The sequence below is a fragment of the Petromyzon marinus genome, chromosome 14, assembly GCF_048934315.1.
Source record: "Petromyzon marinus isolate PM22_M1 ecotype Great Lakes invasive population chromosome 14, UKy_Petmar_22M1.pri1.0, whole genome shotgun sequence".
NCBI lineage: Eukaryota > Metazoa > Chordata > Hyperoartia > Petromyzontiformes > Petromyzontidae > Petromyzon > Petromyzon marinus.
Window position 1 is genome coordinate 4,133,484 of NC_133680.1, and position 51,897 is coordinate 4,185,380.

Sequence of the window (51,897 nt, forward strand, 5' to 3'; positions counted from 1 at the left end):
CACGTTCAGCTGCCACGCGATGGCACGGGTGACAACGGGACCGCCTTTGTTTCACTCGGAGCACCGAGTCTGCCTCGAACATAACAGTCGGACAAATTGTGCAGTTTTTGGTGTCGTTTCGTCTCAATATGAAGAGCGCCGTTGTTCGCCAGCCTTGACGTTGTAGGAAGGCTAGAGAGGAGACGTGGTTCACACCACCGTGGTGATGATCGCTAACGCGCTGCGTCAACGTTGAACTTCTTTCGCGGACTGAACGTAGCGCGGCTGTGCCAATCGGAGGTGCGGGCGAAGGACACCGAACTGCAGTGCATACAATACCGGATAAAAAAAAAAACGCCGTGTGCACCTGCGATAGTTGGTGTACTGTGTGTGTCTTCAGGTGATGGAGTGCCCCCTGTATATGAATAGGGTGTTACTCTTTCTGGACGTAAAACAGGTGGTGCCGAGATGTTCAAACACCAAATTGATATACCCTTTGCAGGGAATCGAGTCCGCATTAACCACACACGGTGCTTGTGGTGGACATGCAAACTTGCTCTGATATATGCACCGATTGGCCTACACCAGCGACAGCCGTCTTGTGTACATCCTCTATGTGTATACATTTATTAACGGAACTCCATTATTTCCAAATGTGAACATTTATAGGATCTAATGTTACATACTGTGCATACGTGAATATATACACGTCGTGTGGTCGGGTCTTCAGCAGGATCCCAAAACGCTTACGGATCGATCGCGTCCAACGTTCAGTCGCGGTTCAGCATCGACGGAGCGAGCGAGCGGTGAGAGCCGGAAGAGTCCACGCACACACCTGGGCAGGGAGGGCATCTCGGTGTCAAAAGCCTTTTTTATTTGTCACGTTCCAGCGATAACAAAACAAACAAAAATAAAAACGATGGGGGGGGGGGGGAACCATGAAACATTTGAGATAAACAACAAATCGATACAAACAAAAAAGAACGTCGTGGCAACGAGAAAACGACTGACGTGGCGAGCGAGCGAGATAATTGGCATCTCGCGGAGCGGCACGCCAGCTGCCGCCGCCTCCTCCTCCTCCTCTCGGGATTTGTTTTGGCAGCTCCGACGTCGCAGTAACGGGCGGCGAACGTAAGAGGGGGGGGGGGGGGGGGAAAGACTCAAGCGCGCAGCTTCCGTGATGTAAACAGCACATCGCAAAAGGTTATCGTTTTAGCACAGCAGTTTATCCACGAAGTTTTATGACGGACAGGACACGTTCGGGGAAGGCAGTCGGGAGCCCTTTGTGCCGTGTTCTGCAGATTATATCGGACGCACCTTTTTTTCACCCCTCCAGTATTTTAAAGAAACACGTGGGTGGGTATGACGATGAGAACTCTCCGTCAAGTGAGGAGGTGTGGCCGGTGAGGTCAGCAGCTCACCGGCATCGATTCCAGCAAGCCTGACCCCTCTGCCGAAGAGACACCGCGTGCCGAAACCGCTCCGGATTTTGGCTCGTCTTTAAAACAATGCTGATGAAAATACGCACACAGAATGTGGCGGCGGCCGCTTATGGGTTGTGAGAGGAATAAATTAGTTTTTTTTAATGTAGAGAGACGGAATAATGTGAAGAGGACGCATCCTCTGCTTATTTGTTTTGTTATACGTGCATGATTGTGCGACGAGATTTTGTATAACTTTGACACTGCGGGGACAGGTTTTGGGTTGCGTCTTACTTTCCAGAGCACCTTATAATCCAGAGAATACGGCAACACAGGGAGAAGGAAAGAGGTCTCAGAAAGGCGTACATGCAAAAAGTTTAAAACGGCATGAGAGGCATTAACGACAGTTTTGCATTTACAGCTTTTAATCGTTTATGTTGAGATGGTCCCCTCATATTTCACTCTAGACATTTACAATCATAAAAAAAACTGCAATAACACTAACCGGTATTAAAGATAATTTAAATTAAATAGACCGTGTGTGCCAGCTGATTGCATGTCATGCTTTCAGGGGGAGGGGGTTGTGATTCAAAGACGAACAACAGTTGTATCGAGTAGTAGGATCGTAGCGATTAAGCGATTCATCAATACAAAGAAATTCTTACGCTCAAAATATCTGAAATATTTGAGATACCCGAACCATTCCTGGGCCCTCTCTTCACCAACCCATATTGACGGGCATGGTGTAGCACGGCCCTCACAACCCCCCCACGAACACCGCCGCATCAAGGGAGGCTTTCATCTAGCAGTGGATTTACAAAGGGGGTTGTGCATTACTATTTTTTTACGCACGCATGTTGCACGCGTGGAGGAATTTCGTGTTACCTCTGATTTGGTTCAAGGAAACAATGCATCTCACATCGTCTCTACGTCCACCGCAGCGGCAGAACAAGAGTGTCGTCATATTCTTGGTTCTTTCGGTAAAGTCACGTTGAAGGGAAACAATAATATAATAAAATATATATGAAACAATAAAATTATCACGACGTTTCGACTGCAACACAAGCAGTCGAAACGTCGTGAGAATTGTATTGTTTTAAATATATATTTTATTATTTTGTTTCCCTTCAACGTGACTTTACCGAAAGAACCAAGAATATTAATCACTGCTTTAAATCAAAAGAGTGTCGTCATCGTATGGAGGCGTTAATGCTTCCGTGAGCCCATCGTTATCACAATTATTGTGGACGCCATTGGATCATTACTTCCGGTAGTTATAAGAATGTTTATTTTAACAAATATATGCGCTAAAGATGGTTAGCCCAAACACCGAACGGAAGGCGCTTCACTCGCGCTGTCAGGAGCAGAGAACCCATGGGCCATACCTCCAGAGACCCTAGCGGTCGATCCGACACTGCTCCCGCTCGACTCTGATAACCGGTCCAGACACAGCCCTGCTACCACATGCCTGGCAATCCTCTGCGCGGTGATCCCGGTCATCCGCCGGCATATACCCGTCCGGGTGGAAAGAGAGGTAATCTCAACCGGCATGGTCGCAGGAACGACGGTTGAGGGTCCGCTTAGATGGATCCCGGGGAGGTATGGTCCCAGCCATACCCACTAGGCACCAGTTGACGTGGAACACCGGCTTGGACTGTGCCATGCTGCGATCAACATCCTGGCCGCCGTGCCCAGGGGCTCAAGACTCAAGTAAGCGGCCACGGTGGAGGCGGCCGCTCCACCGTCCCCGTTGGCGGCCGTGAGAGCCGGAAGTTCCCCGTTCCCACGGCGGGGTTCCCGAATTGTAGAGAGGGGACGTCGTCAGCTGCTCGTTTATTATTAGTTGTTGTTTATCGTTGATTGCCGTCGGTGATCACAGTTTTCATGTTTGAGGTTTCACGTCCCTTCAATAGCATGGCAGTGACACGGGGTGTCTGCGACACGTGTGTGTGTGTGTGCATTGTGTTTGTTAAAAGCGATGCACAAAAAACTTGTAGACAGGAACACGCGACAAGTTGTCCCGTTTTTGTTTAACATTCCCACAAGCACTCAGAGTCTATGGGTCTCTGTGTGTTTGTTGCGAATGCACCCGACTTAAGAGCCGCATGGCTCACAGGGCTATACCTAGGCCCGCTGACGGAAGGTTCCAGGCTTTCAAGTCTTCCTGCAATGCCAGTGCGACGTACACCCCCATACACCAGTCTGGAGGGGTCTCAGTTTGTTGAGGTGGCTGGGGGGGGGGGGACAAGCCTGGTGCTCCGAGTTCCTGAAAGGAGTGATTAATCTCAAGATCACAGGGCCAGGAAGAGCTGTGATCGACAAAGTCAAGCTCATCGCGATGGGTGTTCAGATGACCGCTGTTACAGCGGTGGAATCATCCTTAGCCGAGTGTGACAGGGGCCCGCTCTTGATTCCTGAAATTGTTAGGGAAATACCAACCTTCCTCAATGCCCCAGCGAAACTCAAGAAGCTTGCAGGGTAATGGTACCCCTAGGCCAAGGCCATCCGACTACCCGAGGCCAGGGAATTCACCCCAAGCCTGTACCCCTCCCTAGCATCCGCAGCTGTGTACTTCGCAAAGAAGACAACCCCCACCGAGGCGGCCTTGCTATCCCTGGGGGGGGGGGGGTCTGAGAACAGGCTGGCCTCAGCCTACACGACGGGGATAACCATAAGAGCGCTCGGACAGAGCTTGACCCAGATTCTGAAGATGCACTGCAACATTTAGAGTCCGCGAGGCCACGCAAGCTCCGTCGGCTCACTCGCGGTGAAAGTGAGGAGGACAGCGAGGAAGGTGACTAACTCAGTTGCAAAAACCGAACGAAACACCGTGCAGGACGATGACATCACTGCCCCTGCTGAGCTCATCCGACGAAACCTCGTCGTCCAAGGTGAGGCTTCGCCTTGCCGAGGAGGAAGTCGAGTTGCCAGAGGGGATCTACCGGGAGCGGCAAGTCTGCTGTGTCTCACCACCGAGGCTGCTGCTTCCAGCACCGGCCTGAGCGCAGCGTTCGATACAATCGACCGTGAGATTTTAATCGAACGGCTTGAAAATATTATGGGGGTTACAGATTCTGCTCTGGAGTGGTTCCGCTCTTACCTGCAGTATGTAAATATGGGCCGGCTTCAAGTCCTCGGTCAGTTCAGTGCAGTCTGGGGTTCCTCAAGAATCGGTGGTGCTTGGTCCCATTCTGTTTCGCATTTACATGGAGCACTGCTGCGATTTCTTGGGCTGCGCTACCATTGCTATGCAGACGACACCCACGTTTACCTCCAGCTAACACCAGATTCTACGTCAGCAGCATCGTTGCTTTCATCATCTTTAACAACTGTAAAATCATGGATGCAGAACAATTTTCTCCAGCTAAATGGACATAAGACCAAACTCCTCTTAGTCGGCTCTCCCCAAAAGTTGAAAAAAAACTTGGGACTTTTCAGCCTAGTTATTGATGGCCAGAACGTCTGCCCGAAGCGTGAGATTAATAATCTTGGGGTGATATTCGATGCGTCCCTTTTCCTTCGAACATCACGTTAATAAGTTTGTGAAAACCTCGTTTTTACACCTTAGCAACATTGCTCGAACTGCGCAGCATCGTTAGAGAGGTTGGTCCATGCACTTGTCCTCTCGCGAATCGATTACTGCAATGCCTCGCTGGTTGGTGTTTCAAATAAAGGTCCTTGGTAGACTACAAATTATATTCTTGGTTCCTTCGGTAAAGTCATGTAGTCACTTTACCGAAAGAAACAAGAATATGAATCCCTGCAGTCACGAAAGCTTTAAATCAAAATTTAGACTACAAATTGTTCAGTTAAGGTGCTCACCTGAACCCCATTACATGACCACATTTCTCCAGTTCTCTTATCATTACACGAGCTACCGGTCTTGAAGAGAGTAGAATTTAAGAGCCTTCTACTGGTTTTTAAAGCCTTGCATGGGCTGGCACCACCATATACTCACGAGCTAACCCATCCGTGCACCCCCTCAAGGTCGTTGAGATCTGCACTCAGCCCTTCTGCGCGTACCGCGAACCCGGCTGTGTTGCTGGGGTGAGAGCGGGTGGCTTGCTGTGCCTGCGCCTTGGTTGTGGAATTCCCTACCGTTGGGAATTCATTCAACCGACAATGTGGATACTTTAAAGTCGCGTCTAAAAACACATTTATTCTACGTAGCTCTCCTTCTCTCTTGGCCTTTCCTTAACCTTATTCTTACAATGCGGCTTGAGACATTAGTGGAAGGCGCCTTACAAATAAATGTAAATTATTATTATTATTAGTACACCGGATCTGCAAACCAGAGGTTGGCGAATTGACCTGCCGGGGCACGGCTAGTGATACGGGCAAGTTCATAAAATCCCCCCCCACCCCCAGGCCGCCCCACATATGTCCACCCAGCAGTAGAAATGGGTACCACCACAGTGGACTGGCAGGTCGTGTACGGTGGGGGTTAAAGTGTGGGTAATTCCCAGCTCTTCCAAAGACATCTTGAAGGGTCAGCCAAAATACTCTCTAGAGAGGAGGGGGGGGGGGGGAAGGGGGTGGGGGGGTGGGGGCTCCTTAGAGCTCCCCCCCTCGATTGCAGAGGCCGTTCCGCCGGTCACGGCGTTGAGCAAAGCAATGGCCGCACCTTTACACCACCGTTCGACTACAGCACAGAGGAGTGTGCGACGGAAAAAAATTACCTTCGCGTAAAACGGCCCTAAAGACAAACAAATTAAAGAAGTGATCCATTATTTTTTTCTTTAAAAAACAAGAAATGTCACAACCCGAGATGACGACAGCACTTAGCGAAACGATGGCCACACCAACGATAACAAAACGGCTAAAAACCATTAAAAAGTTCGATTAAAACTTAACCACCGTCACTGCAAAAAATACCCCCCACCGAGTTGTAATTCACGTCCCATCGCCGTTAACCCATTCCCTACCCACCTTGTAAAATGCAACGAGAACACTTTTAACGCTTCGATTTATATTGTTGTTGCTGTTCGACTTGATTTGTTGTTGTTGCTGTTGTCATTTGGAGAGCGTCGTCTTTTTTTCATAAAGTTGTTGACAAATCTGGCGACTACAGGGTAAATATTCTGCTGCTCACGCCGGCCACAGACTCCGGTCACGACACGCACACCACTGGGTCCCAACGCAATCCCATTCCCATCCAGCGGTGTCGTGCGGTTGGCATGGAATTAATTATCCCACGCCCTCCTATCCCCTACAGATCCCCGGTGCATTTACACCGTCTGCACACTTGACGGCTACTCGACTGATGTAGGGTCTCCAAGGTAAGTGTACGGCGGTGGTCCGTGGGTCTATATGTACATCTACGCGAGACTATGGGTCTCCGTGTAAGTCTAGGAGTCTCCGTTCGAGTCGACGAGTCTGCATGCGGGTGTCTGCGTAAGTTAGGAGCATAGTTTAGGTTGGACCATGTGCTTTTATGGTCCACCCTGAACCACATCCGCTGAAAACTATGGCAGCAGATGCAGATACCTGATGCACACAAATGGAAACTTTACAAAAATCTCCATTGTGCGACTGTGGTCATCCAGAACAGTCTGTACAGCGTATAACGATGCAATGCCCGATTCACAAAGAAGAAGGAGACATCGACAGCGAAACACTCCGCTGCTACTGACGCGGTTGTCTGGCTTGGCCACCACAATGTGAAATTGGAGCTGTTTTGCTCTGCATCTACATCAGCCGTATGAAAGGAGACGACAATGTAGCAGCATAGTGTGGTCACAGCAAGGGTCCTGCTGCAAGGAGTAAAGTGGGCCCTACCTGCTGTCCGATGTCCCCTACTCTTGGGACCCGTGTGTCTGGGCACTCCTGGTTAGTGGGCCCCGTGAAAGTTTCTCTACAGTTACGCCACCGCTACCATCTGAATCACGTTGGCCCAACTCCACAAATAGGTTCAAGTTGGCCCAACTCCACAAATAGGTTCAAGTTGGCCCAACTCAAGGATTATGTTCAAGTTGGCCCAACTCAAGGAGTAGGTTCATGTCGGCCCAACTCAAGGAGTAGATTCAAGTTAGCCCAACACAAGGAGTAGGTTCAAGTTGGCACAACTCAAAAAGTAGGTTTAAGTTGGCCCAACTCAAGGAGTAGGTTCAAGTTAGCCCAACCCAAGGAGTAGGTTCAAGTTGGCCCAACTGAAGGAGTAGATTCAAGTTAGCCCAACCCAAGGAGTAGATTAAAGGTGGCGCAACTCAAGGAGTAGGTGCAAGTTGGCCCAACTCCACAAATAGATTCATGTCGGCCCAATTCAAGGAGTAGGTCCAAGTTGGGCCAACTCAAGGAGTAGGTTACTGGGCAGGTGCCCGGTTGCTCGGTGTCCCAACCCAACCCTGACTGCAAAGCAGTTGCAGGAGCTGGCTGGCCGCGATCATGGGAAGATGATCGATAGAGGACAAAAAAAATACATTTCAACACAATGTGCATCGCCATATAAATGTGGGCGGCCGTGCTAGAATATTCTGTGGACGAATTAAGAGCCCCCTGTTCGGTAACCACATGCCAAACAGTTGATTCTCTGAGACTGTGGAGGTCTGCGCATTCATAATCGGCTGTGCCCCTTTTTGCACGAGGTGCGCATGGTGGGTTAAAGTGTGGGCATTGACCTGTTACCCCCCACATGCGACGAGTTTAAAAAGTCAGTGATTTGACAAGCGATAGGGGCCCCAAAAGTCTATGTCTCCAATTCGACAGCTGGGCATAAGAGTGTGGTGTGTGTGCGTGCATGCGAGTGTGCATGTGCGCGCCTATGTGCGAGGGAGCGCGTGTGTGAATGTGCGAGTGTATGTGCGCATACACTCGTGCGAGTGCAATGAGCGTGCGCGTGTTGCGTGCCTTTGTGCGTACGAGTGCATGTGTTTGTGTGCGATTGCGTGTGTTCATGCGTACGTGTGAGCGTGTGTATTTATGCAAGTGCGTACATGCGTGTCCATTTGAGTGTGTGTAAGAGAGCACACGCGCGCGCGTTCGTGCGTGCGTGCGTGTGCGTGCGTGCGTGCGTCACGGCCGGCGAGGGGTTGTACGTGGCGGTGCTGGCGGCGATTGGCGTGGCGGTGGAGGCGGTGGACGTGGCGGTGGAGGCGGTGGTCGACGTGGTTGCGGGGTGCTGAATCAGAGCCAGCCCGAGCCAGCTTAGCTCCTTCGGCTCCGCGAGTGTTGGATCAGCCACTGCAGGGTGATGTCTGGCGACGCGAACGATGCCAACGGGAGAGGGGGGGAGAGACAAGGGAGAAAGATCACGCCTACGTGCGGTGCTCGGTGTTTGTCCTCGGTAGCGTTGAATTACCAATGGCAACATTACGTCACATGGCGCGTAGCTCGTGACGTCACGAGCAATGACGTCACGACGACGAGGGGAGGTGAGCGCGTGCCTCGGTGGCGAGCCGATATTAGCGCTGCTCTTCTTCATCTTCTTCTTAAATTTTGACTTAAAACTTTCGTGACTGCAGGAATTCATATTCCTTGCTTCTTTCGGTAAAGTCACGTAGATAGAAGAAAATAATAATAAATAAAGTGAATACAAATAATACAAATAAAATAAAAACAAAAAACCACGACGTTTCGATCGCAACACAAGCGGTCGTCATCAGGAAAATGGGGGTTAGCCTCTAAAGGCAAACTGTTTATAAAGGTTTAGAGATGGGCGTAGCCCAAGTGTGTCACCAGCATGGGCGGGGTAGCTTATGTTAATGTAGCCCAAGTGTGTCAGCAGCATGGGCGGGGCATCTTATGTTAATGTAGCCCAAGTGTGTCAGCTGCATGGGCGGGGCAGCTTATGTTAATGTAGGAGGAAACAACTAAACCGGCAGTGGGTCTCCACCAATCAAAGGGCCGCCAGGCAATCATTGTACAGTAAAACCTTAGATTGCGAGTAACTCGGTCTGCGAGTGTTTTGCAAGACCAGCAAAAAATTTTAATAAATATTAATTTGATAAACGAGCGAGGTCTTGCAATACGAGTAGTACGGACACGTTTTGTACTGCCGAGCGTCACGTGATCACAACTGATATAGGTTGTGCTTTGATATACGAGTGCTTTGGATTACAAACACGTTTCCGGAACGAATTACGCTCGCAATCCAAGGTTTTACTGTACCTCGCTCCACATCTTATTCTTGCCATGTTTTGACCAACGCTATGGTCGATGTGGCCGATTTTCGATCGCGCACTTCCCAACAACAGCGGCGCAACTTGTCGCCCACGCTTCGATCGCGTCGCTTCAACTCTCTTATGAAAGTCATCGTGCACCACCCTTCCTCCACCCCTCCAAATCCCCCCACAATCCCCCACAATCCCCCCCCCCCTCCAAAGAAGGCGAGAAGAATCGAGTGGAAAAAAACCATGGCACCGGGTAGAGAACAATCCCCGCACACGCATGAGCAGGAGCTTATTAAAATTGAGTGAAGCAACAGCAGTTGGGGGACAATTCTGCATGGGGGCCTGCAGCTGTGGCACCGCCTCGTCAATGTTTAATGCTGCTCCCCGCGTTTGCGCGTCCCATTTTAGTTTATAGTTTATTTTTTTTTGCTCGCCCACGCTCGGGCCCGTTGAGCTAAAAACTTTGTTTTTGTCATGGGTGACCCCAGGGAGGTGGTGGGGGGGGTAAAAGGAAACTTTATAAACATGCAACGTTGAATACCAAAAACAATTTGACAAGGAAAATCCAATTTAGATTTGAAGTTTTCGTGACTGCAAGGAAAATCCACCTCGGTGGCAGCAGCAGCAGCAAGCAAGCAGCTTAAAAAAACGTAGCAACAGCACCACCTCCCCCCGCACCCTCTTCCTACGCCACCGCTCGCGTGTTCACGCGAAGGAAAAGTTGCCGCAAAAACCCCGTAAACTCCCAAGAGTGGGGCTCCGTGAGTAACGACGGGCACGACTCGGAACGCCAGGCGGTGTGAAAAGAATTTTTTTTTTTACCAAGAGTGTGCACAGCGTTGGCATTCTGGCCAAGTGCCGCACCATGCGAGGAAGGGACGGGCCGATACTCCAGACCGTGTCCGCGATGCACGTACGTACACGTGTGTGTCTCGAACGTTCTTTCGAGATCTTCACTCAAAACTGCTCTAGAGGAGTTGTACAACCCTTAGCTGCCACTGCAATTCAGTGGCCTAAAATATGGCTCTAGATTTTGGTGTTATAATTTATTTACGTAGTTTATTGTAAAAAAATTCGGTCACAGTCCCTATGATCACTGTTACATTGCATTTATGGATTTTATTTTGGTGATTTTGAAAACGTTTTTTTTGGTTTTGGCCATGTTTTTCTTTATTGTAGTACGGAGTTAGACTGATGGCCTTAATCTTAGTTGTCTTGTGGTTGTGGTTGTTGTTGTTGTTTGACTTGCATCCCACTGGGATTTTTGCACACAGTGTTGGTGTACGGTGCTATTTCAGGAATATTTTGATGTTTTTTTCCTGGATTTTCTGTTTGCACAGTCACACAAAGTCACTTTAAGATGTTTTATTGTTCATGTTTTTGTTTGTTGCGGTTGCACCCGATTCAAGAGCCGAATGGCTCACAGGGCTATACCTAATAAATGAAACTATGGAACTAACTATGGAACCGTACGTACCCAACCGTGCTAATCGGAGGTGCGGACATCGTGTATCGCCCCCACCCCCTCCCCCCGTGCATCGCCCCGCACCACCGAGCCACCCCAAGTACCGATGCTGTCCGATGTGTCTGCTGCAACCACCACCAAAGTCTCTAACCTCCTTCACCCAGCCATCCGTGCTATCGATTTCCTGTGCCTGTTCAAGTCCAGGATCAACTGTATATTTTGGTGGCGAGAGAGCGTCACGGTGGCTAGGAGATGTTAACTGCCTCGCCTGGTATGCAGGAGGTCGTGGGTTCGACCCCGACCCCAACGTCTGTTGATTTGGAAATTGCGTCTCGCTCCCCGTGGTAGCGTGGAATTTTTCTCCAGGTCCTCCAGTTTTTCGCTCCACATTTAGAGACGTGCGTTTAGAGTATTTGGCTGCTATTCATTTTCCAATACCCACTTCGTTGAACTATCAATTGTGGCCAGGTCGCTTCTGAAAAAGAGCTAGGTAGCGCAGTGGGCCTTGCTTGGTAAAATACAAATTAGTTTTTGAAATTTCAACTACTTCCTTTTTCGTAAAAAAAGTTTTTGGGTTAGATTGCATAAGTATAAATGTGTTTCATTAGACCTCCTTTGCCAGTACCAAAATGTAATAATAAGGTTTTTCCCCTATGATAATATACGCATTGTCCTTGAAACTGATTGGCGTCATGTGGTCGAGCACCAATTGGGTCGAGGCTCAAAAGAAAGCCGTCCCTTGGTGTGGACCAATCAGTTTCAAGGACAATGCATAGATTATCATAGTATGTTTTTTGTTTGCATTTTGACTGCAGGTATTGTGGTTAATGCAGACATGAATCCTTGTAAAAAGGTTTCAGTTTTGTTGCCAGAAAAAAGGGGAAAAACCCTATTATTATTATAAATGTGTTGTAACCCTCCACCACCCGACACAGCCAGTAAGGTTTGTCACGTAAACAACGTGGCAATTAGTTACTACCTCAGCCCATCTGTGTGTTGGAGAGTAAATCCACAACATTTATACATTTACACTTACAGCGATCTAACCCAAAAACCTTTACTACGTATAATATTGTTCGCGAAAGCCTACGCGTTAAACTACCTCCTTTTTCTCCCCGACCCCATGACCGACTGCCTACCTTCCCCTCCTGCACCGCCATGGTATGAATGTGCCCGCTTGTTTCCCTACAGCGTCGTATTTAGACGCCGTGTACGCGTTGCATTGCAGCGTCAGTGGAATTGGCCAATTATTGCCGTTAATGCCTCGAAGAACGCTCGATGCAGGTACGGGGTGAGGGAGGGGGGGGTCCCGTGCCGATTTGAGAACGAGCTGATAACGAGAGCTCACGCGCACGAACACGCTACAACGCGCCGTCACCAAAGACAAAGATCCCCCGTGTAGCCTGTAACAGACTGTTGCGGCAAGTGCTGTTAACGAGCACCTACAGTGAGGGAAAAAAGTATTTGATCCCCTGCTGATCTTTTACGTTTGCCCACTGACAAAGAAATGATCAGTCTATAATTTTAATGGTAGGTTTATTTGAACAGTGAGAGACAGAATAACAACAACAAAATCCAGAAAAAACGCATGTCAAAAACGACTGCATCGAGAGAGAAATAAATTGATGAGATAAAGTGATGATGCAAAGCATCGTCATAATTTAAGGCAAGTTCATTTATAAACGAGTACTTAATATGAGAAGAGGTTTTCCCCTTTTGGAGTCCTCTGGTCTAACACCGTTTTGAGACGAGGCTCAAAAGAAAGCTGTCTCTGGTGTGGACCAATCAGTTTCAAAGACAATGCATATGTTATCAAAGTATGTTTTTTGTTTGCATTCTGACCACAAGTATTGTGGTTAATGCAGACATGATTCCTTGTAAAAGGTTTCAGTTTCGTGTTTTAACATTTTAACACCTGTTTTGTTGCCAGAAAAAAGGGGAAAACCTATTCTCATATTTTGGTACTGGCAAAGGAGGTCCCATGAGATAGTACTTAATACTTTAATATTTATTTTTATTTAGTTAATGCCTATTATAATCAATTGAAAAAAATATGATAATTTTAATGTATTTAATAGCTTATTTATGTGTTGATTTAAGGTAATTAATTCAAATATCATTATCCTCGAAATTCATGAGCATCTCCGGAACATATCCCTTGTGAATAGAGGGAATCCTGTAGTGTGTATATGTTGTGAAAATACAATGTTTATGGCACCCAGGATACCTTGCAAACGGGATATTCCATCTCAAGGTATTATCCAAGTAAAATATATTTAAAGTAACAAAAAAGAGATATCATTGAAATACAAAACCAGAATGACCCAGAATGCACCCAGCCTCATCGGATCTCGGATTTAACTTGGGCAGCCCTTCGAGAAGCGACCATCGTGCACAACAGGTACTATAGGCTGCTCGGCTGCAGGGAGGGCAGCGTACCAAAAACGATCGCTGTGCTTGCTGTACTTCTGTGCTCCCCGCCTTCACCAGCCCGCACCGACCAACGTGGTGAAGTACGGTCAAAGCCACCGCGCCCCCACGGCATGGTGGGGTCCCTCATCCAGCAGCGGATCGACAACGACGACAACGAAAATGGCCGCCGGTGCAGCGAAATCCTCTCGGGCTCTCTAGCGTCCGATTTAAATTCTTATCACGGCCATCCATCCGATGTCCATTCACCGTCCGAGCTCTTAAACGTTCCCCCCGCGCCCTTCCAACGCAGCTCCTCCGACAAGACAAAGGGCGCCCGCTACGTTACAGAGACGCCGGAGAAGTCTCAGGGCGGCCATCGTTCACGCTCGCGTTACGTGCGCCGCCAACAACGCCCTGCTTTAACCCCTCGCGTAACGATCTCGCCACCGCCACCACCACCACCACCCGCCTAAACAACCCTCCTTCCCCCTCCCCACCCTCCACCTACCAACCCATACACACCCCCATCCCTGCTCCCAACTAAAATCACGATTATTTCTGTATCAGAATATCTATTTACACTGGAGGAATCCGATGGGCTATGAAGCTCATTTTCACAGATGTCCAGTAGTTTCACAATCTCACCGGATCTCCGAAGCTAAGCAGGTTTAAAGAACCCAGTTAGTGGGCTTGCAACAATTTGCCCCGGGGCCACTCAATGCATTGTCGCAATTCATGATCGGAATTTCCCCTGCACGGTATCCATGCCGCAGCCTGCGCACCCTCCCCCCACCTCCTCCCCCTTCCCCCAATCCCACCTCCCGAGAGGCTTTTGGGCGGCTCGACGTCTGCCGGGATTCCCTCGAGCTCCCTTGAGTGGAGGCCCTTCCGCCAACAGCAGCGGCGTGAGCGAGCCATTGCTGGGCTGCTCCTTCACATTTTTGCAACAAATGAGCGGGCGCGGGCGGGCGCGGGGGCGGGCGGTGGACCCGGCGCGACGCGCGGAAGAGCACACGCAGGCAAAATGAAAATCCATACGGCAGTAGTGGGGCTGCTACACGGAGTTGCTGCCTTGATTAAATTTTAACTACGTACTCTAGAGAGAAGGAAGGGAGGAAAAAAAAACCCGAGAGGCCACCGCTGACTGCCGGATCGAAGAGCGCCGTGGGTTGGGATCGTTGCAGGGCGTGTGCTTGAGCGCCCATCAACAACAAAAAAGGCATTGTGTCCCAATCTCGGCACTGGAGCTCCTGAGCTCTAAGCGCAGAGATGAGGAAGAGGAATACAGCACGAACACGGGGTCCATTCCTAAACCTGAGACCGGTCTTAAATACCTGAGACTTAGGCCAGCGTTCTAGACCCTTCCTGCTGGAATTAAATACTGGCTGTGTGAACCACAAAGACAAAAATCACCCGTGTAGCCTTCAACAGAATGTTAGGGCAAGTGCTGCGAGCGAGCAGCACCTGTGAAGGCTGACACGGCGCACGAGGGGAGTGCGGTGGCCAACACCACGCCCGGCCGCCTTTGTCTCCCGAGTGGTGATGTTTACACACCGCTACACCGGGCGCTCGTTTGAGGCTTAATCGACCTAGCGGTCTGGCTCAGTTAATCGTCACCGGTGTTGACCGTGAGCAGGAATCGAATTCGGGTCGCCGGGTTTCGTAGCGCAAGCGCGCTAACCGTAGCGCCACCGCTCCCACACTCACTGGGCCCCGGGAGTTGCGAACGTTGAGCGCGCCCGGCGCGACGCGATCGTTCTCGTCGCAAACACGACTCTCGGTGCAAACTGGGGCGGGCGAGTGCTGGCGGAGGAGTGGGCGCTCTTCCCAGGAAGCGCACAAAAGACTCGAGTTTTCCATGCAGTGGCACAGCGGCGTTGGCACGGGCCCTGGTGTAAGGAATTAAATTAAATAAAATGGGCCGCCCCCCCACCAACATCCCCCCCCCAACATCCCCCCCACCCGTACCCTTGCCCCCCTCCTCCTCCTCCCAGGAAAATATTTAGCAGAGCACTCATTTAGCAGGTAACAGCCATTTATTTACCACTTTAATCATCGGCCTTTTGTTATTTCGTGAAATATTTTTTTAGTGGCATTGCATGAGCCACGATAAGCCTATATATCACGATAATTTGCCAAACGGCCGGTAGGATTATAACGGACCCTCCATCGGAGTATCCTCACATCATCTCTGCAACCCGGCTGGCGACGGCAGTCATCGTCATCTTTTCAAATCTCTAAACCCGACGAAAAATAACTCTCGGTCGGATCACAATCCAGTCTCCAAAGTAGCCGTGTAAATATTTACCAACCCCAGCCGTCCCTTCCACTCGCCCGCCCCCTCCCCACCGAAAAAAAGTTAACTCAGACTCAGTTGCAGGTCACATGTATATTTCACGCGCCCACTCCAATTAGCGCGATAATAAACGTGGCAACGGGAGCGGGCAGGCAGCGCAGACAGCCGCATGGCACGGGGCGTGTCGGAAACTCGTGGGAGGGGGGGGCTCACGTTACCGCCGCACGGCAGCCGAAATCAAAGTGACTCGTCGGCTCGGCTCTGACGAACGGAACCGTGCCAAGTCCTGAGGAGCAGCCAAGCGCCCCCCACCCCCCCCCCCGCTCCCTCCCACCCCCCTCCTGCAGGGGGTGGCCGAGTCACTCAGATGCCAGAGGTCAAAGCACTGAGCCGGCACCGCCGAGTTCCATGCCAGGCGGTGGCCTTGCGACTTCTGAACCACCCGGCCAGCGTGTCCCTTCTAGAGCAGTTTTCTTCACCAGTTTTCAGAGCGGGGGAGGGGGAGGGACGGGGGTGGGGCACTTTCGCCAATAAGACATCACTAGTGCGAGGGCCACCACAAATTTGAAACCATCGGGGGTTTAACAGCACGATGACGGGGTAGCGTTTTCACTCTTTGTATATTGTCGGGGGTGGGGGGTCGCACGAATGGGCCACACTAAAGGCCACCAGGGGCCTCCAGTGGCCTGTGGGCCTTACAAAGACGAACACTTCATTGCTCTAGTGACAAGGGACGTCGCTCCCTGGGCAGCGACGCAAATCGAGGGGCGGCAACTCCAGCGAGCGAGCACGCAGCCGAGGAAGGAGAAGGACCTCGTCCGTCGGCCTACGTCAAACCTTCCAGGCGACACAACTCACCAATGTTGTCCTTCTCTTTGCAGGAGATGGAGTAGCAGCAGATTTCCCGGTCCTGAATGGCCGACAGATTCCTGCGGCGTGCACGGAAGGGGATGGCGAGAGATGGGGCGGGGGGGGGACGGTGAGTGACGTGGCAGGGAAAGTTTGGCGATTTTGTTGTTGTTGTTGTCCAAAACCCGGTGGCACGCAAATGGCACCATCGGTCCAACGTTGGCCCGACGTTGCACGTTTAACAGTTACGCCCCCGCGCCTCGCCCCCCCCACCTCCCACCGTACGGGCGCAGCGATTCGCTCGCCAAGCGGCCGCTCGACGGATCGCTGCCGTGCCAAGTGAGGTGTGTGTGTGTGTGTGCGGGGGGAGGGGTCAGAGGTCGCGCTGCCCACTCACATTTTCTCAATGAGCTCCTTCTCGTCCAGGGCATTGGCGAGATCTCTCTTGTTACCCAGCACCAATACCTGCAAGGCACGGCACGGCACAAGCGCATCATCACCCGCTCGGCGGTCAACGCTCGGTCGGGAAGAGGATGCTCGCTAACAGCACTTTCCCCAATAGTCTGTTAAGGCTATATGGGGGGTCTTTGTATCGTCACTTGATACAAACGATGGCAACGTGCGTATTTGTGCTTGCGAACAAACGTGGCCTGCACACGACGTGCAGAGTAGATTTAACAACGCAGAGAGAGAGGGGGGGGGGGCATCGCATGTATAAGAGCTTTCTGCCTCGTGCAGACCGCCGGCTCCAAAGAGCTGCACGTGTGGCCACAGTATGTCCTCTTTGGGCCACCAACTGGAAAATAATTTGAGGAAATATCACCAACAAATTGGTGGAGCAGTGGAGAGGGTAGAGGCAGACGGGGATGTGTTGTGACCTGCAGTGTGGTGAGCGAGTGGGCGAGTGCGGTGTTGGTGTTGTGACCTGCAGTGCGGTGAGCGAGTGGGCGAGTGTGGTGTTGGTGTTGTGACCTGCAGTGTGGTGAGCGAGTGGGCGAGTGCGGTGTTGGTGTTGTGACCTGCAGTGTGGTGAGCGAGTGGGCGAGTGTGGTGTTGATGTTGTGACCTGCAGTGTGGTGAGCGAGTGGGCGAGTGCGGTGTTGGTGTTGTGACCTGCAGTGTGGTGAGCGAGTGGGCGAGTGCGGTGTTGGCGTTGTGACCTGCAGTGTGGTGAGCGAGTGGGCGAGTGTGGTGCTGTGACCTGCAGTGTGGTGAGCGAGTGGGCGAGTGTGGTGTTGGTGTTGTGACCTGCAGTGCGGTGAGCGAGTGGGCGAGTGTGGTGCTGTGACCTGCAGTGCGGTGCTGCTTAAAACGCAGGTAGATCGAGATGAACCGCTCCGTTTGGTTGAACGCAACATCAACGCGCGTCGAGGACTCATTATCGACGAGCGGAGTTCAGGGGAACAGCAAGAGTGAGTAGTGCTGGCAGCGGTAACAAAAAAAAAGTGAGGCTCTCTCCGGCTTAAACTAAAATGGATTAAGAATTCTTAATCATTTCCATTTAAAGCTTTCGTGACTGCAGGGATTCATCTTCTTGGTTCTTTCGGTAAAGTCACGTAGAAGGGAAACAATAAAATAATAAAAATAAAACACTTGGAACGACCCTTTCCCCACCCTAGCAACTGGAATTTAATGTCCCGGTTGAACAATCAATTTATTCTGCCAAACCTTGCAAGCGGATGGACATGGCGCCTCTTGTTGCCGCAAGGATGCCAAGAACCCAATTTATATAGACTGGAACGATTGATACAAATTAGCCGTAGCTTGTTGGCCCTCCACCACGGCCCCTTCACGTGACGGTTGCCTGGCTCGGTTGGGAAGTTGGTGGGATTGTGGTCTGGGAGGCGTTACGGAATTCACCGTTGATGAAGGCTCGAAGGTAAGTATGGTGAACGTCGTTCGCACCGTACGTAGCCAACCGTGCTAACCGGAGGGGTGCGATTGCTTGCTTTGTTCGTGCTTTTTGCTTTTGAGTGCCATTTCACCGTCAAGTTTATTCATTTTAGATTTTGCTTGGTTGTGGGGTTTTCAATTACTTGGAAGAGGCTTTATACGGGATTTGATCCTCGTATATAATTAACGTACAGCCATTATGGAATGCTACTCGCACGAATGACACTACATACAATGAGAGTGTCGTTATTTAAAAACAACACGGGTGCACGTTTATACAACGAAAAAAACATCGATTCTCACGCTTGCAATTCGACGTGCATGTCGCGAGCCGAGGAATCGATGTGACCCGGCCCGATTAATTTCTCCACCCCCAGAGTGCAGGTGATGGACAAACCACACAAGGGGCTCGCCGAGTGTGCGTGAGACACACGCTGGGGGAGACGGGGGGGGGGGGTCCCTGTTTAACAGCAGAGCCCCCACAGCCCTCCCTGACGCGGGGCGTGAATTAACGCAGCTGCGATAAGCCATCAAGGAACGCACGCAGCAGTGAACCGTTAGCCGCGGGTTTCTCTTCGAGACAACCACTAGCCACCATCCTTCCTCCTCCCCGTCCTACGCTGGTGGATGCGAGGGCAGGAACGGGCCAAAATCACCCTCCATCCGCCGGATCGCGTAGGATCTCGGAAGTGCCAAGCTGGGATTGAGCCTGGCCGCTGCTTGGATGGGCGACCACGAGGTCTCGCCAGAAGTTGCAGGCGTGGGGGGTTCAGCGAGGCGTGGGCCGGGAGATGGCGGTGCTGAGCGGCAACCTCCTCGTATGCGTGGTGGGTTTTCCCGGGGGGGGTTCTCCGTGGCGCCGGTCCCGATCATCACAATCGAGCCGGACTCTCCTAAAAAAATGAGACTCTTGCAATAACCGCGTGGGGCTTTTCCTGGGCTGAACAGATGGCGCCATTATTATTGTTACGTACGAATCTTTACGAACACATCATCAGTTTTACTTTTTTTCCTCGAGGAATTATGCAAGGGCCTTGTCCTCCATAGCGCATTACTGTACTGACAACACAGATGTTCCCCGCCGGCCCAACCCCACCTTCGTGGAAATAAATAATGCACCCGTTAGTGGCGCGCAGCCAAGCAGCTACTTAGCGGCATCGGATTTAGAGCGCCGAGCTCGCGCGCACGTCAAGGAATGCGAATGCGCAACGGTAACGATTCGTCCGAGCCTTCAGAGTGCATTTTAAGAACGAGCAGGGCTGTCAAAAATCCACACCTCGCAGGCTCCGTCCAATCTGTTCACCACCACCGCCCCCCCCCCTCGCCCTCTCGCGTCCCAACGATGGAGGCGATGATTTTGTCACGATCTCCTTCTTCTTTCGTACGGCAGGAGGGAGAAAGCCGCCTAGTTTTTGTTCGACCAATCCAGGGGGGAGGCAGCAGCAGGCGCCGCGCGGATCGCAGCGACACCGCCCGGGATGCTTTGCACCACGGACGGCGTCTTCGTCGCCGATGCGTTTCATGGTTTTGACTTCACCGCCGTGGCAGTTCGGCGATTCTTTCATCTTGCGCTTGTGGAAGGTGCGGCGCGCATCTCCCACGTGGCATTCAAGCGCGGTGTAGCGAGGTGGCGAAATGTTAATGACCTCGCCTTGTGTACAGGAGGTCGTGGGTTCAATCCCAACCCTGATGCCTGCTGTATATTTGGAGTTTGTCTCTCTCCCCTTGTCACTAATACAGCGCCCTCCCCCCCCGCCGCCCCGAGGTCGTCGCGCCATCGTGTCGGACGTCGGCCCGGGGCGACGTTCACCGGCGCTGGAAGCTACAGGAGCCGACGACACCGAGTGTGCGGTGTTGATGTCGGTATCGACGAGATTTGTGGGAGAGCCGACACTCCACGGTTAGCACGGTTGGCCAAGTATGGTGCGAAAGAATTTCAACTTAAATAGGATTCGAAAAAAGCCTATTCTTAAATCTTTTTGAAGATCGGGATTTCTTTCAACGCTTTACAACTACAGTGGACAGGGGTTTTTATGCATTAGCTCCGTTTCTTAATGAGGGAAGGGTAAGGATTAGGGACCCACCCTCGAGAAAACGAGACTCATCTGTCAACGCGCCTTCGATAAGCACGGTTGGCTACGTGCGGCGCGAAAGAAGCCCAACGTGCACACGTACAGGATGCATGGCCCAAAATCTGGAGGCAAAACACCGGGGGCTTGAGAGGCCCCATCTCGGCATTCCGGCGCCAACACGCAGAGCCACTGGCCGAGCCCCGCTGGTCCCATCGCGACCTGCAGACGCGCTGCTTCCTGGCCCTGTCGCGCTTCCTTCGGAAAGTATTTAATTGTGCGCCGATTGAATACTTCCCGAGGGCAAAACACATGCGTTGGAAAAGCGTTGCATTGCTCCAGCAGTTTGTTTTTGTTTGCCTGTTCGTGGGCCTCGTTTGTAAACAGTGACCCTCACAATGGCACTGCATGTGTATTATTATTATGATGATACAAGAATTGTGACGGACGGCTTTGTGGTCTCATTTGACGAATTAAAAAAAAAAACTTTTTTTTGTTTTACCAGGCAAGGCCCCACTGAGCTATGTAGCTCCTTTTCAGAAGCGACCTGGCCACTAATGATAGCTCAACGAAGTGGCTTATCGCGTGAAAATGTATCGCGGCCATATACCCTGAGCACATGTTTCCAAATGCGGACGGATAAAGCGGAGGACCCGGAGAAAAGTCCACGCGACCACAGAGAGAGAGAGACGCGCAGACTCAGGGTCGAGATCGAACCCAGGTCGTTAACATCTCATAGCCACCACGGCGCCCCACTGCTACACAATGACACACATTGTTCTCGTGTCTCGTCTGCCCTTTGTGGCGTTGTGTCACTTTTTGTACTGGCTGTGCTGTCGCACCTGTGCCGTCTGTCGTATTCTTTCTCATCATTCTGACCGTTAGCCTAAAGGTGGGGGAGGGGGGGGTGACGCTGCGGGAACTTTGCATCGTGAATCGTAAATCATCCATTGTTCGGACCACGATTCGATGCGATTAGAATTTATTTTAATCCGACGCCTCCATATCTGCCTAAAATCTGGAAAAAAATGAATGGGGTTGTTTTTATTTACTACTCCTGATATCGCATTTCACAAATAATATTTTTTTTTACATAATTTACAGCCAGCCGTTTAACACTCTCACTGCTGGATGAACGCCTCCCCCGTGCCGTGTCGCTCATGGGAAATGTTTGCCGACAGTTCACCACGCCGTCGATTGCAGGCCGAGTGAATATGGCAAGGGGACGGGGGGGAGTGGGGGGGAATGTACCGCTGCTCCCTCGTCGTCCCTACGTCTAACATCAACGGAAACTAACAAAACAATGAATTAATTTCTCCAACAGTAACATCTTTGGGCCAGAACCACGAGATTGGAGGCTTGTGCGAGCCACCGCGCTCCTAGCAAGTAGGTCGGGGAAAGTGTGCGGTTGCGGCAAGGAGGTTTTTTTTTCATATTCCAAGGACTAACAGCGCACATCAAGGGAAAAGCCATTTTGTAAGAGCTGGTATTTTTAGACGCTTGCCCAGGGTTCTGGGAAGCCAAGAGCAAGGGGATGCGCGAGCGAATGAGCTGGCGAGCGAGCTGCAATTTCTCCCTCCGCCATGTGAACATCGTGCCCCACCGTCCCTCGCACTCCTCCTCCCCCAGCCCCTGAAATCCAAGCGTATGCAAACATTTCTCTTCGCACGTACGTGGAGGATATGAAAATTGAAATCCACGTATATATTTTGTTCGTTGCTAAATATGAATCATTACGTGGGTCATCATTACGAACTGTTACGTTTAGGGAGAGACGCGTTCGTGGGTTTATGACATCATTCAAGCTTTTGAGACAAGGATGTGGGTTTGACCAGGGCGCATCGCTAATAATAATAATTTACACTTGCAAGCTTGGGAGCCGCACTCGCAAAAGCCGGATCACCCCAGAAACAAAGCCTTGACCTCAGAGTACTGAGAAGAAGGCAAGCCGAAGATCTCAAGGACTTCCTTGGTGCATAAAGACGGCCCAGTTCCTGTAAAGGAGGGACGATGGCTAATGGTCGACATCCAAAATAAGGACGGAGTGGCAGCCAAGGAATGGAACGCGTCCGATCGCGCGTCCACCAAGGAGACGGAGCGATGAATTCACCCTCTGTCGCTGTCACTCATTCCCCAATCCTTGTACGCAACCTGCCATCCACATCATTCCATTCTGTCACCCTCTTGTAAGCGGTGTCAAGCGCCTTGAGTGAAGGCGCTATATAAATATAAATTAAAATTAGGTGCTTGGTGGATTATTACATCACAAGATAGTGGCAGGTGACAGTGGCATGGCAGGGTCTTCATTCAGCAGTGGATTGAGCATGACTGATTATTTTTTCTATGGAATATTTAAAGGTTATAGCGTAAATTTGATGTATTTAGTACAGCAGCAGAGGGCAGTGCAGAAAGAAAAAAATCTATCGTTGCATCGTGACGGTGGTGTGACGGCCGTGTGACATCATCGAGGTGCGACAGGATGTGATGTCACTGCAGTGTGACGGCATCTGACATCATCGCGATGTGACGGTGATGTGACGGCGGCGTGACATCATCGAGGTGCGACAGGATGTGATGTCACTGCAGTGTGACGGCATCTGACATCATCGCGATGTGACGGTGATGTGACAGCGGCGGAGCATCGCCGCGGCGTGACGCGACCGCGGTCTGACGGCCGTGTTACAGTGGTGTGACGTCACCACCGTGTTACATCACCGTAGCGTGACGTCACCAAAGGTGTTGGTGGCACGTGACGGCCGTGTGGTGGCGGTGTGACTTCACCGCGGCGTGACAGGGTGTGGCGGCGTGTGACATCACCGTGGCATGTGACCGAGTGTGACGGCAGCGTGACGGAGAGACTTACCGGGATTCCCTGCAGCTGGGGCTTCTCCAGGAGGTTGTGCAGCTCGTTCCGCGACGCTTCCAGCTTGTCGTGGTCAGCAGCGTCCACCATGTACCTACGGGAACGAGAGACGGTCCCCATCACCTCCTCCACCATCGTCGTCATCACCATCACCACTCCATCACCTCCACCAACATCGTCGTCGTCGTCACCACCATCATCGCTCCACCAGGGTCATTATCCCCGCACGCCCGTCTGACCAGCGTGCAGTGCCACGCACGCAGACGCGAGCGCGGGCACCGTCACTGTGGCATCACTGTACAGAGTTACCAAGTTTGAATAATTAATGCGATAAGCGCCATCACGGCACATCGACGGAAGCGGACTGAATTTGTGCCAGGTATCACCTGTCGGACCCTGAAAGCCAAGCAGTCTTGAGCCTGGCTGGAAGGTACACACCGAATCCGTCCCTCTCTCCTCGCCCGCCCTCCCCACCCCCTCGTGATTGAGTAGATGTCACGGTTCGCGACCACGACTCTTGTAAAAGAATCAACTTCTTCACCACTGCGGTGGACACTTTACACACGCGCTTCTACGCTTGTTTGGCGACCATACGAAGCGCCTTCGACATCAATCGCTCGATGCATCGTGACACGGGTAATACTGGAGGCAGCAGATGATGAAGGCATGGGCTACGAGGTTCCCCCGGGGGATGGCAGTGCAACGAGTGGATTCATGGAAGCGTCTGTGCGGACCTTCAAGTGTTCCCCGGGTGCTCTGGGTTCCTCTCCTAGGCCAATCATTCAAACGCAGGACCCTCAGGAAAAGCTGACGATGGTAATGACGATCAAATAATTACACCAACTTCGAACTCGCACCGCACGGTTGCCGCACGTTCTCAGAGCGAGAGAGCGAACGGCTCTGGGAGCGAGAGAGCGAACGGCTCTGGGAGCGAGAGAGCGAACGACTCTGGGAGCGAGAGAGCGAACGACTCTGGGAGCGAGAGAGCGAACGACTCTGGGAGGCGAGAGAGTGAACGACTCTGGGAGCGAGAGAGCGAACGACTCTGGGAGCGAGAGAGCGAACGACTCTGGGAGGTGAGAGAGCGAACGACTCTGGGAGGCGAGAGAGCGAACGACTCTGGGAGCGAGAGAGCGAACGACTCTGGGAGCGAGAGAGCGAACGACTCTGGGAGCGAGAGAGCGAACGACTCTGGGAGGCGAGAGAGTGAACGACTCTGGGAGCGAGAGAGCGAACGACTCTGGGAGCGAGAGAGCGAACGACTCTGGGAGGTGAGAGAGCGAACGACTCTGGGAGGCGAGAGAGCGAATGACTCTGGGAGCGAGAGAGCGAACGACTCTGGGAGCGAGAGAGCGAACGACTCTGGGAGCGAGAGAGCGAACGACTCTGGGAGCGAGAGAGCGAACGACTCTGGGAGCGAGAGAGCGAACGACTCTGGGAGCGAGAGAGCGAACGACTCTGGGAGCGAGAGAGCGAACGACTCTGGGAGGCGAGAGAGCGAACGACTCTGGGAGCGAGAGAGCGAACGACTCTGGGAGCGAGAGAGCGAACGACTCTGGGAGCGAGAGAGCGAACGACTCTGGGAGCGAGAGAGCGAACGACTCTGGGAGCGAGAGAGCGAACGACTCTGGGAGCGAGAGAGCGAACGACTCTGGGAGCGAGAGAGCGAACGACTCTGGGAGCGAGAGAGCGAACGACTCTGGGAGCGAGAGAGCGAACGGCTCTGGGAGGCGAGAGAGTGAACGACTCTGGGAGCGAGAGAGCGAACGACTCTGGGAGCGAGAGAGCGAACGACTCTGGGAGCGAGAGAGCGAACGACTCTGGGAGCGAGAGAGCGAACGACTCTGGGAGGCGAGAGAGCGAACGACTCTGGGAGCGAGAGAGCGAACGACTCTGGGAGCGAGAGAGCGAACGACTCTGGGAGCGAGAGAGCGAACGACTCTGGGAGCGAGAGAGCGAACGACTCTGGGAGCGAGAGAGCGAACGACTCTGGGAGCGAGAGAGCGAACGACTCTGGGAGCGAGAGAGCGAACGACTCTGGGAGCGAGAGAGCGAACGACTCTGGGAGCGAACGACTCTGGGAGGCGAGAGAGCGAACGACTCTGGGAGCGAGAGAGCGAACGGCTCTGGGAGCGAGAGAGCGAACGACTCTGGGAGTAAGAGAGCGAACGACTCTGGGAGCGAGAGAGCGAACCACAGGCGAGCGGGGAGACAGCAGCCAGGCGGCCTCTGCGCGCGAAGATGATATCAGCCACTGGATGAGTGTTTACATGTGTGGATGACTAAACATCAAGATAACCGACAAACATCTTTTGCTATAAATATCGAGGCGGCAGGCAGGGGTGCGGTGGGGTGGGGTAGGATTTTTAGAAATTTGCGCCACTTTTTTTTTATTTCAACTGCCTAGCCAGGACGTGGGATTGAACCGGTGACCTCAAGATTGCAAGTGTGGTGTGCCAGCCATTACACCACTGTGGCAGAATCCACGGTGTAATGGTTAACACACTGGGGGGGGGGGGGGGGTCAGGGGGGGTCAGGGGGGGCGGTCAATTTAAAGAGAACTTTCCCATTGTTTCAATCGCTGCCCGCGTTTGCCCTGGGAAGCGAAAAAAAGTAAAACCTTTCAGTAAATCAGTGAAACACGGGTGAGATGTGGGAAGCGTCGGGGCGAAGCGTCACGGAGAGAGAGCCGCGGGGGGCGGACGGTTTGGTCGGGCAGATCGCCGCCCGCCGCGCGCAATCGCCAAGCCACAACGTGAATTATTAAGCGACCTCGGGCTGCACGCTACCCCACCACTGTGTCCGTATCCTTGCGACCGCACTTTATTAATCTCGAGGTCGGGAGGGTGGGGGGGGCAGCAAGAAGTGTGGCATCGAGCGGGCATGCGGGTTGGACTCTCGACTCTGTCTCCACATTACACGCATACACAGATAGAGTCCAACCGCACCTGTCTCACGTGCAGTTGGACCCAGGAGGGATGATGGGTTTTATCATGCCCCCAACTGACCACCTTCCACAACAGTGCAATTGCGGGCCACTCACTCTACCCATGATGCTCCTTGGCATCACATCCTGTTTTTTTCCAGTACTCGTACAGTGTTGCTTTATGCGTCTAGACCATCTGCCATTGCCAATGACATCTGGGAAGACAGCAGCATTAATTTGTCAAACCTGACCACGCTGATGAGACCCACAAGGTCCAAATAACATTGGTCTGGAAAGCCAACGGCCCGATGGACTGAAGGATATGTTACGTGGAGACTCAAGAGTTCTGGTGACATTTGCTTTTCCAACTTTCAGATACGAGTTATGTTCTAATAGCGTACCTTCCTTCCTCAATCTACTGCCGGATTAACGCCTGCACATACCGTCGTTGATCGTGGGAGCTGTTTGACCATACTTCACCGTACCGCGTTTGGTGAAGGGAGTTGCCCAAGACCACCGGTTCACCTATCAACCTGCCACCGATGACGTGCATGCCGACGCAACAGAAGCGAGGGAGTTGCGCTACGATCGATCTACCTGCCGGTCCGAGGCCAAGGCTGGAAATACCCACGACGTTTGCCGAGCAAACAAAAGAGAAATACAAAGGTCGGGTGGCTGCCGCGCGTTTTTGTTTTTCTCCCCGCGTCAATGATTCCGCGGCACATTAAATAACCGTGGGCGCAGGTGGACAGAGCCGCTCTCGGGCGCAACGATCAACCCCGGGGGCTTCGCCGAAGCGACAGCGAACGATAACCCCCCAAACGAGTGCGTCGTAGCCACTTCATAAATCGGCGATACGCACAAACCCCCGGTGCCCTGACTGTTATTCCCGTGCCCTGTTGATGATGCGCGCGAGTGTAAAGGCAAAGGTGCGGCCCTGCAATTGCCTGCTCACGCCACTGCCTGGCAGGAGGGGCATCAACTGGAACCAACTCGAGAGTGGCGGTCGTTCTCCTCTCTACAAACGTGGACCGGACGTCTTGGAAGAGGCGGGAGTAGCCAAGACTTACTCCGCCGCACGCAACCTGCTCCATCGGCTGAACGTGGTCACACCCAGCGATGCTGCTGGGTGGATAGAATTCAGCGGCAGGCGCAGCTTTGAGAAACTTGCACCGTTGTTGTTGTTTCAACGTCCACGCCGGGAGACGGAACTGACCCGTCGAACCTCCGGACCGCTTTCTAACTGTTCCACCATGGAACGGTTACGAGAAGAGCGAGTATGGCTTGCCAAACGGCTGGGCTTGTAAGTGGGCTCGGGCAGGAGGGATGACGGAGGCCGGTGGTCGGGACCAGCCAAAGGAGCGAACACGCCAGAGGGGGGCGTCTAGCGTGGAGACGGCACGACAACACCGGATCGTGGCCGTGAACTGGATCGTATGTTGCCACCCAGAAGGCAGCGAGAGATGGCGACGGCTTGGGAAGGCCTTCATCCAGCAGTGGATGGATCATGCCTGGTGACGATTAAGATGGCCGTTTCTCCACCTCTGCACTATTTGAGACTAAACCTGACGGCCGCGACATGAATCGACCAGGCCAAACTCTAAAAACGATGTTCACGCCAAAAAGCATGCAAGCGTTGACCCACACATGCGGCATTCCAATTTGACGTCAAGTTCTAATGGAGTGAGAAAACCTGTAAACAACACAAGTGACATAGTAAAAAAAACCTCCAAACTGTGACCCCAATTGTGGCATCGGCGAGCGCGGTGTTTTAAAACGCCCCTTTTGTTTCCATGAGCGTGCACTGTTTTCCAGTGACATAGCCGGCTGCGCCACTGAGACCAGCAGCCTGCGAAGGCAGCAACAGGCCACCGAACCTCACTTCCTGACACCTAATCCCCGCTGCAACTGCTCGCAAAAGCCCAGGGTAAAGGTCAGTGTACTAGGCGTGTTGCGACATGTCACCCACTAGTTCACCGCAATTCAATAAAGTGTCCCGAATCACGATCGCGATTTGATTAAGTCAACAATTTTTATATTTGTTGGTCTCCCACGGCCGTCTCGCCTGCCCCATTTTGTCAGGGGTCGTTCACTCTACCCTCTCGTCCCGTCCACTCGCCGCAACGTGACATCAGCATGTAATCTGCACACCGGGTAAATTACCATTTCCCACGTGTGCGATTCAACGCAGTTGTCACGAGAATAAGAACGTAGTTTCAATCGACGCGTTGTCGTACGTCCAATTACCAGGGAGTAAAATCTTCAGTTCGGTTAGGATATCGGATCGGCCTGCTTTTCTGCAGTAAATAAAAAGACCAGAATCGGTTTAGAGAAGTGAATCTAAAACACGAGACGCCCAAACCCTTGGGGCTAGCGAGGTGGACAGCACACGTCGATATAAAAGGTGGGTTTGTGAACCTATTCGTGTGGACCATTTGAGTCAAAGCAACATATTAATGGGATCTCTCTGGGTGCACTGCTTTCTTACCCACAAGCCAAAACGCTCACGACTGCAATTAATGAAATCATCTTCCCGTAAGACGTTTAACACGCAATAAGTAGAATCCAATCCCAATCGATCAGGTGTGGATCAAAGCACCCATCAGGATTGCGTCCAGCGCAACACGGATCTGATCGGATCGGTTTAGGTCTGCACTGTGGTCTTAATCCATACCACGTAACCAGGCTCAATTAGACCCAACCGTGCTCCCTCAACTAACAACCGTGCGGATCAGAATCCACCATGTTGAGCCAACGCAGCAGAAGCGGAGCTCTGCAGGGACCCACAGCCCCTGCCACAATGTTGGAACTGTTATCTTGTCACCCATAGGCAGCGCCAATTTGTCCCGACCGTAATCATGGCGTTATTGTCCAAATATAGGCCCCGAGGCCAAAGTCAGCGGCACGCTACGATGGCTTCCCTCCACTGATGAATCGTAACAACCGGTGCGTACAGGCGTCTCGACCTGCCACAGTCGTGACCTTTGGGTCCGGTGGTCTACCACAAGGCCGTGTGCACGCAGCGTGGCGATGTCACGTGATGAGCAGGGCATGATGGAAGCCTCTTTGCAATAGTCACAATCAGGGCTGCCCAGAGTGGGTGGATAGGGGGGTAGGGCAGGATGGGTAGAGGGGCAATTTGCCCAGGGGGGGCTTCACACAAAAGGGGGCCCCAACAATGGGCCTGTGCATAGTGAAAGAAGGGGACCACCCCCCCCCCAATTTTCCCCGGGGCCTCCAGGAACACCCTGGGAGGCTCTGGGAGGCCCTGGGAGGCCCTGGGAGGCCCTGGGAGGCCCCTGGTTATAGTCGAGCATTTTGCCGCCAAGCCATCACCGCTCCGCGCACGCGCGAGTAACGATTGTCATCACCGCACAGCCCCGAAAGCCGCGTCGCGCCGTACTCACACGATGGCATTCACGCCGCGGCAGTAGCGCTCCCACATGCTGCGGAAGCGCGGCTGCCCTCCGATGTCCCACAGCTGGAGGCCGGCGGCGGCGGCGAACACGGACGGGGGAGGGGAGGTGGGGGGGGGGAGGGGGGGGGCGAAAAACCAGACATGGAGCACGGACAACGCGCGCTCATCGGGCGGAAAAAATAAAACCACACGCAACCCTGACGCAGACTTACCGGCGATCCACCTTTATGCTGCGATGCGTGCACATTGGAAATTAACAGACAAGATTGTGCACGAACGTTGATGTGCGCTTTGCACCGGGCTGCGCGCAGAGCCAGGTCGCAACGGCGGTCTGTGGCGTCAAAGCTACGGAGAGAAGCCATTCGGTTCGATCAACCGGGATTGCGTGCGATCTCGTCAGATATCGGAGGCTAAGCAGGGTTGAGCCTGCATTGCGCTTGGATGGGTGACCACCATGCACAGCAGGTTGTTATAGGCTGCTGTGGGCCTACGCAGTGGACATCAGAAAAAATGTGCAGCAAAAACGTATTGTTGTACTCTACATCTATGCTGCTATATCTACGCTCCCCACCGTCACCCACCTGTACTAACCAACATGGTGAAGTATGGTCAACAATCACAACTACCTATACAGCACGAAAAGGCCCTCATCCAACAGTGGATTGACAAAAATGGAGGTAAATGTACATCGTAAAACAGATGTGCTAAAACCAAAAATGATTTCATTTTATCTGAAATCTTCCTAAAAACGTGCACCGTATCAGCCGTCATGATCGTGTTGAGTGTGCTGTTGAAAAAAACCGTGTTCTTTCTATTGTGCCACAGGCGTGCCCCCACTAGAGCTCACAAAACTCCCAACCACTCTACAGCAGCTCTCCCTGCTGGTGTGAAGTCTACTTGCAGGAAGTCCGTGAGAGAAGAACACTCACGCCTACCCTACTCTACCCAGGCTGCACGCACAATTATTACCGTATTCTCTGGATTATAAGATGCTCCAAATTCGTGTACATTGAACTTCTTTCGCACCTGACGTAGCCGACTGTGCTAATCGGAGGTGCGGGGGGAAGGACAACAAACTAAAACACAAAAAGCATTTGTAAAGAAATTCGTTTTAAGGAATGAAACGGGTGGACTTCTCCACAAATCTGGCTGTTGCCTGATGAAGCTAGTTGTAATTACTGGAGAAACGTCGTACTCAGATTGTAAATGTTGAGGCTTGGCTGGCCCTCCAACAAACTGGTGTTGCTGTACTAGTAACGAATTGGCACGTTCTGTTTACGTGACAAACCTTACTAGTGGGCTGTGTCGGGTGGTGGCAGGATTAACGACACATATATTTACGCGATCTAACCCAAAAAAAACCTGTATTATGGAAGATATTGGTCGCGAAAGCCTACGTGTTGAACTGAGTTTTCAAGTGTCAATACAGTTATACGGATGTGGTCACACTTCAGTTCGGTTAGGAATTGGATCAGCCTGATTTTCTGCAGCAAAATAAAAAGGACCAGAATTGGTTCAGAGAACTGCACCTGAAACACGAGACTCCCGCACCCTCGGGGCTAGCGAGGTGGCCGGGACACGACAATATAAAAGGTGGGTTTGTGAACCCACCCACGTGGACCATTTGAGTCACCCGTAAACTTTTTCTTCCAGATAGCGGGAGAAAAAGTGCGTTGTATACTCTGGAGAACAGAGTATACCTGGTTAGTGCAACCTTACTGATTGGCTGTGTCGGGTGGTGGCGGGTTTAACGACACATTTATATATTTATGCGATTTAACCCAAAAAAAAACTGTTTTATAGAGTATACCTGGCTGGTAAAGATCAATGATTGATGCTGTATTGGAATTGTCAGTCAATCTGGATTTAAAACTACACAGTTAATCCCCTGGATTTTAGGCCCTCCCTAAGACACTACCGTGAGACGTGTTACAAGTGAACACTACGATGGGATGTGTTTATCCTGTGATGTTCTCTGCACCCGAACTGGCACTGCGTCGTTCTAATGTGTAAAGAAAATGTCTTCACAGCGAGTCTTCAAGAATGACTCCTTCTGAGTCAGTCTTCCATTAGGAAATGAACACGGAATACAATTTTGACTATGTTGCTGCTAATTGTGAGTCACGTTTCTGTCGACAAATTGCATTGTATTGCTTGTATCATTTTTTAATTATTAAAATGCCATTCAATGTCATTACTTTGCTCATTCGAATTTCTACAAAATGATTGCTCCGTTTAGTCTAGATGCGTTGAATTTAATAGATTTTTTTTATAGTGGACTAAAATGACTTGTTTCAAAATGCATGTTTCATGCATTTCAATGGGTTAATTTAATCTTCTTGTTAATAAAGGATAACACAAATGCTACTTTTAAGCAATACCCAGTTTCACAGTTAAAATGTTCCTTCTTGGAAATTGTTATATTTTTACATTTTCTCCCACAATATCGATCATCGGCAATTACTGTCGTTATTGTTAGTTGCAAATGCATTGTGAATTTTTATTATCCATATTTCGTTTTAAAGATTCATTATTTAATGGCCATAATGAACACGGGTTTATGGAGTCAGATATGTTGACTGCGTGTTTAATAAATGTTCACTGTATTTCTTTCGTATCATAGGTCTCCATCGAAAGAGACTCTCGGTCTCAATGGCCCCTTATCTAGTTTACACAAAAATCATCAAGGTCAATAACTTCGCAAATTCTCTCACGTTTGCACGAGTGTTTTACGCGCGTCTATTCGGAGAGCATGAATTACCTTAATGGTCACATTGCCCTTGGTAATTTTCCGCATGTTGAAGCCCACCGTAGGGATCATGTCTTCGCTGTACTGGCCGGACTGAAATATAAAAAAACAAAAAACACATAACATCAACTCGTTCAAGCGCCGTTCTCTTTTCAGCCATCACACCACGTCGCTGTCACGCAGACGTGGATCAGCATGAAAGCCAAGCCTGCTAAAATGCCAAATTTAAGCCCTTTGCTTAAGTTCACTCCTTAAGTCTTCTCTTTGTTCAACTCGCCAATCACTCAGCCTCAACAACTGCTCGAGGCCCTGCGTAGGCTCGCCAAAATGGGTGAGGAGTTATGGCAAGGCCAAGCATAGCCATAGCTCAAAATCCGTGATTGAAAACAAATTGCTGAAGTGGGTCAGATACAGTGAGGGAAAAAAGTATTTGATCCCCTGCTGATTTTGTACGTTTGCCCACTGACAAAGAAATTATCAGTCTATAATTTTAATGGTAGGTTTATTTGAACAGTGAGAGACAGAATAACAACAACAAAAAATCCAGAAAAACGCATGTCAAAAATGTTATAAATTGATTTGCATTTTAATGAGGGAAATAAGTATTTGACCCCCTCTCAATCAGAAAGATTTCTGGCTCCCAGGTGTATTTTATATAGGTAACGAGCTGAGCTTAGGAGCACATTCTTAAAGGGAGTGCTCCTAATCTCAGCTTGTTACCTGTATAAAAGACACCTGTTCACAGAAGCAATCAATCAGATTCCAAACTCTCCACCATGGCCAAGACCAAAGAGCTCTCCAAGGATGTCAGGGACAAGATTGTAGACCTACACAAGGCTGGAATGGGCTACAAGACCATTGCCAAGCAGCTTGGTGAGAAGGTGACAACAGTTGGTGCGACTATTCGCAAATGGAAGAAACACAAAAGAACTGTCAATCTCCCTCGGCCTGGGGCCCCATGCAAGATCTCACCTCGTGGAGTTGCAATGATCATGAGAACGGTGAGGAATCAGCCCAGAACTACACGGGAGGATCTTGTCAATGATCTCAAGGAAGCTGGGACCATAGTCACCAAGAAAATAATTGGTAACACACTACGCCGTGAAGGACTGAAATCCTGCAGTGCCTGCAAGGTCCCCCTGCTCAAGAAAGCACATATACTTGCACGTCTGAAGTTTGCCAATGAACATCTGAATGATTCAGAGGACAACTGGGTGAAAGTGTTGTGGTCAGATGAGACCAAAATGGAGCTCTTTGGCATCAACTCAACTCGCCGTGTTTGGAGGAGGAATGCTGCCTATGACCCCAAGAACACCATCCCCACCATCAAACATGGAGGTGGAAACATGCTTTGGGGGTGTTTTTCTGCTAAGGGGACAGGACAACTTTACCGCATCAAAGGGACGATGGACGGGGCCATGTACCGTCAAATCTTAGGTGAGCACCTCCTTCCCTCAGCCAGGGCATTGAAAATGGGTCGTAGATCGGTATTCCAGCATAACAATGACCCAAAACACACGGCCAAGGCAACAAAGGAGTGGCTCAAGAAGAAGCACATAAAGGTCCTGGAGTGGCCTAGCCAGTCTCCAGAACCTTAATCCCATAGAAAATCTGTGGAGAGAGCTGAAGGTTCGAGTTGCCAAACGTAAGCCTCGAAACCTTAATGACTTGGAGAATATCTGCAAAGAGGAGTGGGACTAAATCCCTCCTGAGATGTGTGCAAACCTGGTGGCCAACTGCAAGAAACGTCTGACCTCTGTGATTGCCAACAAGGGTTTTGCCACCAAGTACTGAGTCATGTTTTGCAGATGGGTCAAATACTTATTCCCCCCATTAAAATTCAAATCAATTTATAACATTTTACATGCGTTTTTCGGGATTTTTTTGTTGTTATTCTGTCTCTCACTGTTCAAATAAAGCTACCATTAAAATTATAGACTGATCATTTCTTTGTCAGTAGGCAAACGTACAAAATCAGCAGGGGATCAAATACTTTTTTCCCTCACTGTATATGAGCTGGATGGAGATTTGAGTCGAACTGTGCGACCAAAAATGTAAGAAGTGTGGTTAATGATGAGTCCAAAATGTAGCACCACGTGCAAAATTACATTGGATTACATTTATTTCACCTAGAATGTAATTTAAAACCATGAAGAGAGACCAATTATTCAGGTATTGAATTAACATGGATTTTGGTACCGTGGGAAGTGACTCGTTCAGCTCGTATTTAATTAACACGTGATTCAATAGACAGCGACCAGTTCATGGGAGTATTCAATTAACGCGAAGTTCAACACCAGCAACAGGGAGGGACCCGTCCATCGGATAGTGAATTAATGTATTTCAGTAAGCGCGATGGGTTGATCAGGCATTGCATCAACATCGTATACAAAACACGAGGCACAGCGACCCGCGTGTCTGGTATTACATTTACAATTCATTCGGAGCCAAGGACAGCGACCTCTGCTCACCGGGCATTGAATCAACATTGGGATTCAGCACCGTCGACAGCGGGGACACGTTTGTCAGGCCCTGTATTGAATAAATAATCGGAGGGCTCTGTACGATGGACACAGCACGGATAGCTGGCCGCTCACGGGGCATTGAATCAACATGGGGATTCAGCAACGTGGACAGCGGGGACACGTTTGTCAGGCCCTGTATTGAATAATCGGAGGGCTCCGTACGATGGACAGAGGACGGGAAGCTGGCCGCTCGCGAAGCATTCAATCAACATTGGGATTCAGCACCGCGGACAGCGACCCGTTCATTCGGAATCCCGTTCGCAGAGCCCAGGATAGATACAAAGCAGGAACTTGGCGCGCTCACACTCATCATCGTTTGGTTCGGGATCATCATCGCAGGCCTCGTCGTCGCCGCTTTAACAACGGAGCCTCGACAACGGCACGACGGGAGCGGAACCGTCGGTCGACGAGCGCCGTGCACCGAAAATCGCGATGGTTGTTAAACCCCCAACCCCTCCCATCGTGGGTGGACTCGGCAGGCTGTCTCTGATGAGTCGCCGAGTGTTACTCTCGTGGTGGTTAAGGGGCGGAGCCCCCCCCCCCCCCACACGTCATTAATTTACGAACGAGATGCGAATTAGCATCATAACAAGTGGATTTGGAGAGGCCCTTTTGTTGATGCTGCTGTTGTTGTTACGATCTAATCGCGCCCTCCTCCCACTCCGACCCCCCCGTGTCGCCTGCGTCGCCCTGCCGGCCGCGAGCGCGAATAGCGGGCGGCGTCGCTCGCTCCCTCGCTCCCTCCCCGCCCGACCTCACAACACCCAGGCCGCGCTCGCCTACAGCCCACGTCTCCCACCATCTCCGATTATCCTCACCAAAAGACAAGGCTCCACCCCCCGTATCGCCTCCGACAGGCTGTAAGGGGCAAGTGGCGTTAGCGAGCACCTGCGAAGGCCGGCACTGTGGCACACGATGGGTGCGTTGGGTGGCCAGCAACCACGCCCGGCCGCCTTTGTCTCCCCGTGTGGCGATGTTCACACACCGGCCACTCGATTTTGAGAACGAGTCGACCCTATTGGGAGGTCCCACCACCACCAACCCAGCACCATCAACAGCGCGCCGTGAACCACACACAAACCCCATCTCAAACCATCCATCCGCCCCATCCTAAAAGCCCACTCGCCCTCCTCCTTCGCCCTAAATATTCCGAGAAGCCCTCGCGTTATCAGCCACCTAGCCCCCCCCCCGCGCGGAGGGTGATGCTACTCACCGCGATCACGTTCACGAACGTCGTTTTGCCCGAATATTGGAGGCCGACGAGCGTGAGCTCCATCTCTTCCTTCCAGAAGAGCGACTTGAACCAGTCCAGCAGTTTGTTGATGATGCCAAGCATGGCCGTAGAGCGGCGTCTGGCGGGCAGGCGGACGGGATGGATGGATGATCGGTACGGGCAGCGGTCGCGCTGATTATTAATTTTATTTTGTATCTCTCTCTCTCTCTTCTCGCGCCTCCGTCGTCCTTTCTTCTCTCTCTGTCTCTGTCCGTCCCCTCTCACTCTCTCCGCTCGCTCTCCTCTGCTCTTCTCTCTCTCTCTTGGCCAAATAAACAATGGACGCGACCCTCCCACCCACGTGACCGTGACAGAAGCCTGGTGAGCGATGAGTGGGTGGGGGGCGGTGTTCAGACCCCCCCCCCCATTCCTCCCCCCCCCCAATTGGCTGAGTCGCATCGTCAATTGAGTCGCATTCTCAGCGCGGAGCACGAGATGCCAAAGATGAGAGCGAGCGGAACGGATACCGCTCCGGGCTGCTCCTTTGCTCGAGGCTTTTTCCTCTGCTGATGATGATGATGCTGCTGATGATGATGGCGCTGCTGCCATCGTACCCTGGGGGTTAATGCTGGGGGAGCGGTGGCGTAGCGGTTAGCGCGTCGCGCTGTGAACCCGGCGAACCGAGTTCGATTCCCGCCCACGGCCAACACTGGTGACGATTATTCGAACGCGGTCTTGGGCTCCCCTAGATCGACTCAGCCTCAAATGAGTACCTGGTGCAGTGTGTGAATATTGCCACTGGGGAGACAAAAGCGGCCGGGCGTGGTTGCTGGCCACCCACATCCTCGTGCGCCGTGCCAGCATTCACAAGTGCTGCTCGCTAACAGCACTTGACCCAACAGTCTGTTACAGGCTATACGGGGGATCTTTGTTTTTGGGATAGCAATGCTGGGTGTAGGAAAGGGTTCATATATTCGGAACGCGTGGCATAAATACCGGGTCCTACTCCTTGCCTCTAAGATCGGCAGTTCACCAGCGTTGTTGATTTCAAAGGACGCGCTTGGCACTGCTGATGAGACACTGTGGGTCAAAACCGGCTCAGAGTTTGCTTGCCTTGAATCAATGCTGCTGAAATTGCGCACTCTCAGAGGGCCGTGCGGCTGATGGGGGTTGTGGAATGTATTTCTTTTTACGTAGAGAAACGGGTTACCTGCGTATTTGTTTTATTTTTTCTGAAGGGTCTATACGATGTCTCTCACGTGGAGAGATGGGACATGCTTCATAGTTCATCGGATTCCTCCAGTCTAAATAAATATTCTGATTCTGACACATGAAGGAGACATTGCTTATTTATCTTGTCATATACTGTACCGGATGCATCGAGTCACAATTTAACTGTTTGTTCGAATCGTGAATCAGCCGTGATCTGTCCACTGATGGATGAACGCCTCCCAAAGTCGTCGCCATTTCTCACTCTGTCCAGTGCTGCTGCTATCCATCTCACTCCTTCACACGAGCTGATTGTATCGCTCCACATCCAAAGTGGCGGGACTCGTGATCGCATTCTCTCCTTCAGCACAGTAAAGGGCACAGGTGGTGCTTCTTCTCGTCATCTCAGGTAGTCAACCCATGGCACCTGGGTCTGTCACGTGACCTCCTCCTACACCTAGCCTGGCACAGCAGTCAACCCATGGTACCTGAGTCTGTCAGGTGACCTCCTCCTGCACCTAGCCTGGCACAGCAGTCAACCCATGGTACCTGGGTGTATTTCGTGACCTCCTACCAGCGATCCTTCCACATTGTTCACGTGGCCTTGGGAGTGCACCTAGCCTGGCACAAACGCCCTGGTGACGTCACCGCCACTTAGTGGCGATTGGTGGCTGCTGTTATTATTTTTTTCTCCCTCTGGCTGCCATTCTGTCACTTGCCTTCCTTGCATGCCGTATTGATTGTGTAACCCCACTAACATTGTGTTCAGAACTATCCTATCGTTTTTATTAGTTGTTTGGCGACCATTTAAATATCATTTATTAATATTTGCTTTATCCTTGAGAATATATAGAGTCTGATAAACGTGTACACATCCTTTAAAATTATATATCTTGTTCACGACCCAGATTTCAAATGGAATAATGTTTAGCCATTTTGTCATTTACGTGGGCTTAATTAACCATACTTCACCACGCCGGTCGGCCATCGAGGCTGTTTACCAATAATAATGCCAATGATTAGTTTAACACGTAGGCTTTCGCGACCAATATTATTCGTAATAAAGTGTTTTTTGGGGGGTTATATCGCGAAAATATGTGCGTCGTTAAACCCGCCACCACCCAACACAGTCAATCAGTAAGGTGTGTCACGTGAAAAAAACGTCCCAGTTCGTTACTACTTCAGCACACGGGTGTGTTACGCGATCTAACCCAACAACATACATTCATTATGACCGATCATTAACCGAGACAAGCATCACCGAGGCTAAATAATCTTACAGGAGGGCTCTGCATTGGCATGTTTGATCAATTCCAATACCGCGTGTTTTGTGTTGGAGCCATTGCGGTTGCCGAGTGAGTCCACAGCAACCGAGTTAGATTCCTAATCAGAGTTGTGGAAGAACAAGTTGTGGAGTTTATTCCGCAACAGCCTTCATTCGGCATCTTCCAATTCTGGATCTCGGAGCACTGACATCCCGGCGTCTTGTCTACTTATTTAATAATAATGATATAATAATTATGATTAATGCTTTACATAGTCTCAATTGTAACTAGTTGACGGTCTCAGTCACTGATCACTGCACCAATAATCACGTGAATTTGTCTTGCTTGATTAAGAAAATTCCCTGCTATAAGTACTACATATTTCAGGTTGATCTCAATGCTAAGAAAACTCCTTGCACGACATACTACGCTGCCGCTCCACAGACACACGTGGGACATTTAATGAACAAAGAAATAGGCTTTACCCTTTCCGGCAATAACACGGGGTGTTTAGATGTTAAAACACCAAATAGACACATATTGCAAGGCATCACGTGCACACACACACGAGCGCTTGCTGAGAGCTCAATATTAATTGGGAATGGACTCTATTAATGCAGAAAGAGTTCAATCTTGATTTGAAGCTTTCGTGACTGCAGGAATCCATACTCTTTGGTTCTTTCGGTAAAGTCACGTAGGTAGAAACAATAATAGATCACGACGTTTCGATCGCAACACAAACAATCGTCATCAGGTGGGACAACCACAGCAGTTTTTTTTCTTGCTGTGGTTGTTCCACCTGATGACGATTGCTTGTGTTGTGATCGAAACGTCGTGATCTATTAACACATTCCTGCGGTGGGGGCTGGTAGGAACGTTGGTTGCTCGGTCAGTGGCCAGGGTCAACGGCGGCGTGGTGTATTCCGCAAATATGCCCGACTGTGAGGGCGGGCACAAGTCGGCGTGAGTAGGTTAAAAGTTGAGTTTTATAAGGGCACCACGGGGTGACCAGCCCCTCCCCACCCAGCCCCACCCCACCCAGCCCCACCCCACCCAGCCCCACCCCACCCAGCCCCACCCCACCCAGCCCCACCCCACCCAGCCCCACCCCTCCCACCCCCCACCCAGCCCCTCCCCACCCTCCCCTCCCCACCCAGCCCCTCCCTACCCTCCCCTCTCCACCCAGCCCCACCCCTCCCATTTTCTATATCCGAATGTCCGGATACACGTGGACAGACATCCACAGACATACACAATCCCCTGCCTCCTGTGAGATTTAATCCCGGTTGGGCTTCCAGTCCACTACGTGTTCTACTACCAGTATTATTTTTATACCTACGTGACTTTACCGAAAGAACCAAAGAGTGCAGAAAGATTTTGATTTAAAGCTTTCGTGACTGCAGTAATTCATATTCTTAGTTTTTTCGGTAAAGTCACGTTCAACGTGACTTTACCGAAAAAACTAAGAATATGAATAGTGCAGAAAGAGTTAATAATTGCACAGCGCGTCACGTGGGACGTGTTAGCGTGCAGCGTGGAACGAGTTAATTTGTATTTGAATGGGGAGTCATAAATCAGTTAAACTGAATTGAACTTTGTTTTATTTTACCAGCTAAGGCCCATTGAGCTCTATAGGTATTTTTCAGAAGCGACTTGGCCACAAATGATAGCCCAAAGAAGTGGCTTATCACGTGGAAATGTATAGCAGCCACATACTCTCAACGCGTGTTCGTTCTAAATGCGGAGGGGGAAGAAACCGGAGGACCCGGAGGAAAAAAACCCCACGCGGACACGTGGAGAGAGAGAAAGACACGCAAACTCCAAATATAGAGGCGTCAGGGTCGGGATCGAAACCACGACCTCCTTGTATACCAGGCGAGGTAGTCAATATCTCCTCGCCACCATGGCACACACGGTGGCTAGGAGATGTGGAAACACGTAGGGTGGTGATGGTGGGGGCGGTGGGGGTGGTGACAAGGACTGGAGCTGGGGGAAACTCTGCTCTAGAGCGAATGTAAAGGTTACACGAAACAGTGACTTCTATCGTCGGTTCGCTTTCACCTATCCTGAAAGCTCCGTTGTGTGCGTTACGAAGTGCGAACGTAAAGCCCTTCTCGACACCAGGCTCGGGAGGAATGCAGCAGAGGATTCGGTGGTTTTTGTTTGTTCGGTTTTTGCGAAATTATACGAAACCAGGAACACGCGCGTGTGTGTGTTAGTTTAACACGTCGTCGTTGTAGTTAGTAGTAGGATATCGCGACCAATATTGTCCATGAAAGAGGTTGTTTTCGGGTTAGATCGTGTAAATATAAATGTGTCGTTAAACCCGCCACCACCCGACACATCCATTTAGTAAAGTTTGTCACGTAAACAAAACGTGGGTTTACTCTCCAATACACCGGTGTGCTGAACTAGTAACGAATTGGCACGTTCTGTTTACGTGACAAACCTTACTAATTGGCTGTGGCGGGTGGTGGCGGGTTTAACGACACATTTATATATTCACGCGATGCAACCCCAAAAAAAACCTCGATTATGGTGTGTGTATGGTGTGTGTATGGTGTGTGTATGGTGTGTGTATGGTGTGTGTATGGTGTGTGTATGGTGTGTGTATGGTGTGTGTATGGTGTGTGTATGGTGTGTGTATGGTGTGTGTATGGTGTGTGTATGGTGTGTGTATGGTGTGTGTATGGTGTGTGTATGTTGGTGCCGAGGGAACGGCGACCCGAGTTCGATTCCCGCTCGCGCCAAAGCCGGTGACGATTATCTGAACCGGTCCTGGGCCTCCCCTAGGTCGACTCAGCCTCAATTGGTGACTTGGTGTGGTGTGCTAGTCCATTGAGGGCACTAAGCAGATGCTATTTTCTGCCGACACTAACGGTGACGTCCCCACATCTCTTGTGCCCGGCTCGGTGCACTTTGATACTACGTGAACTGTCGAAGGCTCGTTGCTGGTAGGATGGCACGGGACAGACCCCAGGTACCGTGGGTTGACTGACTGAGATGACTGGCAGATGCACCAGACGTTCCTCCGCTCATTGTTGACTAAAATCACACACGCGTGCGTTGTGATGAGTCGACAGATGCCGTTGAAAGTGAAAACCCCATCTTGTAGATAACACAACTTAGCGTTGACAGCCCGGGAAATTCTCAACTGGCGCATAAATGTGTGTGTGTGTAGATAGCTCTGTGTGTTCCAAGAACATTTGTTTCGGATCATCTACAAAAGATCGCCTCGCAGCTAACGCATGACGCCTGCCGTGGTATATGCATGGTGGTCACCCATCCATGGACCATTCCGCCTCAACTCTGCTCAGCTTCTTTCGAGAGCTGATGAGATGGGGGGGGGGGGGGGGTGGCGCATTTCGCGTGCTATTTTGATCACAGTCGACGCTGTCAACGGAGCGCAGTCGCGTACGCAGCAAAAACCCCGCTCGGACCAGCGTGGTGATGGTGATCAACAAACATAGCCACGCACAGCACGGGCGTGGGAAGCCCCTCGTTCAGCAGTCGGTTGACGAAAGGGCTCGTGTACGATTCGATGTATTTATTGTAAACATTCTGAATATGTATTGGTCGATGCGGTCAGTCATCTCCTTATCACTCAGTCTTCTGTCGCTACTTACCATTGGTTACTTTTATCCGTGAACTTCAATTATTTGTTTATGAAACTCCCATGAGGACTCGGTCCACCGGACACTGACCGGCTTCGTCTCATCCAACACACCGCAGGTCACAACAACACACTTGCCCACTCACTCACTGACCCACTCACTCACCCAACCTACTCACTCACCATTTACCCACTCACCACACTGCAGAACACAACAACACACTCGCCCACTCACTCACTTACCCACTCACTCACTGACCCACTCACTCACCCAACCTATTCTCTCACCCACTCACCACACAACGCTTCTCATTCTGCTTCTTCCCAACGCACTGTTCCACTTTGGAATTCCCTCCAAACGTTCATTTTTCCTCAAGGGAAACAAAGGCGGTCGGGCGTGGATGCTGTCCACCCCACCTCCTCGTGTACCGTGCTGGCCTTCATATGTGCTACTCGCTAACACCACTTGCCCCAACAGTTTGCTAAGGCTATACGGGGGAGCCAATCTTTGTCTCAGCAACGGTGAATTAAAAATAAATAAAAAAATAACATCGGAGGTCACCTTGTGGCAGGAGGCAGAACATTCCACTGCACCGCGACTCAGTGGCCACGAGGTGGCGGGGTTCGTTTGTAGTTGAACGCGGTGGAAGGCGTGAGAAATAGTCCGCAGACTCCTTGAAAGCAACAGTGAGTTGGTGTGGCTTTCACTCCCCTACCCCACCTCTCTCTCTCTCTACACACTCCATGTCGTGCCAATGCACCGGTAGACATCGCGACTCCCACTGGCTGACGGACCCTGCACGTTCACTCCGTTAAGCTGTTCCCCGAAGTCGTGGTGGAGACATTGCACAATCGGTTCCACGGCCATCCCGAGGGTCTCTGTCTCTCTTTCTCGGGGCTCCCTCTTGCCCAGGGGGGTGGGCAACCGAAATAACAAACAGAGCCATACTCTTTGGTTCTTTCGGTAAAGTCAAGTAGGTATAAAATAAAATATCAATTTCAAACAGAGCCATATAAATCAAACAGAGCTATATTTTCTTCGAATTCGGTTGGAAAAAAAACAGAACCCTCTCAATATTTAGAAATCACCACGTGGTGAATAAAATATAAAAAATTACCACGTGGTGAATACGAGACCAGGCACGGTTGGGGCGCAGCCCCACCGCGCAGCTGGAGATGAGAAATGGTTTTTCGAATAAAAATACTTTTCTACGAATTTTTTTGTTGTGTTTCATTAGTTTTTTTTATTAATGATTCTTTCAACGTGAATTGCCTAATGAAAATAACATTTGAAGTTGTTCGTATAAGAAACGGCTGCAACACCGCATTCTGATTTGTGCCTCGGGGAGGTCTCGGGGCTGCTGTGAAGGCGTCCTCCGAGTGAGAGATTTCCCTCCTTTCGTTGCGATGAGCTTCTATCATTGTAGCCACGCCGTTTGAAACCCATTCAGGGTGGTGAAAACGTCGCCCATGGCTGTAATGAGACGATGTCAACGCGAGGTGGCACTGTGCAAGTACAGCAGCTGACGGCTTACAAGCTCTAGGCTTTTGGCAGTGTGAAAGGGGTTGTGTAGTGTGGACTTGAGGGTCCCCACCCAGCCCATCCCTCCCCACCCAGCCCCTCCCCACCCTCCCCTCTCCACCCAGCCCAACCCCTCCCATTTTTGGATGCACAACAGACGGACGGACACAACAATAATTCCCTGTGGGCTGGTGTAATAACCAGGAGGTTCCTACACAGTATAAGCCCAGCACGAAAGAAGAAGATGGAGCGATTTCAATCGGCTCGTGTTCAGGCAGTGGATAGCGGCATCGCGTGGCCGGCATCGAAAATATCCCCCACCCCTCGATCGTTTCACGGTGGGGGTTTTTTTTTTAGAAACGTTTAGTTCTCTCCCTTTTTCTCATTGAAAGTGGGAACCCTTTTGTGAACTTAAGTAAAAGACGGCTGACATATCGTGCCCACCTTTGTCCCTGTGATCCCCGCAACACACGTGTTGGAGGTGTCACGTGTTGAACTTCTTTCGCACCGTACGTAGCCCAAACCGTGCTAATCTTTGGGCGGGTTGGGATGGGAGATGCGTGAGGATAGGCACAGTGGCCTGCTACAGGACGCAGCCTCGCGTGGCCAAAGCTCACGTCCACGTACAAGCGCTTGCGTCGATCCACTGCTGGATGAGGGCCTTACCGTGCACGCCGCAGGGGTTAATATTTCTTTAGTTGAACACGTAATAGGCTTTCGCGACCAATATCATCCATAATACGGGGGGGGGGGGGTTGTAGGGGTTAGATCGTGTAAATATATAAACAGGATTTCTCCACAAATCTGGCTGTCGCCTGATGAAGATACTTGTAATTACTGGGGAAACGTGGTACTCAGTGTAAATGTTGTGGCTTTTCTCTCCAACACAACGGTGTGCTGTACTAGTAACGAATTGGCATGTCCTGTTTACGTGACAACCCTTACTAGTTGGCTGTGTTGGGTGGTGGCGCGTTGACCGACACATTTATAAATTTACGCGATCTAATCCAAAAAAACTGCATTCTCTTTAGTTTTCTCTCCATCCCGCGCACATTCTATGAGTGCGGTTGGCTACAGACGGCGAGAAAGAAGTTAAACATAATACTTTACCATACTTCTACATGCCGCTAAGTGCGAGGCTGGTGAAGACGGGGAGCATGGACGGGGGAGCACAGATGTACAGCACAACTATGGATGTTGCTTTAAAGCCCTCTGCTGTCCACCACGTGGCCCCCACAGCAGCCTAAGTCACCCTGTTATGTGCATGGTGGTACGGTGCGATAGAAGTTTAAATTATGAAAAATAAGAATAGGTTTTCACCCTTTCTGCCAATAAAATAGGAAGTGTTAAGATCTTCAAACACTAAATAGATACCTTTTTGCAAGTCATCAAGTCTGCATTAACCACACAGTATGTGTTGCATAACATGTAAACAAACATGCTTTGGTAATAGACGTCGCGTTGTCTTTGAAACTGATTGGCGTACACCAGCGAGACAGTCTTCTTCACGACCACCAGCGTTAGACCAGTACAAGTACAATGCAAGTGTCAGAACCCTTGTAGCTTGGGTCGAGCAGGTCCCGTATACATACACACACGTACATAGACCTATACATGCACACACATACATAGATCTATACATACACAGACCTATACATACACACACATACATAGATTTATACATACACACACATACACAGACCTATACATACACACACGTACATAGACCTATACATACACACACATACATAGATCTATACATACACACACTTACACAGACCTATACATACACACACATACATAGATCTATACATACCCACACATACACAGACCTATACATACACACATACATAGACCTATACATACACCCACATACATAGATCTATACATACATACACACACATACACAGACCTATACATACACACACATACATAGACCTATACATACACACACATACATAGACCTATACATACACACACATACATACACACATACAGAGACTATACATACACACACATACATAGACTATACATACACACATATACATATATTCTACACATACATACATATATTCTATACATACATAGATCTATACATACACCCATACATAGACCTATACATACACACACATACACAGACCTATACACATACATATACTCTATACATACACACATACATTAATAGATCTATACGTAAAAAGATCCCCCGTGTAGCCTTAACAGACTGTAGGGGCAAGTGTTGTGAGCGAGCACCTATGAAGGCCGGCACGGCACACGAGGAGGTGGGTGGCCAACACCACGCCCGGCCGCCTTTGTCTCCCCAGTGGCGATGTTGACACATCTCACCAGGTACTCATTTGGGGCTGAGTCGACCTTAGGGGAGGCCAGGCACCGGTTCAGATAATCGTCACTGGTGTTGCCCTTGAGCGGGAATCGAACCCGGGTCGCCAGGTTCATAGCGCAGCACGCTAACCACTACACTACCGCTCCCCACTAATCTATACATACACACATACATAGACTATACATACACACATACATAGATCGTATACATACACACACATACATAGACTATACATACACACACAGACCTATACATACACACATACATAGATCGTATACATACACACACATACATAGACTATACATACACACACATAGACTATACATACACACACAGACCTATACATACACACATACATAGATCGTATACATACACACACATACATAGACTATACATACACACACATAGACTATACATACACACACATACATAGATCGTATACATACACACACATACATAGACTATACATACACACATACATAGACTATACATACAAACACATACATAGATCGTATACATATACACACACATACATAGATGGCTCAAGGTAATTGTGGGGGGTGATGTTACGATCGTCAGCGGGTCAGAAGTGACCTGGCGATGGGCACGACTCCGTGTACCTCGGTGAGGATTCCATTCCATCGTGCGGAGCGGAGCTCCATTGGGTCCGAGCGTCATGGTTTCTTTGTGATCTGCGCAGAACGACAAGACGAAGATTCGACCACGTGCCGAAGGGATCGCTCTCGTCACCCGCTTTGTTTTAGGAGCGTTGCAGGCGGTGCGTCTTGCAAAGAGTTCGCGAAAACAATCGTTTCAGCTTCACGTCAACCTAGTACGGGGGGGGGGGGGTGCTTAAAAAAGATAAAAATGTTAACACTCGCGTGGGACGATCGTTTTTTATGGAGAAAATAACGGATAATAATGCACCGTAACGTGATAACAAATTGCAACGTTAATAGCTTCGATTGGTCAAAAGAGTCTCCCACTTAAATTTTGATTTAAAGCTTTCGTGACTGCAGTAATTCATATTCTTAGTTTTTTCGGTAAAGTCACGTTGAAGAGAAACAACAAAATAACAAAATATATATAAAACAATAAAAAATTCTCACGACGTTTCGACCATAACTCAAACGGTCATCATCAGGTGTGTCGGTTTGCATAAATTTATTTTTAAAACGGCACATTTATTTATTTATAAAAAAACGTTGGCGTCACGCGCAGCGATTGGCAGTTTGCCCAGGACTAGTCCATCTATTTTTTTTTATTTTTGAAAAGAGGAGGGGGGAGACGAAATTTTTTATAATGTATGCTGTCTGAAAGCCACTGTAAGCGTGAACAATCAATCAAGAACTGAAATGATTTATCAAATCTTTCCAATGATTGCTAAGATAGAATCCATCTTCTCGGTTGAAATTGTCTCTGTGCTTGTATATGTGGATAGCCTCATGAACGAATCTCTCATGGAAGCCAGATGGCTTACAAAGAACCTCCGTCTTGGAAAAGTCAATGGCATGTGAGCCTACTGAATTAGAACAATGATCTGCTACGGCCGAGGTGTTGGTCCTACCGTGTTTAAGGTCTGCTTTATGTTCACGAATGCGGTCCGAGACATGGCGTTTGGTTTCTCCAATGTAACTACTACCACAGAGGCAACTTAGTTTGTAGACACCAGGGTATTGTATGTCCGGAATCACATCTTTTACAGACGGAACCAGATCACGGATTTCATGTAATGTGTTGAAACGGACCTGGATCTTGTGTTTATTCAAGATTTTGGAGATCTTTTTTGTGATCCCAGCAATGTAGGGTAAAGTGATGGTTTTGAAAGGCTCCTCAAGAGGGTTCTTCTTCATGGTTTGAGTGATAGCTTTGCAGATTGTATAGTCGGAGTAACCATTAGCCCTAAGAGCTTGGTGTACGTGCTTGAGTTCACTGCTTATGTGTTCCTGGTCGGATATGCATTGGGCTCTATGATACAGAGTCTTGATGAGAGAATTCTTCTGTGATGGATGGTGGTGGGAATCCGGTTTCAGATAAGCATCCGTATGGGTAGCTTTCCTGTAGACAGAGTGGCTCATTGAACCATCAGGTCTCTTTTTAATTAGGACATCCAAAAAAGGTATCTTGCCATCTATTTCGACTTCCATGGTAAATCTGATGGCTGGGTGTATGGAATTGATGTGGTCGAAGAATTGGTCTAGAGCAGGCCGGCCATGTGGCCAGATGACAAAAGTGTCATCCACGTACCTCTTCCATAAGGTTGGGCGCAGAGTGGCAGTCTGGATGGCGTCAGTCTCAAATTTCTCCATGAAAATGTTAGCTATAACTGGAGAAAGGGGGGAGCCCATTGGGGTGCCCTCAGTTTGTTTGTAGAAAGTTCCATTCCAAGTGAAGTATGTATTGGTTAAACAGTGTCTCACCAGGGGGGGTACCTCAGTGTTTAGTCCTTGATGAACCAAATCTTCAATGATTGCAATGGTGTCAGGTACAGGAACCTTGGTGAATAAGGAAACTACATCAAAACTGACAAGCAGGTCGTCTGGGGACAGGGAAATACCCTTGATTGTTGATACCAGGTGAGTAGAATTTTGTACCGCAGAGGTGGTCTTTCCAGTGAAAGGACGCAGGATTTCAGACAAAAAACGAGCTAGTTTGTAGGTGGGGGAGCTGATAGTAGAGACTATGGGACGAAGAGGTGTATCAACTTTATGTATTTTTGGTAAGCCGTATAATCTTGGTGGCCTGGCAGCAGAAGGTTTCAACGAAAACTGTTTAGATTGATCAATTAATGCGGTTGAATCAGAAATTATTTTGTTGGTTTGTGTGACGAGGCTGTTGGTGGGATCTCTTTTTATTTTTGTATAACTACCATCGTCGAGTAATTCTTTAATTTTGTTGTTGTATTCTATTTTATCCATGATGACAGTAGCATTGCCTTTGTCAGCTGAGAGAACTACAATATCATTCCTCTTTTTTAATTTATATAATTCAAAACGCTCATCTTTGCTGAGGTTGCTAGCTGGCATCTTAGCGTTTTTGAGGGTTGCAGCGATTTCAGATCTTGCTACGTCTGCAGCGATGTGACCCAGGCCCCTGAGAGCAACGTCTACTTGGGCAATTATATCATTAACTGGTATGTGTTTAGGTGTGACTGCAAAGTTTAGACCTTTAGCTAAAACGGATTTCAGACCATCGGAAATAGAACTGTTACTGCGATTAATTACGACTTTATTAACGTCTAACTTTTTGGTGTGTGGGTCCGGTCTTTTGTTGAAGAGGAGGTTAAATTTGGAAATCAGGTTTTCCTTACATTTGGTCGACATAGTAGCAGCTGAAGAGGCAGTCATATTGTCTACATGTTCCCAATCCGATGTGGACATTATTGCCGTCAATGATAAGTGTGATTTGTAGAGTGTCTTGTCTAACTGATCTAGTTCTGTGCGTATAAGTCTGATTTTTTCTGAGATAAGAGCTAAGCTAGTTTTGAAAAGAATTCGTTTCGCATTAGAAGAAGTTACAGCAGCAGAGGTCAGTGTAAATGCGATTGGTATTACCCCAGAGTCGCGGCATCTCTTCAGGAAGGTGAGAGACTCGATCAGCTGAGCTTTCTTATCCCGGAGTTTGTTGAAGGATCTTAAAGTTACGTGAAAACCCTCCCCGTAGAGGCGTCAACGCGTGCCCGGAATCTTCTCCAGAGCCTGAAAGCAGCAAGCACATGTATTGCGGTGTTGTTGCAAACATTGTTGTTGTTGTTGTTTTTTAAAGCGCCCTGTAGATAGTGGGGTTTACCCGGCGTTTGTGCCGGGATGGGGGAGAGGGAACCCTCACTTTCGGAAGGGGGACACCCACAGCACGATTTATCAAGTTCTGTTTGCTCTTTAACAACAGCCACGAGCACCCACCCCACGCACACTGCACCCTTCCCACACGCCATAGGACTCATCGACTCGCGAGCACCTCCCGTGCGGTTCACCACCTGAGCACGCGGGATTTACTTTCAGCTGACAGAGGCAGCAGCAGCAGAAGTGAGAAAACTAAACAGTAAACGGCAGAAGAGCGGTTGTAGGCGCGGGGTTGGTAACACGCCTGCCCCGAAGAAGCGAAACATCATCGCCCGAGCTCGAATCCGAACTCGGGCGCCTTTCTGTGTGCAGTTTGTGTGTTCTCACCACTGTGGTGCAGTGAGTGAGTGGAGTTTGTGTGTTCTCACCACTGTGCTGCAGTGAGTGAGTGGAGTTTGTGTGTTCTCACCACTGTGCTGCAGTGAGTGAGTGGAGTTTGTGTGTTCTCACCACTGTGCTGCAGAGTGTGAGTGAGTGGAGTTTGTGTGTTCTCACCACCGTGGTGCAGTGAGTGAGTGGAGTTTGTGTGTTCTCACCACTGTGGTGCAGTGAGTGAGTGGAGTTTGTGTGTTCTCACCACCGTGGTGCAGTGAGTGAGTGGAGTTTGTGTGTTCTCACCACTGTGCTGCAGTGAGTGAGTGGAGTTTGTGTGTTCTCACCACTGTGGTGCAGTGAGTGAGTGGAGTTTGTGTGTTCTCACCACTGTGGTGCAGTGAGTGAGTGGAGTTTGTGTGTGTTCTCACCACTGTGGTGCAGTGAGTGAGTGGAGTTTGTGTGTTCTCACCACTGTGGTGCAGTGAGTGAGTGGAGTTTGTGTGTTCTCACCACTGTGGTGCAGTGAGTGAGTGGAGTTTGTGTGTTCTCACCACTGTGGTGCAGTGAGTGAGTGGAGTTTGTGTGTTCTCACCACTGTGCTGCAGTGAGTGAGTGGAGTTTGTGTGTTCTCACCACTGTGCTGCAGTGAGTGAGTGGAGTTTGTGTGTTCTCACCACTGTGCTGCAGTGAGTGAGTGGAGTTTGTGTGTTCTCACCACTGTGGTGCAGTGAGTGAGTGGAGTTTGTGTGTTCTCACCACCGTGCTGCAGAGTGTGAGTGGAGTTTGTGTGTTCTCACCACTGTGGTGCAGTGAGTGAGTGGAGTTTGTGTGTTCTCACCACTGTGGTGCAGTGAGTGAGTGGAGTTTGTGTGTTCTCACCACTGTGCTGCAGTGAGTGGAGTTTGTGTGTTCTCACCACTGTGGTGCAGTGAGTGAGTGGAGTTTGTGTGTTCTCACCACTGTGCTGCAGTGAGTGAGTGGAGTTTGTGTGTTCTCACCACTGTGCTGCAGTGAGTGAGTGGAGTTTGTGTGTTCTCACCACTGTGGTGCAGTGAGTGAGTGGAGTTTGTGTGTTCTCACCACTGTGGTGCAGTGAGTGAGTGGAGTTTGTGTGTTCTCACCACTGTGGTGCAGTGAGTGAGTGGAGTTTGTGTGTTCTCACCACTGTGCTGCAGTGAGTGGAGTTTGTGTGTTCTCACCACTGTGGTGCAGTGAGTGAGTGGAGTTTGTGTGTTCTCACCACTGTGCTGCAGTGAGTGAGTGGAGTTTGTGTGTTCTCACCACTGTGCTGCAGTGAGTGAGTGGAGTTTGTGTGTTCTCACCACTGTGGTGCAGTGAGTGAGTGGAGTTTGTGTGTTCTCACCACTGTGGTGCAGTGAGTGAGTGGAGTTTGTGTGTTCTCACCACTGTGCTGCAGAGTGTGAGTGGAGTTTGTGTTCTCACCACAGTGCTACTCAGCCTCAAATGAGTACCTGGTGCAATGTGTAAACATCGCCACTGGGGAGACAAAGGCAGCCGGGCGTGGTGCTGGCCACCCACCCCGTCATGTGCCGTGTCGGCCTTCATAGGTGCTCGCCAACCGCACTTGACCCAACAGTTTG

General features: G+C 50.3%; 1 protein-coding gene across 1 annotated transcript; it reads right to left on the bottom strand.

Annotated features, from left to right (window-relative positions):
• Positions 1 to 832: 832 nt before the first annotated feature.
• Positions 833 to 36,558, bottom strand: LOC116942412 (ADP-ribosylation factor-like protein 8B-A). Its single transcript, XM_032954312.2, has 7 exons — positions 36,187 to 36,558; positions 32,461 to 32,541; positions 29,689 to 29,762; positions 23,356 to 23,449; positions 16,928 to 16,995; positions 16,540 to 16,610; positions 833 to 8,593 (listed from the first exon to the last, which is right to left on the bottom strand). The coding sequence occupies exons 1-7, from the start codon at positions 36,307 to 36,309 to the stop codon at positions 8,544 to 8,546; spliced, it is 561 nt and encodes a 186-aa protein (XP_032810203.1). The 5' UTR covers positions 36,310 to 36,558; the 3' UTR covers positions 833 to 8,543.
• Positions 36,559 to 51,897: the final 15,339 nt, after the last annotated feature.

Excerpts from the sequence above, each read along its gene's own strand:
- LOC116942412 (XM_032954312.2), bottom strand. The coding sequence starts at position 36,309 with ATGCTTGGCATCATCAACAAACTGCTGGACTGGTTCAAGTCGCTCTTC. Across the intron at positions 32,542-36,186 it reads CGTTCGTGAACGTGATCGCG|TCCGGCCAGTACAGCGAAGA; the intron begins GTGAGTAGCATC and ends TTTATATTTCAG. Across the intron at positions 16,996-23,355 it reads CCCAGCTGCAGGGAATCCCG|GTATTGGTGCTGGGTAACAA; the intron begins GTAAGTCTCTCC and ends CGTGCCTTGCAG.